At 26.6% G+C, this 63734-nt stretch overlaps 1 protein-coding gene across 1 annotated transcript; it reads left to right on the forward strand.

Annotated features, from left to right (window-relative positions):
- Positions 1-618: 618 nt before the first annotated feature.
- LOC101240673 (uncharacterized protein PF3D7_1120600) lies at positions 619-51683 on the forward strand. The gene is made up of 11 exons (XM_065793982.1): positions 619-1075; positions 16653-16793; positions 31397-31441; positions 33733-33835; positions 33931-34165; positions 34314-34468; positions 43694-43743; positions 49030-49168; positions 49592-50766; positions 50837-50968; positions 51049-51683. The coding sequence occupies exons 1-11, from the start codon at positions 734-736 to the stop codon at positions 51277-51279; spliced, it is 2748 nt and encodes a 915-aa protein (XP_065650054.1). The 5' UTR covers positions 619-733; the 3' UTR covers positions 51280-51683.
- Positions 51684-63734: the final 12051 nt, after the last annotated feature.

Below are 63734 nucleotides of genomic sequence, written 5' to 3' on the forward strand. Positions count from 1 at the left end.
ATATTATTTTGAAAAAATAAAAACTGATTAAATTCAATAAGTATCTTTGATATCTAATAAATTATTATATAAAACTATAATAAAAATTATTTAAAAATAAAACTCCCTTTTTGACATATATCTCTTAAATTTGACGTTAGTCAATAAATAGATATACAAACATCAACATTTATTAAAAAAAAAGATTTGTTGCGCCCTAGTGGTGATTGCCTATAGTCTTGTAAATAATGATTGTCTGTAGTCTTGTAAATAGTGATATAGTATAAAAATTAGTATGCAGTGTCGTATCTAAAAGTTTTTTGAGGACACCATTTTAAGAAATTTTTTTTACCTATGTCATCAGATATTTGTGCTGGTGTAGCTGTACATAAATCCTGCAGACATTCTGACCAAGGGAGCATGTTATATATACTTTTATCCTATCTTTTATAAAATTTAATATAATATAAAATTCTTTTTATATTGCAAATAACTTATGCTAATATTATATCCATAATTAAGAACTGGAGTTTGGGATTTAATTTGGGGCACCCAAACCAGTATACCGGTTTCAAAATAAGCCTGGACATGTCAATGGTATTACAGTTTTGTCAATCAGAACATTTTCTAATATTTTTATGTCTATATTTAGTTAAAACCATATATGTTAACACATAAAAAACACAATACATATGTTTTTTGAGGATGACTAAGTATTGTCATCTAGCTGCTGGAGTTACATAGTATATACAAGATGGTTGAAAAAACACCTTTTCAGCCAGTTGAAGATTGGTTACGCAGTCTTGGTTTATTGCATTATGCTCAAAGTTTTTATGACAATGGGTATGAAGATATTGATACCTGTAAGTTGATTAAAAATGCAGACTTAGATGTAATAAACGTTAAGAGTGAAAGAGATCGCAATGATATTTTATCAGCAGTTGCAAAAATGAATCAAAACTTATACTTTGAGCTTGAGCAAAATCCTATTGAAATAGAAAGAGTTAAATTAGAGAAAGTTCTTCTTAAATCAAAACTTAAGGAATGTTTAACTTTGCACAATATTCAATTGATTGAACCTCCATACTTCAACCCGGTATGATTTTTTATATTTAAATTTATAAAATTATATTTGTTACAATTTGGTAATAATTGTTTACCAATGCAAATCAGTGAATTTACTTTAAAAAAAATCTTCAAGATAAAATTGAACTGTACTGTAATATATTTATAGTTTTTAAAATGGAAGATAAAAGACTTTTTCAACACCAAGGAAAAATACTATCAGAGTGTTAATGTAGCATACCATTGTGAATATATTGCTTTCTAACTGTAAAAAGAATTTAAGGAGTTCTTTTACTTTTATCTAGATACATTAAAGTTAAAAAAATATTTTTATCAACTACAGTATAATAAAAATGTGACAGGGGACTACAATTGGGGTCTACTACCTGAAATAGAGTTATGCTCCATTTTATTAAAATCAGGAAGAAATTTTTATTAAAAATAGTCTGTCAATTCTTTCTCTATTAGGTGATGCAAGAACAACTTACTTGAATGGTGCGTATTACCCAGTCCGTTTTTCCAACTGTTCTGCCTGTGTTAATTGTTTTACTCTTTTTTTAGCTGGCTTATCTGGGTTGATGAGTGAGCTAAAAATAACAAGATACCATCCATCAGGTTCTATAGTCACAGTAATGAGTTGTTCTTTCATTATAAGATGATGTGTTTGTTTATTATTGATATTTTTTTATTATTTATAATATAGTTTTTTTAAAAATAGTTTTTTTTTAATTTTTAAATTAATGTTAGAAAGGCTCTAAGGCTTTTTTTAAAAATTAAAAAACATTTTTAAAGAAGCTATTTCTCTAAAAAATTATTATTTTCAATATTTTTGTTTATTATGTATATACCACATTTAAAAGTTCAAAACAAAAAAATAAGTTACCGAAAATTTATTTTGTCTGTACATTTTAAGTCTGTTGGTCTGTTATAAACTTTTTAGTTTGTTAAAATATTTTTAAAATCATTTAAACAAACAAACAAAAAAAAGATGTTCAAATCAAAAATGTTTTTTGAGTTTTTATTATACTTTATCCATACAATTTTATTTACACTATTTATATTATTTTTAATTAATTTTTTTTTATTTATCCTACTAAAGTCTCTAAATAATTAATCTAAGTAAATTTCTTCTTTAAATAAATTTTTTTTTTCTGCCACAAATTATTTTCCTAAAATAGTGAACGAATGGTGGCCGGCTATTGAGCACCCATACATTGTCAACTCTGTGTGCTTCTCTTGCAGTTTAAGCTTGCATGAGGAAAGAAAAGTGGTTACAAAACAGATAATACAGGCTTGGACAGGAATGTCGTGTGATAAAACGCTATTGATGGCCACGTAAATGATTTTTTTTTGTTGACAGCTTGACCACAACTGTTTAAATGTTTTGATGATTTAAACATTTCAGAAATGCGCTGAAAAAAGAAACGCTAAGCGAAACTTAAACTAGGGAAAAAAAATGAAAATAAAAATTATAGAAAATAGAAAACAATTCCTTACGAAAAAGAAAATATATAAGCTTTAAAATAAAACTTAAAGTAAAAGTTACTTCTCGTTACAATTTTAATTGAGTTTGAAATAAATTACTTTAAAACTTATCTTTTAAAAGGTTTTATTAAAGATACGCAAAACGCTTTTACAAATTACTTCTAATGATTGTTTAATAAATGAACAAATTTTATTTAAATTATTGAAAAGTGAAATTAAATTATTGAAAAGAAAAAAAAATATATTTTTAAATTCTATTAACATATTTTTCAAAAAGTTTTTTTTTTGTTATTCACCTCCTCAAGGCAAAGAAGGCCACTACATATGAGGAGGCTACTTAATAGTGGTTATAACCCTCTCTCAACTCATAACTCCGAAACATACACCTTGACAAACAAGGCCGCTGCGCGGAGAAACAAGTTGAGTACGGTACTACCAGGGACATGGTGGGGATCCAACTCAGAACCTCTCGCTTATGAAGCGAGCACTTTACCACTACCGCTAGTAGCAAAAAAAATCTTTCTTTAAAAATAACGTAGTCTTTTTAAAATAGCAATTTTAATAATTTCATTAGTAAGTCAAGATTAAAAGAAAAACTTTTAAATCCCTTCTTTGTAAAAATAGAAACAAATAAATAAAGCAATTAAACCATTCCATTGCAACATAAAGATTTTTATTTAACTTGTTTATAATTTAAAGTAACTTTAAAAAATAATCTTTTAAAAGATTTTTTGAAAGACATAAAAAAATAGTTTCAAATGTTTTAATTTATCATAAAAAATACATACCTACTAAAAATATTCAAATATAACATTGAATTTACATTAAAAAAATACGTTTATTTTAAATAATCATTATAATAAATTTTTATTTGCCTTATTTTATTCACCTTTGCATAAAATAAAAACTTTAGAAAAGGTCAACGATTAAAAGTTATTCATATCGTAACAATTTTTTTATTGCATTTATTGTAGACCGAAGAATGTCATTGATAGATACTTTAAATGCAAGGTTTTTCAGTTCTGTGACATAAAATTTTTCATGAAACACATAAAAAATGTATTGCATACCTGTTACAGGCCTTGTTAAGAAGCGTTGCGCAGCTCCCATTTTGCTTGCGAAAAGGCGATTTGCTTACGCGTTCAGCAGTTTTGCGTTACGCAAAAACTTTTATCGTTTAGAATATTTATATTATCGTTTATGTGACGTTTATTCAGAAGAAATAAGCATTTAACTGCAATTGTAAACTAATAGATTTTTTGTTAAAGAAACAGTTTGTTTAATAATTTTTTTGTTGTTGTTAAAAATTAGTTAAAGAAAATAAAGTGTTTTAAGTTATATCTTAAGGAATTAAATATATAAATTCCTTTTAAATATATAAATTATTTTTTGTCATAATAGTTTAAAAAATGCACAATTTATTTTGATGTAAATATTTTAATAATAAGGTATTTTATTTTAAATTTGTTGTCAATTCAATAACGTAAAATATTAATGACGTTCGTTTAATTTATGAAAATAAACTATGATCACGAATATGTTATCGGTAACTGATAAAAATTTTTATTGTTTAAAAACACTATTAAAAAGAGTTCACAAAATAAATAAGAAAAAATTTGTTAACAGTTAATAAAATAGCCAAAAACCAACTGTAAAATTATAAGAAATTAAACAAATATTATGTTACATTTTATGAAAAAAAAAATTTTTTCAAAATAAAATTTAGTTCATTTTTTAAAAAAAATGACAAAAATGATTTTTCAAATAAGAACTAAGATTTTATTTGTAACTTTAGTTATAGTGAGAAAAAAAAAACTGTCTGTATGATTTTTAACGTGTTAATAAAATAAATTTAATTACAATGCGGTACTTGAAAATACGCTAGTGATGCAATATAACTTTTAACAATACAAAATATATTTGTTGAGTTACTTTGAAATGTGTTACGCGTTTTCGTTACGCAGCAAAATCTCGTAACCAGGCCTGCTATTATCAAATACACATTTGCTTTAAAAACAAAATTAATTTGTTTAAAAAACCTTCAAAGCTACTCTAAATTTGTAACTAATATGCATTAAATATGCATTTGTGTGAATGAGTAAGTTCTGTTGTAAGTTCTGTTTGTGCCAACTGAGTAAGTTCTGTTGTAAGTACTGTTTCGACTGAGTAAGTTCTGTTTTTCCTTTTCTTATGAAACAGCAGGATTGATAATGATCATTACAAAAAAGATCATTGCTTCCCATTAGTGGAACTACAGTCGGGATTGTTTAATATTTTCAAGCAGCCTCTAGTAGGTTCCAACAAAGTCTTATTACCTCCACATCATATTCAGTCGTGGACAGGAAAGGCGTGCAGTCACTCCAATCTTGACTACGCATGTAATTGTTTTTTTTTAAAGCTTGACCACAGCTTTTTAGATAATTAAAAAAGTGCTAAAAAAAACTGACAAAGGAAAAAAAAATTAAGCAGGCTAAACTATATAAAAAAGAAAGAAATCTTAATAAAAGAGAAATTTAAAAAAAAAATTAAAAACTATAGCTCTAAATAAAATCAACTAATATAAATCTGAAAGACTAAAACTTTGATAGAAATTTTTTTTATTTATGTTTTGCAATTACGTTAAAGTTAAATAACTCGTTGCGTTGGTTTAACACCTTTCCAACTAATTTTGTTTATATTAGGAGAATAGCAGTTAAATCTTTTTTTCTTTTTTTTTTAATTTTTAAATAAAAATAATTACATGATTATTTTTTATTTATTTATGTATTTTTATACATCAATCAAAAAAAATATATAAACAAAATAAAAAAAACAATACAAATAATTTTAATTAAACATTAAAAAAAATAAAAAGATTTTTTTTAAATTTTTCTAATACAATAATAACCTTTTAAAACCAACACGATGAACTATAAACTATAAACTTGGATCTTTTCTAATGTTTTTATAATATTAGGCGAACTCTTTTAAATAAAAAAATACTTCTATTTATTGTTTTAGATAAAAAAAACCATCTATTTATTGTTTAATAAAAAACTAACTTTATTTAAATTATTTTCAAAAGTATTTTTAAAAAAAGTTCATTGAAATACATTTGTTGTCGTTTTTGTTTATTAAATTGAGAATATAAATTGTTTTAAAAAAATTACATTCATCATTAAAAGAATACTTTTGAAATAAAAGTTTTTTTAATATTTTACAATAATTTATCTAATGGCGTTTTAAAACTTTATTTGAAAGCGTTTATCTTAGTGTAAGCAAATTTTATTAGAAAGTTTACATAACAAAAAAAAAAAAGAATAAATAAATAACTTTGTTATGTTTTCGGCTATTAGATTTATGGATTCATATAAAATTAATTGTTCAAAGTTTTTTAATAACATTTATATTCATTGTAAAAAATATACTTTTTAACAATACAATATCGTTCGATAATTTGAATAAATGTTTTTTATAGTCTACAATCTTTAAAAGTAATTTCTCACTTTATTACCTTATACTTTATTTAGTGCATTTTTCAAATGTTTTCAAAATTTTAGCTGTGGTTAGGTTGTTACAAAAAAATAATAAATGCGTGGTCAGAAATGAGTTCGATCACACGCTTTTCCTGTCCATGACTGATGAGATTTAACTAGGGTAAGTAAAATAATAAATCACTTCTTATCAATCATTTCATATTGATCACTTCATATTAAACTAGCCTTAGAACACTTCATATCGATCACTTCATATTAAACTAGGATAAGTAAAACAGTTTGTAAAAGCCTTAGATTTTGGAGGATAACCCTAACAAGAAACTTATTTCATGTTTCCAAAGCTATTTAAGGCAAAGATCAAAAGACCCCCCCTAAATAAAGTCAGAGAAACTCAAAATGACAAAGTTTGAAAAGAAGCTAAGTATACAATTTATGATGTAGCTTGTGGATTTCTATAAAATCACAACCATAAACCCTAACTAAGAACAACTGGTTGCAAAGCTTATTGAAAAATTCAAGAAACTGGATTGATAGGCGCATTCATATGTTATATTATTACGCATTTATATTATATTTACACCTAGAGTTCTTCTCTGAAAATATGGGTAACGTGAGTGAGGAGCATGGTGAGAGATTTCATCAGGGCATTGCAAAAATGGAAAGTAGATATCAAGGGTGATGGGATACTGCTATGATAGGAAATTTTATGGCCTTAAAAGTCTTAAAAGATAAAAGTATGCACTCAAAAAAATTGTGATCATCAAAGCACTTCTAATCAGAAAAAGTTTATAGTAAAAAATTGTGTTGATTTTTTTTGATTTCATTAATATCGTATTTCCTATATACTTTTCAATGTTGTAATAATGATATATGCTATGTAATTATCTTTTGACTTAGTTAAAAGCACTTTTAACTTAGTTAAAATATAATTACACAGAATATAACACTATATTGTGCTATTACCCATTTTTCTTACTATTATTAGCAAAGTCTTTAAATCTTTTCATCATCTTTAGTACAACAATTTACTCTCTGACAGTCAATATGGATTTTGATTTTCTTGTTCTAGGCCTCATGATGAAAAAAATGCTTAGTGCAAAAGTGTTATCAAATTTTTGATATCATAAAGTTCTTTTTATTTGCTTTTCATATTAGTTGGTTTGAACTTTTTGATGTCATAAAGTGCTTTTTATTAGCTTTTCCAACCCTCGGAATTAGGGTTGGCATTCGGCAATGCCAAATGCCGACCCTAATTTCGACCTAAAAATTAAATTACTAATTATTGACAACCTCATTTTTTTTAATTCCGAAAATTATTAAAAAATTCAAGAAACTGTATTGATATGCGCATTCATATGTTATATTATATGCATTTATATTATATTCACACCTAGAGTTCTTCTCTGAAAATATGGGTAACGTGAGTGAGGAGCATTTCATATTTGTTGATTTTAACTTTTTTGAACTAACGCAAATTACTAAATTACTGCAAACTAGTTTTATTGATTAATTAGCTCAAAGCAATGTAAAAATATAAAGATGTTATATAATGATATAATGTTATCAAATGTATATTTTGCTTCCGGTTATTTTAAAGTTATTTTTAATTTGTTTATTTTAACATTTGACACAATAATGTCAAGTCTTTATCATGTCTAGTTGATCATAATCATGTTTAGTCTTTATATTGATGAAAAAGATTTTATTTTTTTAATATGCATTTACAGATTTACAAATAACAACTGTTTTTTGTTTTTAGAAAGTCAGCAAGTTATAAGATAAAAATTTATAATATTGCAAGAATAAATAGCATCCATTACCTTATTTTTTAGAAGCAATTTTATGCAAAATTTATTTTTTTCTTACATTCTTCTTATGATTGATATACATTGCCACTTGTGTTGTTAAAATAACTTTAATATTCGCTTGGGCAAACCACATTTTCTTAATATTTACAAGGAGTTTTATTTCTAGTAAAGTAAAATAGTTTTTTTTCTTCACCTTTAACAAATTAAAAATAAAAATAGTAATTTAAATTATTTGAATATAAAATACTTTTAAAAATTGATTATATATATAACTTTTTTAACCTGGTTTTTAAAAGAAACTACTCAGATTATTATTGTAATTTAGACTTAATAATGGGTGTTCCCTAAAAAATGGATCTACAATAAAACATTAATAAAAAGTATAAGTATGTTTAAAAAAAAATTTAAATTAAGATTTTTTTGCTGGGCTAATGTACATTTAATATTGTTAATCAATTCTTTTCTGGTAATCCTTTAAGATAAACTGCATTCAATCTTCTTTTAGCTGAGCTCGCTAATTGCTATACTACCTCTGAAGTGATTTTTTTTTTTGAACAATGCTTTATTTTTCCAATTTTGAACATTTTTGGGTTCCCACTTTCCCTTGTAGACTAAACCTTTCAAATAACCACAAAAGTCTTCGATTAGCCTTATTTCAGGACGATTGGCAGGATTATCTTTCTTAAGAACATAACTGATATTTTCAGTGTTAAACAAAGCAATGACAATTTTGGCACAATAAGCTGAAGTGAAATCAAGCCAAAAAGTGTAATTTTCATCAGGATATTGGTTTTAACAATATCAATATATTTTCAATGTAATCTTTTTTGTACATTTTTTTTAAACAGAATAGCCAGATTTCTTGATTACTTGTCTAGTCATACCTTTGGAACTAATTGGTAGCCATACCAATACTTTGCCAATATTGTACAAATAAGCAGCAAGCTGGTTGTCTTTTTGACATTTCCATGCCAATTCTTTTAAATTTTTTTTTTATTTTTTACAATCAATCATCTTTCATATCTTTTATTTATAAGATAAACAGTTGTTTTCTAAATATATTCTGCTGTATAATGATTATAAGTAAACAGTTTTTCTTATGTAATGTTTTTTTTGAAGAACTTGTGCACATGTTTCAGGCCTTGTTTTAAATAAAAAATGCTTAACGCACCCTTTTAGCATTTTAAAGTTTTGTTACATAACAAAACCAGGTTACAATACGTGCAAAATGTTCGTTATTCATACGTGATAAGAAGTCACATTTTTACGTTACGAGACATAATGTTACAAACCTGTTATATAAACATGTCTACGTAACAAGACGTAACGTACATACTTTTACATAACGCGACATAATATTTTTACGTATTGTTACGTGTCAAATGTTATTAACCTTACGAGACGTAACATTGTAACATGTGGTTCCTTTATATTTTTTAATTTTTGGTTTTTTATATATATAAATATCTTCATATATATAGTATATGAAAATATATGTAAGTATATGTAAATATATATAGGCATATGTAAATATAAATATATATTTGAAGTAGCGCTTAAATAGTAAATAGATATAACAATAGTAAAAAAATAATAATAATCAAGCATTACAAATAACAAGATATAAACACAATAGTAGATTTAACTAATTTCGACATTATTGAAATTTTTTAATTTTAAAAGTATACTTTTGAGACCTTGATACAAGGGTAGGGGCGTTTATTAATTTTTGAAAAATTTTCCCACCCACCCTTAGCTTATTAAGACTCCCCCCCTCCCCACACACACACATTAATTTTTACTTGTTACTTTGTATTTACTTGTTAATTAAAATTAGAAAATCATTATTTTAGTCACAGAAAAATCAAAGTTTCAGTGTAAACAGGCTTTAAAAATTGCCAAAAAATTTTCTCACCAAGGTATAAAACTTATATCAGTATAATAAATCCTATTGAAATTATAAAAAAACAGCTGTTAGAAAATGCGCATTTGACCACAAGCCACGCTTGAGTTAAATAGTTTTAAAACTATTTAATTCTAGCATGGCTTTTGGTCAAATGCGTATTTTCTAACAAATTTTATGCATGTCATGTAAAAAATATTAGTTTGGATTTATAAATCTCCCACCACCCCTTTTATTAACCCCCAGCTTCGTTAATTAAATCTGGACTAAAATTCCCACTCAGTCTCCTTTCAATCCCATCCCCTTGTATTAAGGACCAATAGAGACAATATAAATACAACCAATTGAGATGTAATGTAACGTAAAAAAATTCTGCATTCAAGACATATTTTAATTGCGCCTTTTTTTTACGTTATATCACGTCTCATTTGGTTACACTTTTTAAAGTTTTAAAAAAAAATTTATTTAGACGTAACTGTGCGAGTTGATGTCTTAAATTTGAGACATAATTAAAATACAACACACAAATGTAGAATTTATTTTACGTTACATTACGTTTTTTTGAAACTTTTAAAAGTGTAACCAATTAAAACGCAACAAGTTAGCGAGTAACAAATAAAAAATTATGTGAATTTATTTACTTTAATTATTAAGTTTAATATTTTATTAACGATTTTGTTATGAAAGCAAAGATTATTTTTCCAAACATCATTTATTAAAGTTATGTCGCTGTGTAAATTATTTATTAAAAAAAATAAACGCTGCAATTTAACTTGTGTTATGAAAGAAAAAAAGTTAAATTTATGTTTTATGCAAATTTTTATGCAGCTGTTTATTTAAAATTTAATTTTGAGTAAAAAAAAAAACATTTAGAAAGGAAAACTGAAAAATCAATTGCGATAAAAATAAGCTAATATTTTTTTTAAGAACAAATAAAGTTTAAATATTGAACAATATTTAATAATATTTTAAAATAAATTTGACAGTAAAGTTAAACCCAAGCATTAACTTTAATTTTAATAAACTTAAATATTTTTTTTAAATCAAAACTAAATTATATATTTTTTTAATCTAAATTAAATTATATACTTTTTTTATCAGAATAAAATTGTATACTTTTATTAAATTAGTTTTAAATTAAGTCATATATTTTTTATCAGAATTAAATTATATTATTATGATCTTTGCTTCAAGCTTAAAGTACAGTTGACTCTTGATATCTCGATATGACGATATGTCAAACTCTCAATATCTTGAACTCTCAATATCTTGAACTTTTTTTCCTGGTCCCCTGAGAGTTTGAGATATTGAGAGGCTACTGAATTAGCATTTTTCAAGCAAAAAAATCAATCATTACAGTAAAATAAAAACAAAATAAAGTTTTTATTTTGTTTGAGTTTTCTTCAGTATCTAACATAATTGTCATTCAAACTTTTGTAACAAATACTTTTACATAACTTTTACATAAACGTCATTCAAAAATTAATATGATTTTTTTTTAAATTAATTACTTCTTTTAATTTACCGCTTATAGAATAATTTAAAAGTTAAAAAATGATAAAATGTTGGCTAACCAAAATCACTTACTGCTTACGTAAAATCGCTTAAAGCATATATAAATCGCTCTACGCGTACCCCTTTAAAACAAGGCCTGAAATTTTCTTACATCTACTTGTTGATTTCATATTTATAACTAATAAAAAATTATTTCTATGATTAATACATTTTGTAATTAAATTTTGCTAGTTTACATAAACATCATATGTTATTATTTTACATAATATATGTTATTGTATTTCATAAAGTCATATGTTATTATTTTATCATTTGCACATAAGCAATTGTATTTTGTAGAGTTCCATTTTTGAAGGAATACCTGTTAAGATTTATATTTTTATTATATATATATATATATATATATATATATATATATATATATATATATATATATATATATATATATATATATATATATATATTTATATTTATATTTATATATATATATATATATATATTTTTATATTTATATATATATATGTATATTTACATATGTATATGTTTTTTTATATAGACTACTTATTTAAAGTGTACATACTTATAACAAACCCTGCATCTGTCAAATGATAAAATCATTATATTGAGACCAAACAACAATTGTTTGGTCTCAATATAATGATTTTATCATTTTATTGAGACCAAACATAGCTTCATTTTAACTTCATTTGTTAAAATGAAACTAACATAGCTTCATTTTAACAAATGAAGCTATGTTAGTTTAAAGTAATCTTTTACTTGCTGGTTGTTGCTGTATTTCCAATACTTAACATTCCAACAAATGCTTATAATACTAACATAGTTCAAATATATATTTAGATGCTTGCTAGATTACTTAACTATTTTTGTTATTTTTTTTTTTTTTACATTTTGATCATATACGTTGTATTAAAACAATCAATGAGTTATTCTTTTGTTTCAGATTTAAAAAAATTTGATTTTATAAAAGTTATAAAAAAATTTAAACTTGTTTTTTTCTTTTATTTGAATTTATTTTTTTGTAAATAGTAAGCATATTTTATGTATTTATAATTCAAGCTTTCGTATCAACCGAGTGCGGTTATAACATTAATTGGTTCATTAAAATACTGTTATAATAAATATTAATTGCTTCATTAAAATATTTTTTTATTAATTAATAAAAGTATCTTTTTATTAATTAATAATAAGTTAATAAATATTAGAAACAAATTTTTTTTTAGCTTAACATAAATAGCGTCGTCTTATGCAAAGTAGTCTTTTTGCATATAAAAAATGCACGCTTTATTACAAGAGCTGTTGCTCTATTGCTGACTTGTTAATGGTTGTAACCATTAATAAATCAGTAAATATAAGCAGAGAGGAAAGAGTGAATAGCTTTTGAAGTATCAAAGGTTTTCAATAAAGTCTGATATACTGTTTTCTATAAGCTCCTTTTATGGTGTATGTTGATTTTTTAGTTAAATTATTTGTTTTAATAACAGTATTAAAATTGTCCTTAATGAGCAGCACTCATTACTTATAAAACCTGTGGGATACTACATGTTTTTATTCTGATTTTAATTTATTACTAATAATCTTACTAATAATATTACCTTTTAGGATGGTTGCTGATTACACAACTCTATGTTCAATGTAGTTGTAGTATGTTACACCACTTTATATTAAAAAGAGGGCTAACGCTTGATAATGATGATGATCATCATCATGATCGTCGTGTGAGTCATGGTGATTTTTATATATAAATATACATGCATTTATATATAAAATATAACATAAATTTTTAATAAAAAATATATACTTTAGGGTATTTTGCTCAGTCCCGATCACTAACCTGGGCTTGGTCAAATTTCCACAATCACTATTTGCAATGTCATGTCATTGTTATCTTTGATATTAGAACAATTATTATCATAAAGCAGGCCTTGTTTTAAATAAAAAAGTGCTTAACGCATTAGCTTAACGCGATATTTGACATCATAGGCTTATCTTTATTTATTTTTTATAGACATTAAGTGTTTTAACTACCGCAATAAATAAATAATCGCGAACTGGTTTAATTTAACAATTAACTCAATTAACTAAAACAATGTATAAATGTTGTAAATGTGAATGTATTATGAAAAGTTTGTTGTGTTTTCAATTGTTATTTTAATATCAATTTTAGTTCAATATTATGAAATAAAATATATATAATATATATATATATATATATATATATATATATATATATATATATATATATATATATATATATATATATATATATTCATTATTTTCTAAAAATTGTAATTGCGTTATTTAATAAAAAAAACAATTATTTTTTATTTTTTAAAACTTCGGGAGTAAGCAAAAAATATTACCATATTGATAAAGGAAAACCCTTGTTAATTACTTGAACAGCGATTTTGTTTTGACTAGCAAAGAATAAGTTAGGTTTTTAAGATATTTCGTATATTAGGTATATTTATGTTGTTCAGCGTTTTCACTTGCGTTATAAAAAAATATAAAAAGTTTAATGCCTCTTTTGAGCATATTTTTGCACTTTGTAAGATCGCGTTCGCCTGGAATTTAATGAATAAATGTTTTACGTTATCTTATAAATGTTTTACATTTAAACAAATCACAAAAAAACACAGCTATAGAGAATAATCGTTTTTAACAACTAAATTTTTTTTTTTTTTTTTGAATTTTATTAAACAAAAAAAAAAAAAAATTAAATTACATAAAAAAGTCTTAACTATGCAAACTCTTTTGTTAATAATTCTCAAAACAAAATACTTTTTAAATATTTCTATGCAATCGTGCAAACTTAAAAAAAATACTCAAATAAAACAATATAAGTATAATTAATAAATCGTATCATATCTGTTTATAATAAGCATTTGTTAAAAATTGTTCATAAAAAATTAAGTTTCTTAACTTATTAAACAAACTCTAAAGTTATTTAATTTTATTACTAAACTCTTTTTTTTTGTTAGCAAGCAATTTATTTTAGAGTAATAAAATAAAAAGAAGGAGAATAAATATGAGGTAATCTTTGTTAAGAAACATTCAATTTAATTATTGAACAATATTTGTTTTTATTTGCGTACTTAAATAAAATATACTGTTAAAAAAGTCAAAATCAAGCTTAATGAATTCATTTATCTATATAAACTTATAATTTTTATTATTTTTTAGAATATATAATTTTTTTTTATTACATGATTAGTTCGCGAAGACTATCTGTTAAAAGATCATCGTCACTATCAATGTTTTTTGTAATATAGATTTGTATAGAGTTTTTATACTGTATTTTTTATTAAAATCATCTGTAAAAAATTATTATTTAAGGATTGGCGAACTTTTTTCATTTTGTAAAATATTTAGAAAAGGTTAGCGTAAAATTACGTTGAATATAATCGTTATAAAAAGATAAGAAATATCATCGCAATAAAAAGTTACAACAATTATTTTTAACGTAACTACTTTCAAACTTTTGTAACAAATATTTTTACATATCGTCATTCAAAAGTTAATGTGGTTTTTTTAAAAATTAATTGCTTCTTTTATATTACCGATAATTGAAAAAGTTAAAAAATGATAAAAAGTAGCTTAACCAAAATCGCTCTACGCGTACGTAAAAATCGCTTAAGGCGTACGTAAATCGCTCTAGGCGTAACGGTTTAAAACAAGGCCTGATAAAGCCGGGATTAGATTAAGGCATAAATCACCTAAGTCATGGCTTAGGGCCCTAAGCTGAAGAGGAGACCTGGGCTGATGATGTTTAACAAACATAAACAAGGAAAAATAGAAAACTAAAGCTCAACATTTTGATTTACAAACATTATTCAATTACATTTCATTAAAAACATTAAAATTTAGAATGTTTTTAATATTTATTATTATATTATTTACATAATTTTAAATAAATTTTGAATGAAATTGTTTACAAGCATTTAAATTAAAGTTTTGAATTTGCAGGCCTTTTAAATAAAAAATTCTCAATGCATTAGCGTAATGTGAATTTTACATTGTTAAATTTTATTTTTTGTTTTATGGACAACTTTTTTAATTATATGAAAATATAAGTATAAATGAATTAAATTTAGTTAATTTTTTTTATTATAAACTCTTAAATTTGTGATTTTGGCTTTGCTACTAAATTTTTTATTTTTTTAAAATTAGTGTGTTACAAATAAAAACTTATTGCAAAAAAAAAAAAACTCTTGTTAATTACTTTACCAGTGATTTTTGTTGTGACAAGCAAAGAATATCTTAGGTTTTCAAGTAACAATTATTAAAAAATATATATCATTGCGCTTTCAATTGCCTTATGAAAAAAAGTTTAACATTTGGTTTTTTGCAAATTTTTGATGCATTATTTTTAACTATATATATATATATATATATTTTAATTTTGTTTTTATTTGCTTTTATTTTATTTTTTATTAAATAACTTTTTTTTTTAATTTAATTTTTTATTAAATAAAATAAATTTAAGTAAAGTTTTTTTTTATTGCAATGAAAAATTGTTGTAATAATATTCTTGTGCTTGCAAGATGATAAGTTAAAGTTTTTCATTATAAATATTTCTTTTATGGTTTTTTTTTTCTTTTCTTTTAGTTTTCATTTAATAACTGTGTATACAAAAAAAAAAATTGTTGTTAATAATCAACAAGTTTGTTTTCTGTTACTAAATTTCAATAAATGAGGTTAGCCTAATGCAAAATCAAATTTTCTTTGTTTTTAATTTTAGCTGAATATATTTCATTTGTAAATAGTGCTTATATTTAACGTAATTGCCATTCCAACTTTAGTAGCAATTTTTATTTACATGTTATTCAAACTAGAGAAATATTACACGAATTTTCAAAAATTAATGACTTTCTAAAAAAGAATGAAGCAGATAATACTCCAACATTAGAACATGACAATTCTAACACTAAATTCATAAAAAATTCTTCTGAACTTTTTGGATGAATAAAAATTTTGCAGTTATTTATACAGTGACTATGAATAAATTATTGCAAACTTATTCATTCATAGTCAATGAATAAATAACTGCAAATGAATGAATAAGTAATTGCTCATTATTCAGTAGTCATTAAAGCAAATAGGTTTTATTTTTTAAGTTACGTCTTGTCTGTACGATTGGTTTATCCATGCAACAAGGACTCACATTTGAGTCTGGTCTAAAACCTTAATCTAGCCAAACAATAAGGGTGTCAAGTATTATTTTGTCAAGTGATATAAGTTTTGCTAGTTTTAATGTTTAAATTCAAAATATTTTTCATTAGTTATACAGATTTGGCTTGGTACAATTGGTTGGATACAATTTAATTAGTTAATTTTATTTTGAGTTTGAAATGTTTGCATTAACCATCTTAGCTTTTAATTACTAATTTTTTTTAATTTTAGGATGGAACTTTAGGAGATTTATATACTTTGGCTATTAGATTGGCTGATGAATTAGAAACTTATTTTGAAGATGTTTTAGAGGCATTGGAAGTATTAAGAAAGCGTCAACTACCTGTTCAGTCTTACAATCAAATAAATGAAGTAAATATTTTTTTATTTTATAATTTGTTTTAAAAGATATTGTTTACTTTTGAAAAGTGTATTACTAATTCTGATGGTCTTTTCTCTAAGGGGATCTTTACTCTGTGAAAGTGTGTCATTTTTTATAGAATGGTTTCTTTAATGTGACTTAACACTAATGCAAGAAAGTTGTTGATAGACAGGGTTGGTAAAAACCCAGGTTTTTAAAAAAATCCTGGCCCAGTGGGTTTTTTTTTGGTAATTTTGGGTTTTGTTGGGTAAATTTGGGTTTTTTTGGATTTTATTTTAATTTTATATCTGTTAAATTTTTTTGTTTTATTTTTGTTTAATGATATTGAAAATTAGTATAATTTTCTACTTAAACTTTGTTTAAAATATATTTTATATAATGTTATTTAATAATTTATAAAAAAAAGTTTTCAAATTATTTTAAAAAAGATTTTTAAACATAATTTAAAATTGTAATAGAAAAAAAAAATTTCACTTTTAATCTATATGTATTGATTTATTTTAAACTTGTTTTTCTGCGCATTGGCCTTGTTCAAAAAGGTTCGTGTTTTAGAGTTAAAGAGTTGAGAGAGGGTTGTAACCACAATAAGGTAGCCTCCTCAACTGTAGTGGCCTTCTCAGCCTTGGGAGGTGAATAACATAAAAGATAAAAAAAAATCGCATTCTATAAAAATATTCAAATAAAAATTGTGATAATGTATTTCCAAATAATGATTCAAATATTAGTAAATCTATTCTGAATATTAGTAAATCTACAGCTGTTATTGTTGGTTTTATTGGTTGGGTTTTTTTTGGCTGCGTTTATTAATGCCGATCCTGTTGATAGAAGACTTAAAAATTGTAAGTTGTTTAAGTCAGGGTAGCATGGAAACAGGGTTGAAAAAAACTTTTTTTTGGAAGAAAAAAAAAGAAGCAAAAACTGTTGCTTTTTTAAAAAATAACAAAGAAAATCATAGTTTTTTTGGCTTAAACTTCTTTTTTTTAAATAAGCTATGTTTAGTCAAATTTTTCTGTTAAAAAAAAAAAGCATTAGGCACTTCACTTGAATAAATTATGTTTTCTATGAGTATTACTGTTATAGTTCATCAATCAATACATCATTATTTAATGTTCTGTATATAAAAACAAGCTTTTACTTGATATTTTTTCAAACGGTTTAAACCTATCAACCCTGCTTGAAAATGAGAGAATTCCAAAACACTAATGTTCAAGGAATAAAAACAAAACAAATAAAAGTTTTAGAGTGTGAAGAAACAGTTGCAGTTAAAAGATGCAAATTCACTGAATGGTATGACATTGAGTTCTGGTTGGTGGAACAACTGATAATCAAAGTATGTTAACAGTATTTCATTAAAGGACAAATTAAGGATTTATAGAGGTAGAGAATGAAATCAGGAGTAAGAAAATGGTGATTATTATAAAGAGTACCTTAGCAGATGCTAACTTTGCAATAGATATTATGTTTTTTCACAGGAGGCCAGTAGTGAATAATAATTTGAAGTGTGATGTAGAGGACTTATAGTATTGCTATTTATTATGATAGGAATATCATCATGATCATTATTCATTATGATAAGAATATCATTATGATTATTAGCAATAAACAGCTGAGTTTTGTTTGAGTTAAAATTTACTAGTCAATGCATGGCCCAAGCAGAGAACAGATTACATTCAATATTTGCTGCCTGTTATAAGCAATTAAAACTTGGTGAGTTTTTGTCAAGTCTGGAGTGGATAAATATTTTATCGAGATCGTATAACAGTCTGAATCACCTGAAGGAAGAATATGGAGGAATTGATCGGAAGCTAAGATCAGCGATAAGACTTCAAGGTGTGAAGTAAGTAATTAGGGCTGTTTAGATAACATGTCACCAAGATAAATATCTGTGAGATTAAGGAAGAGTTCATCAAGTTGAAAAGTTACTTTGAATGGATTGAATAAATGTAAAGGGCAGATTAATTTTTTATTTCAGGAAAAAAGGAATAATTCTTATCTTAGGCTAGTTTGTCAAAATAGGATTTCACTCATTTTTTTTATTGATTTAAAAACTCCACTTGTAGTTCTTTTGTTGAATCCTTTGCTTTTATAACTACATTTAAATTTTCTATAATTCTCTAAAAATAAATAAAAACTTTTCACCAAATGTGTAAAATTAAGAGTTTTACTTGCAATAGTGATTTGAAAAAGAACATTTGCCAAAGAGACAACAAAACTAAAATCTTTTAATTGCTCTGTGTTATCGCTCTATGTTCAATTTTATGATCATATCCTTTAATTTAATGATCATTTCCTTTAATTTTATGATCATATCTTTTAATTTAAAACAACGCAATTATAGCATTTTATAGTAAACATTTTTGAATTATTTTTGCTCGCCACTGCAGAATTTCTTTAGTTGCAAAATTTAACATAATCAGTTAAAGTTTTCTATTGGTTCACTGAAGCTGAGAGTAGAGTAAACTATCTCTGAAGAATACCAAAAAAATTATAGATTTTATCTATAATTTGTTTGGTATAGTGTAGAATCACTTATCGCCAAGTTGAAATTATGACTGCCACAAGTAACATATAATGCTAAAATGTTAACATATAAAATTCTTTGTTGTACTCCATTAATCTTTCTTTTTTATATGCAGTTAAAAAGTAGTTAGCAACTCAATCAAAACTTTCTTAAATCTAAAGCCAGTAAAAACATAAACAGAAAAGGAATCCTGAAAAGTACTCTTTAATTTCTACTTTGTCAGATGTTAAGTCAATGTTTTGAATAGTAAGAGTAAGTTCTTATCTAGAAATGTCAGGTGGACATTCAGCAATGATTAAATAATAAACAACTTTCAAGGCTCTGTATATTATGTCATCATTAACCTTTAGAGCCATTAAATCTATTAGTATATTTTGAATATTTTTTCTGCAGTATAGATCTAAAGTATCTTCTTTCATTCCAAGTGCTAAATAGTTTTGCATCACATGATTAAATTTTGCAAGTAGTTGTATTAATCCTAAGAATTTATAATTTCAATTTGTGTAAACAGTTTTTCTTAACTCCCTTTAAAATCTATATTGTTTGCAGCTAGGTTAAGAGTATTATTCATCAATTGAAGAAGTACAGCTTCCCATTGCACTCAGGACTTCTGAATAAGCATGAATTTTATAAGTGCGAACTGGCATAAGTGCACCAAAAAAAATTTCCAAACAATCTGGCATAAGTGCGAACTAGTATAAGTGCGCCGAATAAATTTGCAAACATTGGCATAAGTGTGAACTGTCATAAATGCAAAGCAGTTACAAAAACTGGCATAAGTGCGAATTGGCATTTATGTTAATATTTTGCAAATAAAATTGCAAATATTAACATAAGTGCAAGTTGGCATTTTGCACTTATGACAATTTGTACTTATGCCAGTTGGCACTTATGCCAATGTTAATAAATTTTTTTGGCGCACTTATGCCAGTTCGCATTTATGCCAAATTTTGTAACTGCTTCGCACTTATGCCAGTTCACACTTATGCCAATGTTTGCAAATTCTTTTAGCACACTTGCTAGTTCGCATTTATGCTAGCTCGTACTTGTGCCAGTATTTGCAACTGCTTCGCACTTATGACAGTTCTCACTTATGCCAATGTTTGCAAATTTATTTGGCACACTTATGCCAGTTTGTACGTATGCCATTTCACACTTATGCCATTTTTAGCAACGCTTTGCACTTATGAAATTCGTGCTTATTCAGCCTCCTTCTATAATTTTAAGCTCTTCAATATCTTTAGTTTTTCCTGTTTTTATTCTTATTTAAGTTTAAACCCGATGTTAACAACATTTCATAAAGGAGACTTTTTTCATGAATTCTCAATGTTTTACTTAAATGTAACCATTTAATGAATTCATCAGAGACTAATTTTGACTTTGATTAATAATAAAAAAATCAAGAGCAAAAATAAAATATATGAAGTTTTTAGACTCTCAATAAACCAACCATATACAGCAAAAGGTTTCTTTATTTGAGCCGCTGTATTTTGGTGGAGCCGGAGCTGCAAAAATCAGGCAGCTATAAGCTCTTGTATTTTTTGAATGAATAAAATGTATGTTTTTTTTTAACTCTAGGCAAATTTTATTTATTCATTGTTGAACTAATTTGTTGAATGAATTATAATGAATTATGTTGAATGAATACGATTTTGTACTCATCAAAATACTATCCTTTAATAGCATTTCTTAATATGCTTTATTAAGAAAAGAAAAAAACAAGTAAGTTATATATGGAAACATTCTTGCAGTATATTGCTTTATGTTATTTTTATATTAATATTATGCTGTTAAATATTTAATGCGCAATTTAATGATCAAAGGTTATTCATATCTTAAAAATTATACTGCCCAGTGGGCACGGGGCATTCAAAAGACATTTTTTAAACATCTTTGAAGCGTTTTGGACGTCTTTGGAAATTCTTTTGAATGTTTTGGATATCTTTGGGGCGTTTAAAAGACTTTTTTAGGTACTTTACCCACTGGGTAGAATTAGAACTAAAACTAGAACTCAACACTCAAAACTAGTGTTGTTACAACTTTTAAATAATTTGACTGTCAACTAAATCGACTAATATATTTTCTTAAGTTGATTAAAATTGACTTAATATATTTTTGAGTTGAAATATGGGAATTTTTTTTTTGAAATTGTAATAAAATAATAAAGTAATTTATATTCACTTTCTATTTTTTAATACCATATCATTTAAATAATAATGGTCCAAAACAATATGAGAGAAGGGCCTCTCCAACAATGAAAAAATTTATTCCCAGACTCCAATGGTTTAAAGACCACCTTGAATACTCGCTAATTATCAAGTCTATACAATCATATATACAATGCGATAGCATAGAAGACATAAATTTTGGAGCTTCACAACTTAATTTTACCCTTGGGCCCCGGGCCAGCTTGGAACAGCTCTGTATGAAATGAAAATCACAAGCATCAAGTCAACAAAAGAAAAAAAAATTAATAAAATACATAACTGAACGTTTAATTAAGTATAAATAATGCTAATGAATATAATGCGATGAATTGGATAAAACTTTAACAAAAAACTAACAAGAAACTAGGTAATAACTATAATTGTATACGTCATAAACAAAAATTTAAAGATTAAAAGTTAAATGGATTGAAAGTTAAATTGATATCTACTAAATCTAAATAAATAAAAAATTCTAAAGACTAAATAATAAATACTAAATTAACTTTTACTCGATTAGTAGTAGTAGTCCATAGTCCATTAAATTGACTATTAGATTTTTTAAGGTCAACTAATTTCGACTTTCGACTAGTTGATTTTTAGTCCATTTAGTCAAAGTTAATAACATTACTACTAAAAACCCTAGTTTTGGGTAAATTATATATAGAAAAAACTATTTTATATAGAAAGACTCAAAACATTTTTCTTTTTATATGTAATATGCGGTAGTAGACTAGTGATAGTAATGCATTAACCTTGTTATCATGAAAGTTGGTTAAAAAAAGTTTGCTGTAATTGGTCTGAATTTAGTTTGGAAAATATGATCGGAAAAATATTCTTAAGTTTGTGATTTTTTTTCATAAAGTATGGGAGTCGAGCCAGAGTTGGATATTTTTTATTTTTTAGGAGCCGAAGCCAAACCGTAAAAAAAAATTTCGGCTCCACAAGCCTGGTTATAAATGCTAAAAAAATGTCAACCATTGCTATATTCAGGATATTTGTCATGGTCTACTATGTTGCTAGATCGAACGATTGGCCAATTACTACAATCCAATAATTTAGGTATTTCTTATAACATTTCATCCAATAAATCATTAGATTCTTTTAAAATAATTGGTTCATTATTTGCTTCAGTTTGCAATGAAAATACTTAATTATTTTTGAGTATTGATAAAGGTTTGCCCACTTTGGTGGACATGGTTAAAGGAACAACATTGTATATTTTGTCTATATCACGACGTCCTTTATCACCATGTCCTTTATCACCACCTCCTTTATCACCACGTCCTATATCACCATGCCCTATATTAACAGGTCCTATATCACCATTTTGTCTATATCACCACGACCTTCATCAATTTTTTAAAATTTTTCAATGGTCATAAATTTTTTCATAAAATTTTTGATATTTCTTGATCCTTGTCATTCATTTTATCCTAAAAATAAAATAAGATGTAGTGTTTCAACAAAGTGGCAACATTTATGTTTTGATCAACAAAGACTTATAACTGATTTTAAAAATCATATGATTGAAAAAGGTTGTAAAATAATTTGAAATTTTTTTTTGAACTGCAAAACAATTGAAACTTTGATTAGAGTTTGCAAAGAAGTACAAAAATTTGCCAATATATATTGGAAAATGGTTTTGATGCTTTGGGTTAGTAAGGGTTAGAAAGGAGAGAGGAATTTGACTTTTATTGATGACAAAATAGATGCCTTAATGTGTTCTTAAATTCTCAAAGCCAACTTGTAACTTTCTGCAGAAAAATTGAGAGTTAAAGATGATTTTATACTTCAGCAGGACCCAAAACATACTGCTAAGAAAACAAAGCTATAAAGCTATAAAATTAATCATTGAAATAATTTAAAATATAACATGAAAAACCCAGCACTAGCCCCAGTCAAGTATCAACCTCGGTACACAGTGGACCAAACAGCTATTTTCATGGACATTCTTAACTTTTGAATGGAAAGTGCTATGGGGTTAATTAAAGACTTCTTGGAATGGTTTTTATGTGTAAATTTTAGAAAAACTAAAAAGTAATTTATGTGTATGTTTATAAATATGTATGTATATTTTGTAATACAAAGATAACATAGGTACATTAATGGCAAAAACAATAAAAATTATCAAAAGAAATACTTAAGTACATAATTTATTTCGTAATGTTAACATTTTAAAATATGTCATCTTCAGATAAAATGTTCAGAGACATTTTTTATGTGAGAATATTTATCAGAATGTCCTCATTCCAAAATTTGCATAATGGTTTTGACTTGTATCTCTTGTCAAAAAAAATTTGATCAGATGATATCCACATTCTGTAAATGGTGTCTGTTAAATTGACAATTTAGGAGTTTTTTCTTGAGAGTCTAGTATGTATCAATCTTATTTTTTATTACCTTTTAACCCTGAATCAAAAAGATTCCCCAAACCACTTTCCTTATTATTCAAAATTAGCTCTCAAGAATGACCAATCAGTTTGTGAAGTGATGGTGTTATATTGATCCAGGTAAATTTATTTTTGTAACAGGTGGAAACTCGTTAAGGTGGTACAACACCAAATATTTTCTCAAAATCTTTAAAAAAATTAAATTTTTGATATTTAGCTCATTTGATAGACAATTTATTGTAGATTATTAATATATAAAGTTAGTTGGAAAATTTTTTTTGACATTGAGAAAAAGTAACTTTTTAAAAAAAAGTTCCATAGCAACGTCCTTAGCAATGCAAAACATCCATAAACACAACTGGATAATTTCTAGTTTGTTCTGTGATTAATAAGTCATAAGCTTAAATAAGTTTTTATAGTGGTTTTACATTATTACTTTCTCAAAATAAATTGTAAATAAAATCGCTAAATGCTGCTTAATTTGTTGAATAGTTAATATTCTGACTGATTAAAAAAAATATTTGTTCTGAATAAAAGACTTAGGTTCTGTTAACTTATTAGCCTTAAAATGGTCAGATCCTATGCAAGAAGGAAAAAAAGACATTACCAAGGCATTATTCGTTACGACAAAGCACAAAAAATTCAATGCCAGAGCACAGTTATACCACAAGAGCCAAATTCTTTTACAACAATAGCCAGTGCAAAAAAAAATATTGCAAGGCAAAATCCAGAACTTGTTTATAATGATTGCAACTTTATAATGAACTTTGAGTTACTTTATTTAATGATTCTCGAAGTTATGAAATGTCCGAGTTGCTTTTCTTCAATTTTTATACAAAATCGTCCTAATAAAAGATTTGGACTTTGTTTGACTTTGGAACTTTGCTGTACTTCCTGTAATTGGTGTCATTCATTTCAAACTTCCAGACCTATTTCAAATCTTTTTAATAATTCTGTAGGAAGCTATGAAATAAATGTTCTTTCTGTATTAGCATTTAGAGAAATAGGTAAAGGTTATGAACCAATGAAACTATACCACCAACTAATGAATATTCCTTCAATTACCTACAATGCATATGATAAAATTAACAAAAAATTATACAATGCTTATGAAACTGTTGCTCAACAGGTTACTAACAAAGCAGCATTAGAAACTAGAAACTTGATTAATAATAATGCTTCACATGATGATACAATTCAATGTCAGGTTTCAGTTGACGGAACGTGACCAAAAATGGGTCATCATTTAATGGTGTTGTCACAGCCATATCTACTTTAACAGGCAAATGTATAGATGCTTTGTGTTGTCAAAACATTGTAAAGGATGTATTCTTTGGAAAAGCAAAAAAGGAACTCCAGAATATTAGGATTGGAAAGCATACCATAAATGTCTTGCAAATCATCAAAGATCATCTGGTGCTATGGAAGGTGCAGGTGCAATTACTATTTTCCATCGGTCTGTCGAAAAATATAAGTTACAATATACTAGTTATTTGGGTGATGTCCATACAAAGAAATAGAGATCAAAAAAGCAGAGTATTGGGCACATCCAAAAAAAGATAGGAAGTCGTGGTCGCGCACTGCGTCAATGTCTACGTGGAAAAAAGTTGTGTGATGGAAAACCAGTAGCAGGAAAAGGGAGGTTAACCGATAAAGCACTTAACCTTTTACAAAATTATTTTGGAATGGCTATTAGACAAAATTTAGGTGATATATATCAAATGAAAAAGGCTGTATGGGCAGTACTTTTTCACAACTCTGATATTAAAGACATGAGTATATGTCATCAATATTGCCCACGAACTATTGCCAGCTGGTGTAAATGGCAACGTGACCATATAAGTGGACATAAAACATATAAACCCAAGCTAAGCTTGCCATTAGCAATAAAAAGTATTCTTGTCCCTGTATTGAAAGACTTAAGCAATGAAGAACTACTTAAAAAGTGCCTACACGGTTTTACACAAAACAATAATGAAGCATTAAATGCTATAATCTGGAAACGATGCCCCAAACATATTTTTGTAAATAGAAATATTATTGAAATGTCAGTAAATTCAGCAATTATTAATTTTAATGAAGGTACCCATGGAATTATTGATGTTTTAAAAAATTTAGGAATATGTATTGGACGTTTTACTCATATCGGATTGATTAACCGTGATAAATGCAGAATTAAAAAATGTACAATCAAGTCTTCACCTACTGCAAAATCACAACGACAGAAGTTGCGCCACCAAAAAAAAGGGTTTAATGATAAGGAAGATCAATTAGAACCATGCCAAGCTTATTCTGCTGGATTTTATTAGTTTTTCATACTTTATAGTTTACTTTTTTTGTCATCAAATCTTCTTTTGCGTTTTTCTCTGCTTTTGATTTTTGTAAAACATGGTGTTATTAAAAACATGATATCTTGTGAAGTAGTAAAGCAAATCACTTCAAATTTTCAGGAAATGTTTATTATACTATGTTGTAAGAAATGACATTTCAAAATTCAAAAATTATTCTCCTATCTCTTTATTTATTAGTTTTTAGGCCTAAAAATTTTTTTTTTTAATGTTCTATAGAAGAACTGCAATAGTTGTTTATGTAGCCAAATAATCTAAAAATCCTTATGTCAATACCTTAGTTTACATGTCTAGAACATGTGCAAAAAACTTCATAGGTTATGCATTAATATATTTCAAGATATTGTGTTTTGAATAGACCCATCAAAAAGACGGGTTTTTTTTATATAAACGAGGCAAAATAAGCGAGACAAAATAAAGAAGTATAAAAAAGCATTCTCAATTTATATATTTTGCATTAATATCAAATTGATTATTTTTTTTCAAGCTTTTATATTGATCCACATAAATTTTTCTTTTGAGGAAAACACTCAAAGAATTACTGAGAGCACCAATTTGAATTTTGAAATGTTGCAATATATTAAGCAGGCAATCATGCAATAATTGAATCCCTGTTTGATTTTTTGTGCAATAGTTCTCTAGCTATATAATCTGTTGTTTTTGTTTTTCTTTTTCCAATTGTATCAGGGTAGTCCCATTTTATACCTGTTTTTTTAAATATCTCTGTTAGTAATGAAGTCTCAAGTAATTTCTGATTGCTTCAGAAATCTATTTAAAGCACTGAAAGGGGACTCAGACCAATTAAAAACACCAGCTTTTACATGTACAACAGTTTTCATAAAATGGTCAAATGTACCCTATAAAGTATGAAGAACCTATGAAAATATCAGTAATTTTTAAATGTAATAATTTTTGATATCAATTATGTTCTCATATTAAAATATATAAGTATATGAACACTATTACAAGATACCAACTTATTTGTATTGGCTTTACATCACAGGCTGGAATTGGTTTGAAGGTTTGTCCGGTCCTTGTGATATAATCAGGTGTTTTTTAAGTAAAGAAACATCATTTTCAAGTTGATTAAATATTTTATTCATAGTTATAGTGTCTTGATTGATTACAAAACCATTTTCAATTCTTTCAACATTCAAACACTCCTGAAAAAAGATATGCTGCTTTCATACCCATCATATGACTGCATTATCACATTTACATTGAATTGTTTTCCCTCTTTATACATAAGGAAACCTTTAATTTTTATTTCTTCTATGTCAGAATTAAAGACGAACAATGATTGAAGAGTTTCTATTGATTCTTTTCCTATTTGAAGACTCAGCTCTTTGTGGCTCAGTAAGGCATTTTGTGACTTTTGCAATCATATTAACAAGCCTGCTTCTGTTTTAAGTGAAAATGGACAAACATTGTCAGTATGATATTGCTAGTGTTAACATTATCTTTTTAATTAATTATTGCATGGCTTCCACTACCATCAAAGCCAAACTTTATTTTCATTAGTATATTTTCAATATTTATATCTAAAAAAATGTTCTTCAACATCCTTTGCATTGTCAGTTTAATAGCCTGAAATAGACTATCATAACAATCTGAAGTAAACACCAGAATATAGTTCAAGATAATTCATAATAATTAGTGTTACTTCAGATTGTTTTCTTCTGAGATATTTCCAACTAGGCAATATAATAAAACCAGGAGTTGAAAGAGGTTTTTTTTTTTGGTTTGTATATGAATGCCTACTGAGAGCACAAACTTTTTAAATTGAAGTTGTTTTTTTATTGGAACCTTATTGAAAGAGTTATTCTTTAACATACTCTTTAAGCAAGGTTTCCTTACCAGCCTTGAATTATATACCAGCATAGCCCATTTTTTTAAGTTTGTTTTTCTTCAAATGCAGATCTTTGCCAGCTATTTTAAACTAATGTTTTTTGTGAATATGTTAATTCATCGGAGCCAAGTGTCTTAGCAATTATCAGTATACAACCTGTTATAATTGCAGAATTAGTTTTTGGCTGTTTATTTTCCTTAGCAATAAAATTTTTAAACAAGTCAAATTCAGTGAAACTAAAGATATTAATATTTTTGTTGATTCATTATCTGATAACTTTTTAAACAAAATGATTTAAACCTTAAAATTATATAATTCAAAATATTAAAAGTTTATGTGATAAGTAAAAATATTATATTATTACTATATACACCATAAAGCCCTCAGTTTTGATTTTAACTCTTGCACTTTGTTCATTTTAAAACAGATTTCAATGCTGCAATATTTTTTTTAATAATGTTTGTACTAACTAGATTAAATTTAGTCAAAAAATAAGTTCAATGGAAAAGAGGGTTAGGGGGGTGGAGGTGTTAGTCAAAATTTTAGTCTTAATCCTTTTTTTTTAATTTCTAGACATACACTTTTATTGAACACATCTTCCCCTTATAAAAATATGTACAAAATAATGTAAAACTATTTGCATTATTATTTTTTAAGGACTCCGGATTTGAAAGTCACAAAAAGATTACTTTATCCTAGTTTTTGGTATCCTGGAGCTCTAAAAATATAAATAAGTTTGTGGACTACTAATAGGAAAAAAATTAAGACTTTTAAGTTAGAGGAACAATTGTTTTTTGAGTCCAGAGTCCTTAGGTATAAATGGTCTTCTTTATATAGTTAAAGGGTCAATGAACCAGGATAAATATAAAAAAGTATTTGCTCCCAAATTAGTTCCTCAGTTATATGATTGGTTTCTTGATCCATCCAAATGTATTTTTACGCATGAAATTGCCCTATGGCATAAAGATAAATCAGTGGCAAGATATTTAAAGTCAAAAAATGTTACTGTTCTATCATGGCCTGGTAAATCTCCTAACTTAAACCCAATAGAGAACGCCTGGGAACTTTTAAAGCTGATAATTAGGCACGAAACTATAACCAACAAAAAATCTCATAGCGGCACTAAATAATGCCTGACATAATGATCAGGAATTAAAAGCAAATGAAAAGAGTTGCATCCAAAGTATGCCAAGAAGGATAGAAGCATTAATTGATGCAAAAGGTGGCTCAATTAAATACTGAAAAGCATTTTGTATTATGAGCTCTCTTAAATAAATGCTTGAAAATAGTAATAGTGTTTAAATAAGTGTTTTACTTTTGAAGAAAAATATTTAAGTAGCACTAAATAATTGTATAAAAATTTAACATGAGAATATGTAAAAGAACTAATAATGGTTGATACTATAGTTTTTACAAGTATTACTAATTATTTGGCCCCCCACTGTATATATATACAGGCCTCAGCAGTAATGGCAGGCGATCCAACTCTATGCATGACAAAACATTCAATATTTAGTTGCAACAATTTGACCAAGGCTTTTCAGATATCAAACTTCTAAAAAGCTGTGGTCAAGTTGTTGCAACTAAATATTGAATGTATGTATATATATATATGCATATGTATATACACACACACACATACTGTGGAAAATAAGGAATTGAAGGCGAGCGGTCATTTCGACCGGCCAACTCAAGGAATTGACGGTAAATTGTTTTTTTTAGACAGTAAAATTTTTCTTTTTTCTTCTTTAAATCTTACTAATAGTTCTTCTTGAGTAAATTTTATAAATACAAGAATAAGTTAATGAAGGGTAAAAAATAAAATTATTTTAATAAGAACAATTTTAAATAAAGACAATGCTTTTTTTAAAAGCGCAATTGATCATTTTTAATTTATTTAAAAATAATTTATTACATTGCAATGACTTTGCAAATGGTGGGAAAAGCTGCGCGAAAATAATAGAAAAGATTAAATGAAAAAAAAAGTACAGTTAAGATTATGTTTTTAATTACATTTAATAATTTGAAATAATAATGAACTAAATCTCTGATGTTAAAGATGAATTTTATATCTCTTGCTCATTAAAATCATTTCAAAAGCTGCTAATGTTAATTAATAATAATGTTACTAACTCTTCTTTGCAGATCTGTTTAAACTGAATATTTATTACTTAAAATTGTTTTAAACATTCGTTTTTTTAGTATTAAACAATTTGTTTAATGAAACAAATTTTGAAAATGAAATTTTAAAATTGAATTTTAAAACATTAAACAATTTGTTTAATGAAACATTATAAAAATTTTTCAATAAATGTATATATATTTTTTTAATAATCCTGTTATAAAAAAAAAAGAGCAAGCACTCAATTAGTAATTTTTAATTTATCTATAAACCATTAGTTCTTTTATTTGCAATTTTCAACAAAACTTATGAGGAAATAAATAGAAAGATTTATAGAAAAATAAAACAAATTGACTAAGTGCAGATGAAAGAAAAACTGTTCATAATTAAATAGATTAAATACATAGTTAAATATATTATATATTATTATATTATTAAAAAAATAATATATAAAATTTTTATATTAAAATAGTAATAAAATAAGAACTTCAATCATTTAAGAAAAAATTATTAGGTAAAAGTTTTAACAACGATAAATTTAATTTATACTTGAATATATTATAACTAGCAGAACAAATAATATAAAATCATTAGTTATTAATTTATTATTATTATATTATGTTGATAAAAAATAAATTTATTCCGTTTTTAAAACAGATAAAAATAAAAGGATTGACAGAAAAATTCGCTTTTTTTCTTTCAATTTTTTTATTTTTTTATTTTTTATCTTTTTTTTTGCTTTCAAACTTTTTGCTTTAGCTTGCAATTAAAGTAGTGTATCATAAACAAGAAAACTATTTTAAATGCTTTTTTTAAATAATTTTATAAAATTTTAGTATATGCATTTTGCAAATAACATCCTGGTTATTTGTCAAACCTTGCTTTTAAATCTCAGATTTTTTTTCAACCAGTCAACCATGATCAGCAAGAATTCATTTTGGGAAGTCAAAATAGCATTTTTAGTCATTTCAGGCAGTCATTGATAGTTGACCAGCCGTTACTTACCACGCTGCATTATGTGTGTGTGTGTGTGTGTGTGTGTGTGTGTGTGTGTGTGTGTGTGTGTGTATGTGTATATATATATACACACACATATATGTAAAATAGGGTTATGAAAAATCATTAAATTAATTATGAGGTATTATTTTGATTTTAGATTCCAGACACTGTTGTTCAAAAAGATGCTATATCTGTTCATGATGTGGGTATTCTATATTTATTCTTATATATGTGTGTATATTTTTATATTTATTTTTTTATATGTTTATATGTGTATATTTTAATTTTTATTAAGTATTCAAATTAGCAAAAAAAAAATTTTTGTTGCTAATTTGTATGTGAATTAAAATAAAAAAAAAAGAAAGTGGATGTGTTAAATATTGAGTACGAAATTTGTATGTGTGTTGAAATTAAAAAAAAAAAGTGAATGTGGTATATATTAAAAGTATAAAATTTATTTATATTCATCTTCATAGTTTTGTACTTATAAAATCGAATCAGTTTTAAGGAAATAAAAACAGTAAATTATTAAATTATAAAAAGTAATTTTATGTGTGTTTTCCTGTTAAATTTTAAATGTTTTTATTATTCTGGTTTTTTTTATTTATTTTTATTTATTTATTAATATCAGGTTGTCTTTTTTTTTTTCTTTTTTTTTTTTTCTTGAGTTTTCTTGAGCACTTATTTTCCTTAATTTTTTAAATTTTTTTGGGAGGTGCTCTCAGTTATGGTCATATTATTTTAGTTGAGTTAATGCTTTTTACCAAAACTTTAATAATACTGTTTAATTTTTTTTAGTGAAAATTATTATTTGTTATTTTCCTACTTGTTAGTGCTTTGTTTAAATCTTTATAGTAAACATTTGGAATATAATTGCAAGTAAAACTGGTCCACACTCACAAAAATAAACAAGCGCACACACACAAAAATAAACAAGTGCACACACACTAAGTTAGCATATTTACTATTTAGCATAGAGAAGTCATAGTTATCAAAACAATCTCTTAGAATTACACAAAGTTACTTACAACCGCACAGAATAAAAGTAATAGAAAAAATATAAAATTGACATTTAAAATTTTACATTTGAAAACTAAAACATAAGTGATTACATGTGAAAACATCCAATTTTTTGTTAAAAGGCATTTTCAAGTATCAGATTGTGCTGATTTTACACCATTCAAAGTTGTTAATATATTATGAACATCCCCAAAAGTTCATCATCTAATTAAGAACGGTTTAAAAGATATAACATTTTTAGCTTTGCCTTGAACCAACAAAAATCCATTATTTTAAAACAAATATTTTTATATTTCATTTTAATAGGTTTTTCCCTTGCTGTGTACAATGGAAAGGAAACCTTATTTGACCCGCTGTTGCTAATAAAAATAAAGTAAAATCTCCTAAGTTTGGTTGCCATGTAACCTGGTCATTTAAAAATAAATAACAAAAATGCATCTGTGTTTCAATTTTTACAAACTTTTTTTCTCCAATATTTGTTGACACTTCATGCCTAAGAATCATAAAAAAATGTTTATTTGAAATCAACTAAAATAATTTGCTTGCAAAATTAGAGTTTTGAAATTATGCATACTATTGAAATCTAAAATATTGAATAAAATATTTAAATTAACCACTAATGTTATTCGAATGATTCTGAAGCTTGGTGACAAGTTATGTGAAATTTTACTATATGAAACTATATGTGATTTTTTTTTTTTAATTTTAAAGTATTAAGTACTCCTTTTTTTTTCAAAATCAGTGAAATCTTAAAGTACTATAACTTCAGTCACTTTTAGATTATGTGCAACACCTCACTAAACGATTAAAACAATAATAAACTACATAACAGAAAACTAGTTTTCTGTTATGCAGTTAATTGTTAAATAACAGAAAACTAGTTTTCATAATTTTTGAATGTTAAATTTGTGATTTTGCAATTTGCTATTGGGATGTTAAATTTGTAATACTGCGATGCTTTGATTGAATCAAATGTGATCAAATGTGAAATGAATTTGTGAGAATGTTTTGAAGAAAGTTTGGTCAAACTAGCTGTTCTCATTTAAAATAAAATATTAAATGCTGATTTTTTTTTTTTTAATTATTTTGTTTTTATAATATATGCTAAAGATATAGTTTTCTGTATAATTCAGAAGAAAAGCTGAAAAAATGTTTATTTACACCTGAGATATGAATGTTCAAAGCTTAAGTGACCAAACTTGGGTGATTTTATGATATGCTATTATAAAAATTAGTTTTTTATGTTGCTTATGATTTTTTTATTTTAAAACCATATCATATAACCTTTAGGAAATTTTAAAGTAATGTAAGAGAAATTCTTTATTAATTCTTTATTAATAAAACAATACTAAATAAATCAATTTTATTTAGACATGTGCATTGTATTGTTTTAGTTATGAGATACATTGTGTTGTTTTATTTATATTTTTATTTTACACTATTTATTATGTTATTTGAATATGAACTCTTTAGCCTGCAGAATATCTTGATGTTGAAACGCATAAAAAAAATCGCACTTTAAGTGCCTCCAAGTATGATCCTAGAATTACAAAAAGCACAACAGACTTGAATTTTGGTATAAAAATATTTCTATGCTAAATCTACAGGTTATAGTTTAAACAATTATTTTGATTGATGTTAAAGATTTATGACATTTTGCTCTTACTTTAGATAACCACCAAAATGCTGCAACCAAGTTAAAAGGAAAATCCCAAAAGCAACGATCTTTTATAAATATATTTAAAAGACACAAAGATGAAATTAATAAAAAAATTGAACAAAGAAAATCGACATTTGAATTTAATGCGACAGATATAACGCTCTCTCAAAATGAAATAAAAAATTTGTTTGAAAAAGTAAAAACAAAACAAATTACTCAAGAAGATGCTTTAGCAACAGTGCAAAAGTATATTTTTATCGAAAAATTTTCTTTTTGAAATGCAGCCTATCTTTAATTTCTTTTATTATTAAATGAGCTTTGGTTTTTTATATTACAATCTTGGTCTTGGCTTTAAATTGAATTTAAATTTACTTTGTGTGATATTTCCTTTTAGGCGTGGTTTATCAAAGTCTTTATCAGGAGAGGGAACTGAACATAATATACTTATAGATTCTAGCCCTCCATCTGAAACAGGATCATTAAACAAAATTAAAAAAGGGAAAATGTCAAAGTCAATGATTAAAAAGCCATCTTCTTTGTTCTACACTGGTAAGGAAGTATTTGTGTGTGTGTGTTGTTATTGTTCAATTTCAAATTAAGTTAATTTAAAATCAATGTTATATATCAATCTTAACAACTTAATAGATTAAACTTTTTTTTTTTTGCATTTGCGAATGAAATGTAATTTGTTGTCATTTAAAATATTTTTTTAGAATATTTACAGTAGAATAAAACAATAACATGTTTTGTTAACAAGAAAATGTTATTTTATGCAATCTTGCTCAGAAAGATGTGCGATCACATGCCATTATATAACCACACAATTAACATTTTGTTGTAAAGATTTAACCATGGCTTTTTTTTGAAAAAAAGGTGCTGAATATAAAATATTTTGAATTATGTGTTAAAAATATATTGAAACTGCTATCATTACTAACGTTTTTATATTAGCTTTAAACACTTACAACTAAAGTAACTAATTACTGATAATAATTTTTAAAGTATCAATGAAAGCTGCATATAGTTTCACGCACATGTAATTTCATTTATAGAGCACTATAATTTAAATTACATGTGTGTATTTATTAAACAATCATTGGAAGTAATTTGTTACTTTAACAGCCATGGTCAAATCGTAATAACAAAATATTATTTTTGTGGAAATACAATTACGTGCAATCACACCCTTCCCTAACAAAGACTAGTTTGGATTAAAAGAGACATTTTTTGAAACCCTATACTTTTTTTGTGTTGTTGTTGTTGTTTTGTGGCAACTATTGCTTTTAACCTAATGTTCACACAGATAGTGATAGGAGTCATTTCCAAAATAACTTTTTAAAGGGGTTACTAATTCCCAACATAAGTTGTGTTCATATGCAGCACAAAATATTTTTTCCCATTAAAAATGTTTAAAAAAAACATTTAAGCTAAGTTTTTCTGATTAAAACTAAATAATATACAGTAGCCTGCAAAAGTTTAGAAGCACCAATTTTTTTTCACTGTTTTTTTACCAAATGTGCTCTATATTATTTCAATTTAAAATACAGACCACAAAAGCTGTAAAATTTAACAGTTAGTTAAAATTTAATTATTTTTTTAAAAAAGCTTCTGTGCAAAAGTTTAGAAACAGTATCATAGCCCGCAATTAAATCATGTTTTTGTAAACAAAAGCAAAATTAAAGGCTAAAATATTTGTGAAATTTAATAATTCAATTTCTTAGTGATATTTTAAAAGCATGGGAAAGGCTAAGGAAGTTTTAAGTTTAAGTTTTAAGTTTAAGTTTTAAGTTTTAACTAAGAAAATAAAAGCCTTAACTATAAAAACAGTGGGAAATAAAATAACTTAAAGGCAAATTTCTGAACTTTACAATATTTTTAAACCAGGAATAAGTCACATGAAAAGATTTTGTCTGCACAATGCTATTCAAAGCAAGCCTCGCTCTGGAAGACCTAAAGTTGCAACTAAAAAAACTGATAGATTATTAGTAAGGTATTCCAAGAATAATCCTCACAAGACTGCTGTTGAACTTAATTAATTTATGCATCAGTTTCATGGTACAAACTGTAGTGTTGATACAACTAAATGTTGATTACGACAAAATAATCTGTATAGCTGTTGTCCAGTTAAGAAACCGCTGTTTTCTGCAAGAAATTTAAAAACCAGAATAAGATTTGCAAAAGATCATATTAGTTGGTCAGTTAATGACTGGTTTGAAGTCTTTTTTTGTGATGAATCAAACTTTATGCTATTCAGTAGTAATGGAATTAGGTATGTCAGATGCCCAATAGGAGACAGATTTAATCCAAAGTATTGGTTACCCACTGTTAAACATGGAGGAGAAAATGTTTTGGTTTAGGGGTGTTTTAGTCTTGACAATGTGCGTCCCATTTATTGCATAGAAAGTATTATAGATTGGAGAGTTTATTCAGACATCATAAAAAATGTTATGCTGCCACATGCAAAGTATAAAATGGTTCGCAAATGGATCTTACAACATGATAATGATCCAAAGTATTGTGTTAGATCTGTTAAGGAATATTTTAAATCACAAAAAATCAAAGTTTTTGAATGGCCTTCACAGAGCCCAGATCTTAATCCTAATGAGTATCTTTAGGAATACGTCGACCAGCAATTAGTTGGTAAAAAAGTAACAAACATTTATTTGCTTTTATTAAAGAATGTTGTTATAATATTCCTCAAGATGTTTTCATTCATTTAGTAGATTCAATGCCTAGTTGCTGTGATACTGTTTTAAAGACAAATGGATATGCCAGCAATTTCTAAGTGTCTTATTAAAACTATTTTATTGAAAAATTGTTGTTTTGTGAGTTTTAGTATAAGTTTTTTGATATAAATATTAATCAAATTCAGTTGTTTCTAAACTTTTGCATGGCAACTTTTTCAAAAAAACAATTAAATTTTACAACTTTAGTGGTTTGTATTTTAAATTGAAAAAATATAGAGCATATAGTGTAAAAATTGCAGTTTCTTTGAACAAGTTGTATTTATGCAGTAAAAACTGAAAAAAAGTTGGTGTTTCTAAACTTTTGCACGCTACTGTAAATGTATATCAATAAAAATTAAACTTGTCATTTTAGTCAAAATCTTTTTTACTCTGTATCTTTGAGTCTTTATAATACACACAATTGCATACTTGATTTATTTTAAGGGCGTTCAAGTTGTTAAAATTTCAGTATATGACTTCATTGTAGGTTAGAAAAAGCTGAAAAATTGACAAGATTCTATCCAGTTGATTGTTGCCTTTAAATAAATTAGTATAGATTCATGAACTTACCCTTCCATATGAGTTTAGTACATGAAACTGTTAATGCTTTGTTTTGTATTTTGTATTATTAAATGTAAAGCAGTATAAGAAATTATACCTCCACATTTAGTGTAAAATGTGAATTTCTTATACTGCTTTTCTTATATTGCTTTCACATGATGTTTGATAGTGCTAAGTGACAATTAGTATTGTTATCTTTCAAGTAATATTTAATGTTTTAAAGTGTTTATCATCTTTCTAGTGATATTTGATGTGAATACTTAATAAGTTAATGTAATATATAATAGTAATAATTTTTTTTCTTTTAAGTGATATGTGAGATTATAATGTATTAATTTCCATCATTCCAGTTATACTTGATGTTTTAAGTGGTTTTTATTGTTTAAGTGATAGTTATAACAAGTGATCAAATTTGTTTTTCTGTTTGTCAATGTTAGTGTTTTGGAGTTTAGAGAAGTCACAATAGCAATTCAATTTATTTTAACAATTATTAAATAATTTAATAATTTAACAATTATTTTTTTTATATTAAATATTCTTTTTGACTGTAGATGTTTGATTACTATAGATTAGACTTGGCCTTAGAGATGTGAATAATAGAAAATAATAAAAGGTTTATCCTTTGGGTCATGTTTTATGTATTCAAAGGATATAAATGCATAACAATACATAACTAAAGATTGAGTAACCTTGGCAGCTAACATTGTAATGGATTATACAAATTCCATGAGGGTTCAGCATTGAAAAATAATCCAAAAAGATGTAAAGTAGAGGACTCAGTAAAATTGTTACCATTCATTAATATAGAAATGTCAAAAACACGGATGCGGAGTCCCAAAAAGAATCCATCCCTACTTTTTCCAAGTCTGTAGTGTCCAGAAGCTCTAAACATGATTGCTGACTTATAATCTGCTATAAGAAAAAAGTTCATGAGATTTAATGACTTGAAACTTATTGTTTTTAAGCCCGCAGTCCTGGAGTCCCTGAGTCCTTGTCGTCGTTATAACTAAGGACTTCAGGTTCAAAAAATGATTGTTCCTCTAACCTAAAAGTCTTAATTTTTTTCTTATTAGTAGTTTATAAACTTATTTATATTTTTAGATTTCCTGGATACCAAAAACTTGGATAAAGTAACTTTCAAATCCGGAGTCCTTTTTGGGACTCCGCATCCCTGGTCAAAAATATTGCATTATTTTATAACTTTTTAAGTTTTGTTTGGATTAAAATTGATCAGCCACTGTAGAGATCAAAATTAGAGGCCTAAGCAATCAAAAGTTCTGGAAACTAATGGTGCAATTGGAGAGTAAGTTGTTAGAATCAAAATGATTAAAAGTTTGTCAATTAAGAATTCAAAGACTTCTCTAATAATAGTAGTAAGAAAATTAATTGGGCAATAGTTAAACGGGTTAAAGCAATCTCCTGAATTGTTAAAAATTGGAGCAGCAGATGCTATTTTTCAGTTGGGGGTCTTCTAAAAAATGTAAATATAGTGTGAGGGTGTTACTTAGTAAGTGGCCGTTGTTGATATCTGACTGAGGCCAGGGGTGGGTTTGATAAGATATAGCCAAGGCCGGGTTTGTGACAGGGCTGCATAAACATTTATATATATATAAATATTTTTCTGCATAAATTTTTTTAATTAAAAATTCATGTTATATTTTGTATATATATGCATATATAAACATCATTATGATCAACATGATCAATATGATCATCATCATGGTGATGATGATGATCATTATCATCATCATTATCATTATCATCATAATCAACAGCATAAAAGTGGAAGGCTAAAGCCTGATGGTTATGATTATCATTATCATCATCAGCATCATCATCAGCATCATTACAGGCTTTAGCCTTCCTCTTTTATGCTGTTTCTCTAATATGAATAATCCAGAGCATTTTTTTTCTTAACTAAAGCTCATTCATACAATCTGTAAGGCACTTTCTTTAAGTTTTCTTACTTCCACCACTACCATTTTCAACTGAAGCTGCTACCTTTCTACATGCTGATACCTAAATTACTTTAATTTTTCAAACAAACATGGTACGATACAACATTTTTTCTTATCTGTCTAAGATTATGCCTTTCTTGTCTTGCTAGAATCATAGCACACATCCTTCTGATCATTTTCTCTTTCGGCAAATACTACACCATGTAAATACTAAAGCTTATAAAACAATTTGAAGATATTGTATGGCAGCATCTAAATAAATAGTAAGTATATATGTTTATATCCATAATATGTATGCATAAAGTGTATCTTGAAAGCTTTTATTTCTTCTGGAATAAAAGTTTGAAAGTTTTTATTCCTTCTCTTCAATTTTAAGTCAAGACTCATTCTACATTTTTCCCCATCTTGAGCAGTTCCTTTATTAAATCATTTTTTAATCTTTAATCATTTTTTACATCTTTTTTTACAAGAACATCTCTCTTGAGAACAAATACCCTTTTATTATTGCAAAAAGCCAATATAAAATAGTCCTGTCTGATGTTAAGCTCTGTTATTCTCAGTTTTTAAATCTTGTATCATATCTCAGATGTTAGGTTCTAGAGACTTTTGGTTAGTCTTCAACAGTGTCAGTAACTAAAATAATTCTAACATTTAATCTCTAATTCATGGGTCTGATTTTTTTACTTCTTCCCAGAATAAAGCAGAGTTATTTGCGAAGAAATCTTACTCTACTTTGACTCTTGAATGTAATGGCCATACTCTTTCTGACAGTTAAACAGATTAAACCATTGTTAAACATCTAAATCACTCTGGCTTGTTAAACATCCAAATCGCTCTGGCAATTCTAAAGTTAATTCTCAATTAAACACTTCTACAGTTTGTGCTCTAGAATAGATTTCCATCATAGTCTTAAAAAAGTGTTCTCCAGATCTCTCTTCAATTTTTGCTAAACTTTTAAAAAGTGATAAATAACTGGTTCCAATTTTTTTAAAAACCTAGAAAACACTTTGACCTCTTTAACTATCCTGCGATTAGTCTTCACTCTGTTATTAATTTTTTTATATAAAGGTTTTGAGGTAATTAAATTATTTCTTTCTAAATGCAGTAGTAAAGTTATTCTTGAAGGCCTACCCACTTCTTTACTTTGAGTAACTTTCTAACTTTGCTCATGTATTGTTTCTTATCTACAATAACAATCTTCATGAAATCTAAAGTGGCTCTATTTGCTGACGACTCAACTTTATACTCTTGTCTTGACAAAAAATCTTCACTTTTGATTACTTAGAATAAGCTGCCGATTTTTGTTCTGATCTCTCTTCTATAACAGCCTAAGGCTTGCAGTGGCTTATGGATTTTAATTCTGGACTTAAAATCCACAATTTTTGTTAGACAGCAAAACTCATTTATTAAGTGCAAAAAAATATTGAAATAATGTTGCTTACTCTCAGACAAAGTCAAAAAGTACATTGTAAATTAGTCGTAATTAGACCTGCATTATCTGCCAAGCTTGAGTCACTCTCCCATTGTTGTAAGGTTGCTTTTCTTCTTTTTTTTTCTACAAATACTATCATGGTCAAAGATGGTATTTGTAGAAAATCAGCTTTTTTAAGCCTTAAGTTAACCTTTTCCTAGTATTTTTACTTATTCTATATTTTAAAGTAACTCATAACTTAATAGTGGTTGGTTGCAATCTAGTTGGAAGTAAATTAGACTTATAATTTATAAGATTTATAATTTATAATTAGACTTATAATTTATAGACTTTATAAAATATATAAATATATGCCAGTATTTAATATAAAGTAAATGTAACCATAATATTATATTATATAAACAAGCCTTCCTAGCATACGCGTGCGGTCGCACGCTTTGTTCGCCCACGTTAGAAGTACTTTTTTTAGAAAAACTGACCATGGCAGTTCACATCTTTTAAATTATAAAGCGTTTCATTAATTTGCAGCAAAAAGCTAAACTTATATACTAAGAAAGAAAAAAAAATCTTTAAAAAAGGAAACAAAATTGTAACAAAATATCATATATTTATATAATTAAATTGAATAAATAAAAGAAAAAATAAATTTTTTTTACAACTTTTGTATTCTTTTTTTTTAAAGTCGTTGTTGAAAAAAAACAACCTTTTATAATGATTTAACAATTGAAAGTTTTGATATGCAATTTATTTACGTTTTTTATCACTCCATATAATTAATCACTCCATAAAACTAAATTGCTATGTACGCTAGAACTATAAGAAATTTTGTTTATTTTTTTTCTTACTTATTAGTTTATTACATTTATTCATCTTTTCGCTTTTAAAAAAGTTTTTGCTATATTTGACATTTTTTCTCAATACTTATATAATAGGAAAATAAGAAAATAAATGATTTATTTGTAATAAATGTTATTTAATTAATAAAATTTGTTAATGACAGAATAAGTTGAATAAAAGAAACTTAAAATAATAAAATGTATAAAATAATATAATAATAAATGTATTTATCGCATTTGATGCATGTCTGAATTTGTTTCTTTTATATTGCCCAATTTTCAATGTTAATACGAATTACTATAAACATAATGATTGCGCTATTTAAAAAAATGTATTTAAAAACTAAAAAAAAAAGATGTTTTAAATAGGGTTCGAAAAATTTCGCTAAGAAAGTTCAGTAAATTAACAATGCAATAGCCCACAAAATTTTGCAGCATCCTTTCATTTTTTTTAAATGAAAACTTGTTAAAGAATTTTTTTTTACAAATAAATAGCAATTTGTTTTCTCACTTTCCTGTGCATTGATAAAAACACTAAAGTTTAACAAAAAAACTTTTGAAAAACAAATTTAAAAATTATCCGTGTTTTGAGCGCAAATTATTTATTATTTCCTTAATATATACTGACTGAAAAAAGTCGCGAAAAATTTGTATATTAAAAAAAATTTTTTGGGGGGTTATATTCTTATCTACTTTTTCCCTTATCTTGTATCAATTTTGGTAGTGGAAAATAACGAACGCCCTAATAAAAAAAAAGAGTAAAATATTTAGGTATATTATTTTTTTGACAACAATTTTCTTTTTTTATTATTATATTCTTTTTAGCTTATTTTATTTACATATCAGTTAAAGTGACCAACGGCGGCGGGGGGGGGGGGTATTAAAGAAAACAAGTACGTATGTTTTTTGACTATTTTTTTTAAAAACTAAGTTTTACAAGTTTAAAAAATCAATATCATGTTATGTAACTCAGATATGTTAAATTAAGTAAAAGTTTTTCTTTTTAACGCTTTGAAAAATTTATGTGTTAAGGAAGGAGTTGATTTTGTAATAAATGCTTAGGTTCGCAGTAAAAGGGTGGGGGTCATTAAAACCATACAGTTTCATACAAGAGGGTCATAAATCAGTTGTTTTACTGCGTATATACTTTATAGATGCCCCCTCAACAGGAAAACAAGATTCAGTTAAATGCTTTTTAAATAGTTTAAAAAGAAATGAAAGGAGTTCTGGAGAACATTTATAAGACTTCAACAGAAATGTTGTTTAGACTACAAGCTTAACAAAGGAAATAAATTTAGAAATGGAAGCATAAGTGGTTTCAATATCTAACAGTGGGTAAACTTGTTTCTTTGGGATGAAGAAAAAGTGTGGTTATTAGTTTCAAGAGATGAGTAAAAGAAAAAAGTACTTTTCAAATATTGAGGTTGGTATATATTGGCCTTGAGCTTGACATCAGACCCATGAATGAAAACTATAAATGTTCCAATATTTGATTTATCTTAGTTAATGAAGTTCTTGAGAACTTTCTAAATCTAGGTATAATAGGCTTTAGCGTCTGACAATGCCTTATTGCATTGAATTCTTGCATCAAATTCTTGCAAAGATATAAATATTGTTTGCTGGACAAGAGCTGCATGATTGTAGCCACAATCTTGTCACATTATAACAACAACATTGAAAAATAACCAGCCTCCATGACTAGTGACGGGCTTAGAATTAATAATTAAAAACATATTCTAAGTAATAAAAAATATAATTTTCACAACTTTAATGTTAAATAATACATAAAATATATGTTGAAGTACTACTTATTTAATGTTAAAATACTAAAGACCGTGCTAACAATGTGATGATGATCATCATAATAATTACAATGATCATAATAATAATCATGGTCATCATAATAATCATCATTATCATCATTGTGATAATGATGATAATCATTGTGATAATGATGATAATCATTGTAATAATGTTAATAATCATTGTAATAATAATGACGATAATCATCATTATCACAATGATTATCATCATCATTATTACAATGATTATTAACATTATTACAATGGTTATTGTTATTATCACAATGATTATCATTATTATCATTGTAATAATGATGATAATCATTGATTATCATCGTTATTATCATCATTACTAGTAATTTAGACGGCAATGATCATAATAATACATTTGATGGCCATGATGATTATCATGATAATTGCGATAATGATGGTTTTTACATTTGATAATTTTAATTTTAGATGACACAGTTGCAAATAATGAATTACTGACTGTAAAGTTGCAAGATAGAGTATGATAATTTTAAGTTTATTTTGAAAGATTTTGTTAATTACTTGTGTTTTTTTTTATTTACCTGTGCATTTTTTTGGTTATCTTTCTATTTACTTTTTTTGTCAATTACCTGCGTATTTATAAGTACTTATTTGCTGTGTACTTCTTTTGTTTGTTGATTAAAGTAAGACTGATAAAAAAAGAAAACATCACTGTTTGCAGAACATTGTTTTCCCCCTCCTTAGGTGTAACGTTATTTATGGATGACCCCTATGATAGATATAGATATATATATATATATATATATATATATATATATATATATATATATATATATATATATATATATATATATATATATATATATATATATATATTGTTTTCCCCCTCCTTAGGTGTAACGTTATTTATGGATGACCCCTATGATAGATATAGATATAGATATAGATATAGATATAGATATAGATATAGATATAGATATATATATATATATATATATATATATATATATATATATATATATATATATATATATATATATATATATATATATATATATATATATATATATATATATATATATATATATATATATATATATATATATATATATATAGACATAGATATAGACATAGATATATAGATATATATATAAACATAGATATATAGATATATAGATATAGATATAAATATAAATATAGATTTTATAGACAGTATTTGCAGTTTTTTTGTTTCTGTAAGGGTTTTTTTTTTTGATAATTTTGTTTTAATTTTCATTTAACTTTTTTACACTGTTGTCTGATACATTAAAAGCTTTCTGTGAATCAATTTTGTTTTACAGTTTGAAACAATTTTTATATTATACAAGAAAAATTTTAATTGCATAACTGTACTTTCTAACATACAATAACTCAATTTAAGTATATAGTTAGCTCTACAGTTTTGAAGTTTGCAGAAACAACCTGTCAGTATCTAAACACCTGGTTATTTTAGGACTTTGTCAGCTTGCTTCCTAAAACATGATTAAAATATTTTTTACCTTTAAGATCCTTAAATTGTTTTGAACTCTAATATATACTAAATAAACTATGATAATATATTCAAATTAACAGAAATATATTTAAAAAACATTTTGTACCTTTCAATACAATCTTGAAAACTATTAGTAGTGAAACAAATAAGAATTCGAAGAGTTACTGCTTGAAGTAGACATTATGGTTAATGACTTTTTGATATGGTTAATTCAGTACCTGGTTAATTTGATCTCTCCTACTTAAAATGTATATAATGCAGGCCTTTTTAAGAAGCATTATGCCATTTGAGTTTTATGTATATAATATTTTTGCTTGCACAGCTTCCGAGGTCATATTATTCCATATGTTGGCAACTTGGTAAGAAAAATTTTTCTTGAATCTAAGCGACAAACATGTTTCAGTATTTAATAAATATGACCAAGGGTACAGCTTTTGTTGTAAGTTACAAAGAACATAGATTTTTCTGTACAGTTTTTGTAACATTTTCAAACATGAAATTAAGTCACTTTTAAGCTGCTGAACTTCAAGTGATTCCTAACTAAGCAACTATAGTCGATTATGATAAGACAAATTTGTAGGGTTCCTAACTTTCTTAGTAAATTTTCTGATGATATAATTAATCTGATTTGGTGTGGAGAATAAACAGGAGAATGTTCTTAAATTGGTCTTATATAGGTAGTGAACGCTTTAACTAAAATACAAGGGTTATGAGTTTTAAAACCTTTCAATATTAGGTATGGTCTAGAGTTAACTTGATGGATGACATTAGAAATATGTTTTTTATAGGTAAGATAACAGTCCATTGTTACTTCTAGATATTTTGGGTTGGATGACTTTGCCAAAGTACACTCACCTAATTTATAGTTATCCTATATTTGCATAATGAGGGAAGTGCTATTCTAAGTGCAAAACACTTACTACTAGCAATTGATAGTTGCCACGTTTTTGCCCAGAGTACAAGCCTGTTTGATTTTTCAGAGTGATCATAACGTCGGTTTGAAATGATTACCTGGTTTATCATCCCAAGACTAAAGAAAAGAAAATCAAACTAAAGAGACTTATCAACAACCGAAGAGGGTTCAGTCAGAAATTTGTGTTTTAAATTCAATGTAAATCAATTGAGAATCAGTCATCAATTACAAAAAAAATATATTCAATACAGATAACGTGAAAAGACTCCTAAATACACTATTGAACAACAAATAAAAGCAAAGGAAATGAGTAGAAAACTTAATCAAGTCTACGCAATCACTACAAAATCACAAATTCAATATGAAACTACTTTTGGTGACTAATATGGAGAAATACTTTGGTTTTGCAGGTGATAAAATGAATAAGAAAGCTGGATACTATGTAGAAAACAAAGAAATGTGCCTAGAAAGTGTTCACTTTGTGAAAAGTTTTTCAAAAAAAACTGTTTTGTACTTCCAAGGTTGTAGCAATCAATTAGAGCTGTGTGAGATTAGGTTTTTTATCTTCGATTGAGTTCGATTGAGATTACAGAAAATTTCATTGAGTTCGAGATTATTAAACAAACTAGTGAAAGTGAACATTCAATTCATTTAAAAATGTCATCATCAACAAGCCATACTTATCCTAATGCTAAAAGTTTACAAATTAATATGAAGAAAGGTAAGTTCTTCTACATGCACTGATAGAAGACTGCAGCATTTAATGGAAACAATATTCCCAGATGTTGAGTTCAGACGCTCTGAGTTGACACTGGTCGCTAGGATTGCTAGAAGTGATTGAGCAAGCTTAGCAAGACAAAGAAAATCGACTTTTATTTTGTCTCCACCATGTCAGTGGACAACCATTACATGGAAGCCAACATGGGCCTAATAGCTCGTGTTATTTCTTTAGTTTTTTCGTGATCAGACATCCATGCTGTTTTCTTAGCCCACAGATCTGTGACACCAACTGACAGTTGTTTCCCAGCTTTATTCTCTTCTTTTTTCATTCTTTTTGCTTTTTGTGCTTATCACACTCTGCTGATTCCTTCTTATGATAACTTCTCAGGCGAGTAAATAAGCCAGTTGTAGATGATGTAGGACAAGATATTTTTTGACTGCATTTTCCAATTTTAAAAAAACCAAAAATAGTATTGTTAATTTTACACCTATCAAAATAATTCCAAATAACGCTTCTTACTCTCTCGTCCTCCATTTAGAAGCATTTTAATATAATTTTGCAGCAACTTTTCAAAACGTTTTAATACGATTTTACAGCAACTTTTTAAATATCGAACTTTAGGTTCAAAATTCAACTTATATTTAAATAACTAAACACATTTGGCTCAAAATGTTCATGTGGGATATTGGCAAGTTTCATCAGAAAAAGTCTTGGTTGATCACGTCAATTTAAAACTAAAAGAAATTGATTTAAATTATTTACAGTTGACTATAAAAGCTGTCTAAAAAAAAATTTATCTATTGCAGATGATAGAGTTTTTTATTATAAAATATTTTTTGTATTTTCAAAAAAAAAAATTGAGAAAAATCTAAACAGTTTTTTTCTTTCTTTATTTATGAGATATTAAAGATTTTATTTTATCTGATAACTTATGCATGACCCGTTATACACAAAATAAATATATACATAGTATATATATACAATATATTTATCTATATGTATATCGGTAGTTTAAAGCACAAAGGGCGCTTGTCCCTGTTTGACAATTAAAAAAAAAACAGGTTTTCAAATAACAGGATCCTCAAATAACAAAATCTAAATTATTTCGGAAGATTGGTAAAATAGTAGTCTTTGTTTATTTTAAATGTCATTAATTTTTAATTTTTCATAATATATATGGCCAAAATGACAAGTAGTAACATTTTAATCCACAAAGATGGACACGTTCTTTAAACAGTGGACATATACAAAGTGTTTTTATACATAATATATATATATATATATATATATATATATATATATATATATATATATATATAATATGTATATATAGTATATTATAATATGTATTATATTTTGTATATATAGTATATATGTAATGTCATAATATACAATGTAAATGTAACATATAATACGTATGTAATATATAATGTGTAATATTTATTATATTATAATATGTAAATATAATATATTGTGCATGAGGGGGTGAGAAGCTAAGGTGAACAAGTAATGTTTTCATAGTTTTAAGAAAAAACAATTCATATTCCTATATAATATGTGTGTGTGTGTCTATACATATATATATATATATATATATATATATATATATATATATATATATATATATATATATATATATATATATTAAGCCACTGTCTAAACATACTTATTTTTGAAGAACACATGGGCTCACTTTGGGATTTATGTCATTCATATATATAATCACGGTTCCTTAAAAATTAGCTAATTTGGAGTTAAGGTAATTTTGAGAAATCGCTTCTAAGTTTTTGACAATTTGTCTCTTTTCCCAAAAAAAATTATAAACTTTTTTTTTTTTGCAAGATTCTTTTTTTAATTGAGAGTGTTCACAGAGAGTTCTGATTTTTATTTGATTTGTTTAATGGAAAGTTAGTTTAAATGAAGCTAGAATTTTTATCCTTGATTTTTACGCTTTTGCGCCTTGCGCATGGTTTATCTAATTTTTAGTATTTATTACTACAACAGAAAAACTTATTTTTCTCATATTGGAAGAAACAACAAACTGTATTTTGAAGAAATGTTTGTCATTTTCAATATATTTTTGTAACATAAAAATGATAAAATTACTTTAAAAAAGTATGCAATGATCATATTTCTCTTGGTTTCTATTCTGCTCTAGTTTTTAACCAGCAGGCAACAATGCCTCTTCACTCTTCCATAAACTTATTTTAAGGCTTCAGATGAAGGGTTTACAGCTCTTTCCACGGATTGTAAGTTGTTTGACAGATCAGTGAGAAATTTTTCTAACAGTTTAAATAGTTTATTGTAACTTACATGAGTTATATATGGTTACATGAGTATATATATATATATACATATTATATATATATATATATATATATATATATATATATATATATATATATATATATATATATATAAAATATACATATATATAATATATATATATAATATATATATATATAATATATATAAATATAATATATATATATAATATATATATATAATATATATATATATAATATATATATAATATATATATATATATATATATATATATATATATATATATATATATATATATATATATATATATATATATATATATTGAAATATGCATATAAAATTAATTTTTATAGCGAGCTAGCATTGCAGGAGACATGGTTTGTTCTGCAAAAAATAGTCCTGATCTCTCAAGACATGGTTTATTTAAAATAATTAGGAGTTCTATTCGAAAGAAAAGCAAATCTAGTGATGGAAGTTCATTTGATAAAGATGGTATGACATTTTTCATTTTTTTGTTACAAGTGTAAAATATTCTTCAACGCAAATCAAGAAAAATTCCTGAAAATATTTTATTGTATACAACTATAAATATTTTATATATTATAATAATACATTTTCATATTATATAAATTTACAAAATCAGCTCTCGAAATTATGAAAAATGAGGTCGGCAATAATTTGCCGATGCTAATCTGTGTGCGGTCGGCATTTAGTCGGCAGAAAAATTGTAAAGCAAAGGTTTGACCATATAACATAGAAACGAGGTCGGTGATTCTTTGCCGACTTTAAACGCTTCTAGGTCGGCATCGCCGAACGCCGACCCTAATTCCGAAGGTTGCAAAATTTATATTTATATTATTTAAATTTGCAAACTCAATATATATTAAATTATTTAGTTTTATATTTTTAATACAGAACAATTGTCACCCAGTGAAGAAACTGACTTATTGTCTAACAACTTTATAAATAAGGAAGATGTTGGTCAGCCACAGTATGTTGATTTACAAACTGTACAGCCAATAGTTGAACTAGAAAAAAAAGAGTCTCGCTCAGTTCCTCCTCCTCCTCCTCCAAGGTTAGATCTCAAGTTAAACCAAGTTAAAGGCAGATCTGAAAGTAACATAAGTAACAAATCTTGCCCCGCTGATCTTTTTTATGACAATACTGATGACAATATTAAAAATGAAAAAGTTAATGCATCAACTTTTAAAGAAAGCCATTCTTCATTAAAAATAAAGCCTTTTACAAAATACCAGGATGACATATCAAAACAAAAACTTATAGAAAACAAGGAAAACCTTGTTTTAACAAATAAAGATGAAAATCATAGTTTAAAAAGTAAAGTAGGAAACTTATGTTTACAAAACCTTGACGATTCGACTATAAATGCTGTAAAGCCATCTGTTGCTCCTCGGCGACCCGAGCGAAGAATTCCGTCATCTGATTCTGTTCCGGTTGCGCCCCCTAGGCGTCAGAAGGTTCTAAATATAACTTCTCCGATTAGCGAAGAAAAGAATTTTGATGATATTGGCAAAGAAATGAGTAGACTGATAGAAGACTTAAATGATGACTTGACGTATATTGATAACGGCAGCACTTCAATAAAATCCGGCAGCAATTCAAATAACAGCACTAGTAGCGATAATCCAGATAATAGAACTCCTGTTACTGATAGCCGTGATTGTAGAATCAATAATAGCACTAATCTTAATAATGTAACGTTCTATTCTAATAATCGAAATTTAAATAATTTTCAAGTAACAAATGAAGAGGACGAAATAAAACCTCCCCAAAAACCAAGTGTTCTTCCTAAACGGTTTACTTCTAATATACAAAACAATGTTACATCTAGCAATACTGAATCTAAGGAGCCTATTAGAAAGTCTAATTCCCAAAGTTCGATTGAAACATTAGCTAATAGATGTGGTTTAAAAACGCTTGAATATGATAATAAAATTAATGAAACTGCAGTAAAAAACACTGAAAAAGTAGTTGAGCAAAAAAAATTACGTACATCGTTAAACCAGATACTGGAAAAAAAGTTGCGAAAAGAAGAGATAAAATTAAACGAGTATCCATACACTGCCTCGGTAAAAGATTTGGTTTATTTTTTTAAATATCAATGTTAAGAAGTTTTTTTACTTGATATAGTTTTTTTAGGATGGCTCTTGGATTGTTCCGTTTGCATTAATAAAGCGATATTCCGACGAGTTGCAACATTCTGTTGAGGATATAGCGGTGCTGTTTGATACTATACGAACAGAAAAAAGAACATCGAAGAAATTACCAGTGGTAATATATTTTTTTTTAATTAAAAGAAAAAGTAGAATTCCATAAAAAAATTAGGTTTGTCATTTACTTTTAATTTCCAGATACCCTTAGATATTAAAAAACTTCGTAACGACACTAATATTTCCAAAAAAATGTCACTTCAAGAATGGCTTGTTCATATTGGTCTTCCGATGTTTACCAGCGATCTTGCAGATGCTGGAATAGATAGTATTTCTGAAGTTAGCGAAATGTCTATAGACGATTTAAAACAAGTGAGCGTTTGTGATGAAAAACATATGCTTCTTTTAATAAAGGAAGCTAAAAATTTCTAAAATTATTATTATTTTTTCTAATAGAGTAGTAAATTATTTTTCATTTTTTGTTTCGTACTTTTTAACTTTTTTTATTGCATGTGATGTGTGTAATGTAACTGCATGACGTGTGTAATGTATCTGTATGAATAATTTGACTTTACTATATTTGGACATTAGCATCTACTGTGATTTTTTCACTAAACTAAGTTAAGTTTATTTAGTCAAATTTTTTCTTTTGTGCAATTTTTAATAGAAAGCGATAACCTGTTTTATTTAGCAAAATTCGGCGACGCTTTTTTGTATTATATCGAGAAATTTTTGTAACATATCGAGAAATTTTTGACATCGTTTTATATATATTTTTTGTATATAATATTTTCAAGTGGTTTAAATTTAAAGAAAGTTTTAGCGGTCTGGAAAAATTCCTAAAGTTTAATTTTTTTTAAAATGGTATAAAATTATTCAGGTCATAAAAAGAAAAAAGCCAGTCGTGAGTTTTTAAAACGTGAAAAGAACTGGCTAACGGATCACGGTTTGAAAATTTTAGGGAGTCATCAACGAAAACACCCGAAAAAACCCTTTGAAGGGATGGTAGTACATACCCATAAAATGTCATAACAAGTGATTTTAAAATCAGCGATTACCGTCCGTGAGAGAAATAAGCATTTTTGTTTTTCTCAATACTCACGGTTTGAAAATTTTGGGGTGAGTAATCAACGAAAATACCTAAAAAAGTTCTTTTGAGGGGTGATAACATAGACCTTTGGGATATTATTGCAAGTGGTTTTAAAATTACCGTCCGAGAAAGAAATTTCAATTTTAATATTTCTATAGTAAAAATGCTCGTGTTATGAATTTTTTTCAAAGGGTTTTATGAAGTAAAAACATTTTTATAAGCTTATATTGATATTTTATTGTAAATATAGAATAACAACAAACATTCTTAAAAATTCCAACTCTAACAAAGAAAAATTACTTTTTCTTCTACAAAACTAGAACTCGCCGCACATCTAATGTTGAACATCAGTTTTATTTTGATTGCTTGTTAATCCACAACATTTTTTTAAGTTCATCTTTTTTGTTCTAGCATTCAAACTAAAATTAATAAAATTTTGTTAGAGGAACTAAAAAAGTATATTTAAAATGCCCAATTCTGCTAAAACTCATGCAGAATGTCAAAACACAGTTTGCATTCTCTGCATGTCAAAATGTGATCGAAGTATAACACCTTTCTTGATAAGCAGATTGGCAAAATACTCTCTAAAATCATTAGTATTTAATGATGATCATCTTCCAAATGGAATGTGCACAAATTGGTATTTCATTCTTCAAAAATTTGATGAGGGAAAAACATCATAGCCATTTCCCAAATTGTATGATTTCAGTTCAATTGCTGTGAAGCCATCAACAAGAAATTCTCCTGCATGTGACTATTACTTGCCAAAGGGCAAAAATTCATCTCCTTTGTCCAGCAGTACTTCTCAAGAGAAATCATCTAAAGTTGAAAAAAGAGGCACAAAATGTCCCACTGTTATTGGACCGGGTTTATTCTATAAGTGCACTCCTGGAACTAGAAGTACAAACCTGATTGCACTTGCAAAAACAAACGCAAAAAGTGTAGAAACTCTTGCATCTTCTATTTTGGGAACCCAGTATGCATCTCCAAATGGCAAGTGCGACTGAGCAAATCAAATTACCACTGAAACTTGGTAAGTGTTTTTTCACTGCTTTTTGCCCAACGTATTGCTTTTCATTAAGTACATTTTATTCTATTAATCCGTTTTAAATTTCAGGCAAAGCTACTCCAACACAACTGTTTAAGGATCCTCTTCCAACTGAAAGCCTTGTGACAGTTTAACTTAACACTGGTTTGCCCAACTACCAGATAAAACTACTTGCTTCAACTCTTAACTCTGCAGGCCAAAAAAAAATTTTTGAGCCATATTTTCCTAGGAAATTTGCGGAGCAAAGAAAGTTCCACATAGATCACTTTTCTGTTACTAAACAAAATGTTCTGAAATTGACCACCTTAGAGATGTTTTTCGTTGTAATGATATTGGCAGCCTTTTTCAATTCATGGTATCAGCGAGATCTGTCTCCGAGGAACATCTAATTAAGATTGGACTTGATGGTGGAGTTGACTTTCTTAAGATGAGTCTGGACATTATCGAGGTAGCCCCAGAACCAACCAGTCCCGTCCTGAAAACTCTTAAGCTTTGTAGTTCTTCCTTCAAAGATTCTGGACTAAAGAAACAGCTGATTATAGCAATCTCTGAAGGAATGCCAGAAAACCATGAGAACATTAAAAACTTGTTGAAACTCACCAATATTGGTGCTTTTTCCTTTGTCTTGTCTTGTGACATAAAAGTTGCTAACATTCTTTGTGGACCTCAGTCTCATGCTAGCAAACATCCTTGCTGTTGGTGTGATGCAGACTCTTCAAACCTTGGAAAATATGGTGCACTGAGAAATTTTGGAAGCATCAGAAAAGTTCACCAAGCATTTGTTGCTGAAAGAAGTAATGTAAAGGGTGCTAAATACTTTGGAAATGTCATCAACGTTCCCTTTCTCAATATTTCAGATGAGACGCTCATTCTAAAAGAAATACCACCAATGGAACTTTATCTACTGATGGGTGTGGTCAACCAACTTTTCAAGAGTCTGAGCAAAGTTTGGCCAGAGGACATTTTCATGAAAATCATTGTCAAAGGCTGTTGAAAAATATTGATATTCTTCAGCAAAAAGTTGAAGCAGCAGCTGTAAGTGCAGCATTTCCCTATGTTGAAGGATTCAGACAATTTGATAAGTTAGTTACTGCATGTTTTGGAACCCATCTGGATGAAAATTTTCAAGAATACATTGAGAACTTCAAAGCTCCATACCTTGCTCATCCAGTCTCAATCACTACAAAGGTCCACAATTCAAGCCTCAATGGCAACGGTTCAAGAGACATGCACTTCACCCAGAACATAGACTGCAATTACTTAACTGTGTTGTAGACTACAGCAGCAAACATGTATAGAAGTCAAAATCAAACATATAAGAGTGGAAAACGTGATTTTATAGAATTTAGATGTTTTAGCGATATGATTAAATCCATTATGATATTAAGAGAATCAAATTGTGAAATACAGAAATTTGCTTTGTTATTCTTTTTTTTTCAGTTGTTTTGTTAGAAACACACATTTTTGAAAAAAAACTCAGAACTGGATGAATTAATAACTTTTTAGTACTAAAAGATAGTTTTGAAACTTAGTATTGAGAAAAACAAAAATGCTTATTTCTCTCACGGACGGTAATCGTTGATTTTAAAATCACTTGTTATGATATCCTATGGGTATGTACTACCATCCCTTCAAAGTGGCTGATTAAAATATAAAGTTTTGTTGACTTAGTTGCTAGTTTCAGAGCACGTAAAAATTGTTATAATTTTTTTATATGAATACCATTTGCTTTGTTTTTTCCAAACACGAGAAAATCATTACCAAAGTTTTTTCCGAATACGAGACTGAAAAAACACATTAGGAATATCTAACGCATTACAAAACCCATGAAAAATATTAATAAGTTTTTGAATTAAAAATGTTAAAATCGAAAATGGAAATGTCAGATAATATTTTTGAATAAATATTAACTTAGCATTCCTAGCCATGAAAATTTGTTTTTAAAAGGTCTTGTTTTTTTATACGAAGTGTCGTTAGCTCCACTCCTGTGAGCTAAATCGTTCCAAATACTGTTGATATATTATATGCACGTCTAAAATATTGGAGAGTGTTTACTACATTACGAAAGCGTTTGGTAAAAGAAGTTCATTCGATATAACATTTTTGGACTTAGAGAAAGCGTTTGTTAAAGTTTCTCACCGTAGACTACTTCATAAATTGAAAGCATATGAGATCAATGGCAATGTTCTTAAATGGATTGAGAAATTTTTGATTCGTAGAAAACAACAAACTGTTTGAGGTAAACACTCTAGAGGTCATCCATAAATGTTGTCAGTAAATAAAGGGAGGGGGGAGGGAGTGCTGGAAAGTTTGAAACTAAGTAACAATGGGGAGGAGGGTGTTGAGGTTAAAAATGATGTCAATTTAAATTATTTTTTTAGTTTTAATGAGCAGATTTTAACGGTATTTACATCTACTAAATGGTATAGAAATGATGTTTTTATTTGTGGGGAAATTAATATTAAATGCGGGGAATTTGATATTATATTTTATTAAATTATTTTTAATATAATATTATGAATTAATATAATAAGTTTCCCAGAGACATTAAATAAATAACAACTACTAACATAAAATAAAAATTACTATCGTTTTATTAATATATTACCATTTGACTGCGAATCAAATTATGTTAGAAGTATTAACTCTTTGTATATAAAATTCACAATCGTTATTCGCTCCCTAGCGGATCATAAAATGTGGTTCAAACTCATAAAAGTAAACTCATAAATTTGTCATTTGTTGAAATTAAGTTGTCGTTATTTCAAATACGAAACTCTAATTGCTCTCAAGTTGATTGTAAAATGTGATGCAATCCAAACACATAAAGTCTATTGAAAATTCGAAACGCTAACTTCTCCTTAGCGCGTTGAAGAAAGTTTTTTAAAAAGCTTGCGCTAACGATGAGCAAAATCATTATTCTGATTGTGATGTAAACAATACTAATAAATCATTATCAAAATATGGATAAAACCACATTACTTAATTTATTGATGGTCTCGTATGGAAATGCTCATCCCGATAAAAAAAAGGCTAATATCCAGAAAGAAGCCCATAGTATATGGAGTTCATTAAAAGAAGAGAAACTGGTGCATAAGGATCTTTAATCAAGAGTAATGTATTTAATCAATTTATTTAATGAAAAAGCCAATGAGGTTTAAGAGCAAGCAATTATTATTTTGGGCCAATACTCCAAAACAGTCTGCCCCCACGTATACTCCACTTTTTGACAAGAATTACTGCTTGACAAGAATTTGACAAGAATTCCTCACAGTTTGTTGAGCCCACCAATGAGCGATCTGTTTTTGATGATCAACAAGGTGCATTAACTTTGAGTTTGTTGACCACGAAAAATCAAAAAAATGCAAGAACAGTGGCTCGAGATCAACTCAATTCTGAGATTGAGCTTTAAATTTGTGAAGTTGCTGGACTGAAGACTAGAAAGAGAAGTGGATTCATTACTGAAGCTGAAGAGGATGATTTGAAAAAGAAAAAGAAGAAACTAGCTCATCTATGTAAAGAACTGGCCTAAAAAAAGTATGATCAAGCTCAACAGAACTAGAGAACTGAAAAAGGCTAGAATGGAGGAAATCTGCTTGGAGCATCCAGAATTCAGAAAAAAAGAAAAATAAGAAAGAAACCTGGTCGACCGTCATTAGAAGTAGTTTAACCTGTTCTTTTGAAGGCGATTATGGATATTGCTCTCCAAGGTTCGTCCGCTGATGAAAGACGTCGGTCAGAGGTACTTTGGGTAATGATAGCTTAACTATGTTTGTTAATATTGTATTTGTTAGAATTTTACTCTTAATTAATACTTGCCTTGTTGTAAATATCCTTGAAGTGTTAACAACTAACTTCAAGATTTGATTTGAATATAATTTACGAAATAAATCCCGTTTTTTGTAAAAAAGTTAATTATATCCAAATATATTTCTTTATTATTTAGAGCATTAAAACTCTCGACGAATTGACATCCGAGATGAACAAAATTGGATTTGCAATCAGCAAGAGCGCCCTCTATACTCGCCTACTTCCGAGAAGTTTCGGAACATTAGAACGCAAGGCACGTCAAAACAGTCCCTATTAGATTGATCAGTCTTCAGAATGAATCTCATTTAAAACATGTTGACGGACTCTTTTGCAGTTCAACTATTCAATATGTGGAAGAAGTTTGTTCTATTTTAGGGCCAGATGAAGTGTGTTTCAATAGCCAAGACGTTAAGGCTAGAGTGCCAATTGGAATCACAGCAGCCAAAAAACAGGCGCCGTTGTTGATGCATTTGTAGTACCGGGTAACTCTCCCGGACCATGACTGGGTCGCGGCTGCAAAACACAAGCTTATACTATCTGTATAAACTGAAATTACGATCAAAAAAGATGGTCTCGGAAAAACAGATATTGTTACTTATTCTGGACCTACCTTTATTGCTGTTTGATCAAGAAAACACGCATCCTCGACCGCCTTCGCTCATGGATTAGACTTTTAGAGGCTCTTGGATATCAAAGAATTTGACTCTATTACCAGAGATACTCAAACTAATATGGTTAGGCCTATCGTTGTATTTAGCGTCGATGGCGGACCCAACGAAAATCCCAGATACCAGAAAGTAATTGAAATCGGGATTCACCATTTCTTAAAGAATAACCTTGACTCTCTTTTCATCATGACGAACGCTCCAGGCCGCAGTGCATTCAACAGAGCTGAGCGACGAATGGCACCTCTAAGCAAAGAATTATCTGGGGTGATTCTTCCGCGCGAACATTAAGGAACTCATCTTGATTCTCAAGGTAATTACATTGACAAAAGTTAATTTGTAAAAATATTAATATAACTTTTAACCTATAATAACCAACATATCTTTTTAAATCAGGTAGGACATTAGATGAAAATTTAGAAAAACAGAACTTTGGTTTTGCTGGACAAGTCTTGGCTGATATTTGGTCTGATCTACAAATTGAAGGTTATCCAACCATTGCAGTGTATATTGATCCAGACAAATCAGAGCTATAGTCAAGGAGCCTTTTATTACAAAATCTACTGACATAAAATATGTCAGACATAATATCTATTGACATATTTTGACATAGTTTTATGCCTGAATTATTTTTTGCTGACATAAAATATGTCAGACATATTTTCTATCGACATATTTCGACATAATTTTATGTCTTAATTATTTGCTGTTTGATATTCTGGAAGAAAAAATCAATTTAACAAAATTATTGCGCATTTCAGCTTAATTTAAAGATTAAAGTGAAAATAGTTTAACAAAATTGTTGCTTTTTTGCAATCACTTATGCTTCATAAAACTTTTATTTTAAACCCTACAAGCAAGTTTCATAAAGGTCTTTTTCTGCCTTTTTTAGTGATGTATCATTTGATATTATTGACTAATATTGACTATTATTGATGCATCATTTGATTGTATTTAATAGTATTGATAAGTGTTGATTAGTATTGACGATTTTCCTTATTAGAATGTAAAATCTTATCTATAAAGCTGAGTTTTTATTACTGAAAGTGGTCTTTATTAGTATGACTAAACTTAAAACTATTCTTTTGATTAAAATAATAACAAAAACAACAAAACAATTTTCCTGAAAAAGATTTCATTATGAAAAATTTAATTCAAAAGATTCTATGAAAAAAACGGTTCCCAGAATTACGAAAATTTTGTGCCAAATTAAATTCATTTATTTTATATTTATATATTTATTAAACACCCACTATACAAGTATACAAGGTAAATTAGAGTTTTATACATGATAATTATAAAAATCCTTGAATTATTATTATTTTATTATTATCATCTAGGAATATTTTTTTCAAGAATATCCTTGAAGATTGTTCTTTGTTCTTTTGAGTTCCAGCATTCAACTGCACATTTTAGAGTTTGAAGATCCGTTTCAGGAACTAAATTTTTTAAGCCAATAATTTTTATTTTTTTTTTACTTTGAATTATTTTCTCCAGATTTAGTTCATGTTTATTACACAAACCCTTGATACTATCTAAAAAAGGTTGTGGGGCTGTTTTGTTTTCCGGCTGCGACTTAATAATATCAAATGTAATTTTATTGTTCATCAGGCGAATAAATAAGTTGACCTTGTTTTGTTGTATAGTTATTGATATATCTTCAATAAAGAATAAGGGATGAATATAAGCTGAAGAATTTGAAAAATGAATTAAGCTGAAGAATTTGAAATATTTCGCAAAAATTATATTCAGCTCATTAAATTCATATTAAGAAGACTAACTGGTAATCATTTATAACTAATTACGAATAATATACTTATAATTATAATAGTTATGATTTATTTAACAATAAAATAATTGACAATTGCATTATAATTGCATTATAACTGCATAATTAACTGCCATAAACTTGCATAAAATGTTTTGAGTGAAATATATATTGGAATAATTATTTTTACTAATAAAAACCACTTTCAGTAATAAAAACTCAGCTTATTTAAAATTATGTCAAGATATGTCGATAGAAAATATGTGGGACATATTTTATGTTGGGAGAAAATATGTCTTAGACATATTTGACAGATAACAACCCTGTATGGGATAGTTTTGAAAAAATAATAAATTTTTTCAAAACTAATTTAATCTAATACTTGGATTTTATTTATTTTAGTAAAAACCTTATTCTGTTTTTATGTAGTTTCATAACTAGAAAAAAACATAAAATTTTAAACTTCATAAAGTGTTGTGAACGTTTATAAAGTATATAACACAAAGTAATTTTGTATCATTTTTTGTGCTTTTTTTTTGACTACAAATGTAATATTTTACATTAATCGTCCAAATTTTATCCCTGTAAAAACAATTGTATTTCAAAAAACAGCATCTATTTTTTACCATCATACTACAATTGTTATTTTGTCGAAACAAAAACAACAACAACAACAACAAAAACATCAAAGTTTTACAGGAAATAATTTAAAGTACGTTTTAAATAATACACACAATAAATAAGAACTGATACACAATAAATAAGAACTGATACACAATAAATAAGAACTGATACACAATAAATAAGAACTGATACACAATAAATAAGAACTGATACACAATAAATAAGAACTGATACACAATATATAAGAACTGATACACAAGAAATAAGAACTAATACACAATAAATAAGAACTGGTACACAATAAACAAGAACTGATATACAATAAATAAGAACTGATACACAATAAATAAGAACCGATACACAATAAATAAGAACTGATACACAATAAATAAGAACAATGAACAAAAATAAAACTAATAGCAATAGTTAATACGACGAAATATGTTATTTCTAAATTCTTAGATGTTCTAATAGAATTATTGTTTTATCTTATAATTTTGTTATGAAATTATTCAGTAACTGTGTTTTTTATTTATTTATTATGATGATTTTATATTTATTGTGATGATTTTATAAAAAAGTTTAACTTGTTTTTATAACAATACTTTGCTAACAATTTATTAATAGCAATACTTTAAAATATAAGTTTAGAACAATTATTTTTAATAATTAAGTTAAAAGTTTTTATTTTTACCTAGCATTAATTTTGTAATTAAAAATAAAAGAATTAGTAATAAACAATTATCGATTATTTACATAAGCAAAACATTATTATTTAAATGTTTGAGATATTTGACCCTCATTTTGATATTCGAGTCACGATTTTAAAATAAAATCAATGAAAGTAAAACGGCGCAACAGTTGCTTTATTTAGCTTTTTTCGTTTGAGAGAACTACGGACGTAGTTCTATTTACGAATTCATAAGCGCCTATCCATTTATGAATTAGCAAAAGCGTAAAGTTTGTGTTCCAAAAAAAGATTTTTTCAGCAGAGAAAAGTATTTCTCTGCTGATATTTGGACAGAAACCCTAGAAGTTCTTAAAAAATGTAAATTCGGAAAAACGAATAACTTGACGTCACAAAAACGTCCCCTATTTTTTGAGACTAAAATTAACAGCAAGTTTTAAGTATGATACTTGTTATGTTGTTAAAAAGTTGAATTATTCGGCTAAAACATTAAACAAAGCACATACTTGGTTTTACTAAAAAAAAATTCAACTATTATTTTCTTTGGTGACAGTTTTCAAGGAGTAAAAACAGTGTTTGAGGTTTTGAGCGTAAATAATAAACGATTTATATATGAACCTAACACGTCACATGCATTACGTAAATGATAAATTCATAAATCCCCCAATAAAGTAAAAAATTACAAGAAAATATATCCAGAGAAGAAAAACCTTTTGATGAATCTAGAAAAATTAAATAAATTAAATTAAAATTTTATTACTATTATTTTTTAATTAACTGTTAATTTAAGTCAAATAAAATGAAAAAAAGATAACTCCGAATATATTCAGAGTTATCTTTTTTTCACCTTATTTGCTTACTACAAGCTATTTACTAGAAACTCTTAAACAAAAAATTCAAAGAAATAGAATAAACCTATTAATAGGTTTATTCTATTTCTTTGAAATTTTTGATTAAATGTTTGTTTAAAAAAATCGTCATAGTTCCAAAGGCGATTCTACGAATAAATGAGGGGGAGGGAGTGAATCTGTAAGTACCGACTGGCTTCTAAAAAACAAAAACAAAAAAAGGTCCTCAAAACTAAAACTTACCCAACTGAATTGGATCAAATATCCGATTAGCCGACTAGATTCGTAAAAAAAAAAACGACTATAACTTAAAATTCACCATTTTTAGGGGGAGGAGTGTTCCACCCTTCCTCCCCCTAACACACACAAACACACACATACACACCTGCGTAAAATCGCCTCTGAGTAGTTCATTTTTTTTCAAAACTATCAAATGAATTCCTAACGGCTGTTTAAAACATTTTAAAAGTTAACTGCCAATTATAAATAATTGACAGTTATGAACCTGGAAAAATGAACTTATTTTTTTATACTGTGCAATAAGGATTATGAAATAATCTATTAAAATGTGAAATAATCTATTAAAATGTAAAGTTTTGTTTAAACTAATGAAAATATTGATTTATTTTTATTAGTTTAAACTTTAGTTATTTAAACTGTTTGTGGTTAAAACTTAAAAGTTAGAAACTAAATTTTGATATAACTTGTATCAATATACTTAAAAATGAAAAGAAAATCACTCAATGTGAAACTGTTGGTAAACAAAAAACTTATCAGCGTCTATTTTAAAAACTTTGGTTTTATTTGCATAAGTTATTTTAATAATAATTTTAATAAACTTAAAATACTTTTTTCGGTTTGTGTATCAAATTTTAGAGTGATAGGCTGTTTTTTTCATTTTTAAGCTATTTTTTCATACTTACGCCCCATTTTTTAGTAGGTGAAATACTAAAGAACGTTGAAAGTGGTTCTTCACCTCGAGAGAAGCCTTTCTCTAAAACTATATACCAAATAGGAAGATTATACAATAAATTTTGACACCTTATTTAATGTTTATTTAAAGTAAATAAGTAGTGTAATTTGAGTGTTGATTATTAAAGAAGTTTAAATCACGGTTAACCACTTTAAGGAGGTTTTTTATTTGTTTTAACTTATGCTAATTTTTTTTTTTTTTTTTTTCGTATTTAAATATGTTTTTGTTTTTTTTTGCAAAGTGACAATTACATTAAAAGTTTTCATACAAGAAACCCTTTACTGCAAGAGAACCAAATACTTACCGCAAGAGCGTAAGAGACACCAAACCCTTACTTGCAAGAGACACCAAATACTCACCGCAAGAGACAATATTATGTTAGAGTAAGTAGTCTAAATAAAAGTTTCTAAAAATCCTGAAATTAAATTCAAAAAGATTTTTAAATAAGGTATGAATACTTTTAAAAATTGTTTTTATAATATTGTTTAAATATTTTGATTTCGACAATTTTTATTTATTTGCGGCGTCGTTTAAATATGTCTATAAAATGATTTCTACTAATTAACAGTGATATGAAATTACTGTATATAGATTTAAAAAAAATGATATGAATTTTCTATATATAGATTAAAAAAAAATGATATAATTTTACTATATATAGAAAAAAATGATATGAACTTATAAGACACATAAAAAATTTATTTAAAATATTTTAATTAAACATTTTCATCTTTGGTTGTTTAAAATCAAAAAAAAATTTTATTGCTAAAAACAATAATTTTTTGTTATTAGTCTGGCAGATATTCAAAAAATCTCAAGTTTAATTGTAGACAATTTTTAGTTTAGTTGTTGAGATTCTTTAGTTGATATGTAAGGAATTTTTAATTTAACTGTAAAGAATCTTTAATTTAACTGTAAGGAATTTTAAATTTAACTGTAAGGGATCTTTAGTTTAATTGTTGCATGTCTTTAGTTTAACTGGTAGTTTAAGATGCCATAAAGATCAAGAGCTTTGATCTCTGAAGCATTTTTAACTCTAAGTTCATTAATTTGTAGATTTTATTTTATTCGAAATCTCTTTCGAATAAAATAAAATCAAAATTCTCAGCAATAGAAATTTATGATTTTACGTTTGCTTATAAAATACAAGTGATGTTTATAACAAAACGTATTTAAAACACTTAATGTTAATTTGGTCCTTTTTATTTTTCTTCAAACAACAATTTACTTTTTTTTTAAACTAACAAACTAGGAACAAAATAAATGTTCGCTTTTAATCTATTTAAGAAAATACTTTACAAACCATTAATTTTAAAATTTCACTCGAGCTTAAAAAAAATTTAAATGTAGTTTCTCTTCGAGGCCATAAAGTT

This window comes from Hydra vulgaris, chromosome 03, assembly GCF_038396675.1.
Source record: "Hydra vulgaris chromosome 03, alternate assembly HydraT2T_AEP".
Taxonomy (NCBI): Eukaryota; Metazoa; Cnidaria; class Hydrozoa; order Anthoathecata; family Hydridae; genus Hydra; species Hydra vulgaris.

Bases quoted from the DNA above. Each gene is read 5' to 3' on its own strand.
- LOC101240673 (XM_065793982.1), top strand. From the start codon at position 734: ATGGTTGAAAAAACACCTTTTCAGCCAGTTGAAGATTGGTTACGCAGT. The intron at 16,794-31,396 runs GTAAATATTTTT...TTTTGATTTTAG, and splicing joins CTTACAATCAAATAAATGAA to ATTCCAGACACTGTTGTTCA. The intron at 50,767-50,836 runs GTAAAAGATTTG...TAGTTTTTTTAG, and splicing joins AGTATCCATACACTGCCTCG to GATGGCTCTTGGATTGTTCC.